Source organism: Tyto alba, unplaced genomic scaffold (assembly GCF_018691265.1).
Source record: "Tyto alba isolate M040663 unplaced genomic scaffold, T.alba_DEE_v4.0 Super-Scaffold_11, whole genome shotgun sequence".
In the NCBI taxonomy this organism is placed as follows: Eukaryota; Metazoa; Chordata; class Aves; order Strigiformes; family Tytonidae; genus Tyto; species Tyto alba.
In genome coordinates this window covers 3,189,945-3,255,716 of record NW_024881273.1, presented here as the reverse complement: position 1 = coordinate 3,255,716, position 65,772 = coordinate 3,189,945, and the positions used below count along the sequence as shown (strand labels likewise).

General features: G+C 42.8%; 3 protein-coding genes across 4 annotated transcripts; all 3 read left to right on the top strand.

The window, feature by feature from the left end:
- The first annotated feature begins 5,468 nt into the window (after positions 1 to 5,468).
- Positions 5,469 to 11,696, top strand: CCDC187 (coiled-coil domain containing 187). The gene is made up of 5 exons (XM_032999611.2): positions 5,469 to 7,325; positions 8,212 to 8,544; positions 9,249 to 9,392; positions 9,849 to 9,974; positions 10,273 to 11,696. Exons 1-5 carry the CDS (start codon positions 5,469 to 5,471, stop codon positions 10,426 to 10,428), a joined length of 2,616 nt encoding a protein of 871 aa, XP_032855502.1. The 3' UTR covers positions 10,429 to 11,696.
- A 2,601-nt stretch (positions 11,697 to 14,297) lies between these two features.
- On the top strand, positions 14,298 to 43,148 carry QSOX2 (quiescin sulfhydryl oxidase 2). The gene is made up of 12 exons (XM_032999610.2): positions 14,298 to 14,567; positions 19,158 to 19,258; positions 20,531 to 20,579; positions 21,707 to 21,815; positions 22,008 to 22,098; positions 24,488 to 24,633; positions 25,620 to 25,763; positions 27,920 to 28,049; positions 30,368 to 30,490; positions 31,664 to 31,814; positions 35,984 to 36,172; positions 38,765 to 43,148. Exons 1-12 carry the CDS (start codon positions 14,312 to 14,314, stop codon positions 39,313 to 39,315), a joined length of 2,040 nt encoding a protein of 679 aa, XP_032855501.2. The 5' UTR covers positions 14,298 to 14,311; the 3' UTR covers positions 39,316 to 43,148.
- Positions 43,149 to 45,890: 2,742 nt separating this feature from the next.
- Positions 45,891 to 53,420, top strand: LHX3 (LIM homeobox 3). 2 transcript variants are annotated; one of them, XM_042786786.1, is made up of 6 exons: positions 45,891 to 46,023; positions 48,887 to 49,058; positions 49,292 to 49,494; positions 49,677 to 49,828; positions 49,951 to 50,122; positions 51,837 to 53,420. In XM_042786786.1, the coding sequence occupies exons 1-6, from the start codon at positions 45,954 to 45,956 to the stop codon at positions 52,253 to 52,255; spliced, it is 1,188 nt and encodes a 395-aa protein (XP_042642720.1). In that variant the 5' UTR covers positions 45,891 to 45,953; the 3' UTR covers positions 52,256 to 53,420. The 2 variants fall into 2 exon arrangements, with proteins under 2 accessions (XP_042642720.1, XP_042642721.1); XM_042786787.1 differs by lacking the exon at positions 45,891 to 46,023 and adding an exon at positions 47,687 to 47,881.
- Positions 53,421 to 65,772: the final 12,352 nt, after the last annotated feature.

Here is a 65,772-nt window from a genome sequence, read left to right as displayed (position 1 = left end):
TTGATTGGAAATATAGGAGGCAAACAGGTTCAGAGACTGACCCTGGTTTTGCCTTTTCAGTGCTGATTTCTTCAGTCTCCTCCTATTCATGTCTCTGAATATTAGAAACCTGACTATATAAAATACAGTATCTAGTGAGAGGAAGAGGAATGGAGAAATAAATATATTATTTGGAGTGCTTCAGGCTTTACTAATTTACTGGCTTATATAAACATACATGCATGTGATCATTATACAGGTACTATCAAGCACTACCACTAGTATTTAATTCATATCTTTATTGACTTCATATAGATTTGTCATGATTAACTTGGGAACACAAAACCACCTCCCAGTCATTAATTCCTTGTCTAACTCTTTACAGTTTTTCTACTGAGAACAAGAAAACACTGGTACAGTACCAGAAACAGTCAGAGGAGTCCTCAGGTTTGGAGCAGACCCTTGGTGTGCAAGGTCCTGATGTGTCTGAAAAGGTGGCCAAGAAAACGTGTGGTACTACTAATCAAGCCATAGGCTCAGTCTTTATGATTAAAGAATGCAAAAAACCAGGTACCTAATAAAGACAACTCCTGTAGCCAAGCACTTTTGTGATCACTTAGACTGAATGGCTTAGGGCCAACGTTTAAGTCTGAGTTGTTCTTTGGAGCAGTTCAAATAATCTTGCAGAAGAGGGCTGTTGAGCTAATCAGCCCCAAGAGAACTTGTGATGTTGATCTGTTCCTTGGTTACCTCTAGTGTGGGTTTTGGTACAAGGATCTGTTCAGCATTAGCAGGTGGAAGGTGTAACAAAGCTGTAAGTTGTTTTGTTGAGGTAGCAGCTATGCATAGATGAAGGAAGAGAGAAAGTGTAGAAATTTCTGGAAGAGGGTTTTACAGTTGCAACCATGTATCTGGATGATACATAAGGTGATGATTGGATAAATAAGGTCATTGATCCTTTCAGCTTCTGCTGGTGTGACAAGGAATGTGAAGGGCAAAACTAAGTTACTCAAACTATAAATATCGTTGAATAAGCCTTTTTGACTGAGCTAAACAAAGCTATAGTCAAGTTATTAATGGAAAAAAAATGCTGCATTGGAAACCTTGTAACTTAATGTTGTACCTTTCAGAGCTTAATGCTCAGGATCATGCTTTATTACCTCTGGAACATGCAAATTCAGCTAGAATGGATGAACCTATATCCACACCTATTACAAGAGAAGGCAGAAAGTGTGCATTTCTGGTAAGGATCACCTCTGGTATTCCAGTTCTGCCTGAAGAAATGGTGCTCCAGGTTATATTTGCCTTAAGATAGGACCAGCACAAGACTCATTTGTCCATTTTGAACATCAAGCAGAAATCAGTCTTGTATGTTGATTATGTGCACTTCAGTTAAAGACTAAATTTTGCCATGAGTTGGTTTACCACAGCTTTCATGGACCTTCCATTCTCTCTGTTGTTAACTGGTGACAATGTGTTTACGCCACCTCCTGTGGGCAAGCACTGTGCTTCTCCAGGAGAAACTAAACCTGTCCCTGGCACAGTAAACTATTTGCCCACAGCAGCTGCAGAGACTAGTCCCTTTCCTATTTCCTACATCAGTGACAGCCCCAACTTGGGTATATATACAAAGGGGTCTATATGCACTTATATATCTTAGTGCAAAGATGTAGATTTAATCTCTGATCTCTTAATTATTCTTTCTGCCAGCAAAGACCTTTTCCCTGAAGACATTAACTCTGTCTCTTAAATATTTACATTCTAGGAACCTGCGCTGGAGAAAAAGGCACTTACTTCAAACACAAAGATAGATCCTAAAGACAATGAAGATATTAATCTGTGTGACAGCAACTTCACAGTGAAAGGCTTGGGGATGCTTTATACTTTGTGTAACTTATGCCTGGTTCAGGCAGAAAACACTCTTCAAGGAACTGGTAAATCATATTTAATGCTGTTATGTCCAATCTGTTTCAACCACTTCAATCAAACTTTAATCCAGACAGAAAGAGAGACAATCTTCTCATTTATTACTTAAGTGTCTTGCTCACTATACCCAATATATAAATCACTGCTAGGCAAGATGGTGGAGATCTCTCAAAGGTTTATTATGAGATATGATTATACTGCTTCCTCAGAACAAAATCATAACTTATTCTGATTGTGTCATTAACAATTTACTCTCTTTTGAGGCATTTTTAAAATAATTTAAGGGTGTTCTTCTTAAAAGAACATATATCAGCGGAAGATAGACTTCGACAGGACATGCTGGAGTTATTTTTGTTTCCAGGTTTTATCCTCAGTTCATATTTCTTGCTCTCAGTAGGACAAATAAAAAATAAAACTGGCTGTTTATATATGAGCCAGTTATCATTTACATAGTTCTGGGTATGCATAATCTCTGTATTATAAATATTAACATATTGTGGCAATATTTTGCATTTGTGCTATTTTTCTAATGAGCTACCCTTCTGCATTTACTCCTAGATACCATAGTGAGGGAGACTAGATTCGTGTTAAAATGTAAAAACAGTGGTCTTGATAGAAGTTTGGCATAAGCTGCACCTTAACTAGATTCTCAAGCCTTCCTTTGAGCATGTGGACATCAAATTACCTAAAATAAATCCTGTCTGTCAGGCAAAGAGAAACTCTTGCATGGGCTTCAGTGGACCACAATTTCACCATCAGTGTTTTGTTTTCATTTTTATATTTGGCTAGGAGCCCTGTGCTGTTTCATAGCCTAGAGTGTCAGTGCATAGGCACAGCTATAAACTCCAGTAGCAAGCCTTAAATTCCTGTAGTCATGGCTGCTTTGTGTAACTGAGATAAAGAACGATACTGTATTTGCCTTTTGTGCTGAATAATCTGTGTATTTCAGGTGATGCTACGTCATCCTTAGATCCAGAGAAAGAGTCTCTGATAGTGGAGAAAGCACACAAGGAGCAACCAAGTCATAAAAGTCTAAGAGAAGAGCAGGACCTCTGCTTTCCATTTCAGGCATGTGGCGAACCTAACTTAACTGAGTTTTTCTCACATAAATTTTCAACAAAAGAAATCCTTAGTATTGGCTATAGTAAGCTGAGTAGCTTACAGGCAGAGAAGCTGAAGTTGTATTGAGGAATTGTTGTACCATGTTAAAATATTGCCATTAGGTCTGGGGGAAGTCCAGTAGCAAATCACTGTTATTCTTTAGGTTTCCTGTATATTCAGTGATTCTTGATCACACTCTCTGCAGGCTGGGAAAAGGAAGAAAGATCTTTCTTCTGATGATGAAGATGATGGAAGAACAACATTAATTTCAAATGAAGCTACATTAGTGAAAACCCAGTTAAGACAAGAAAGGTCATCAGAAGAACAGAGGTACTGTACCTGCCAAGGCTGAAACCTTCAGTCCTACCTTCCAGTTCTCCTACTGATGTGTCAAACCTTGCCTTGCTTGTTTTATGCTCATGGCTGTGGCCCTTTTGTGGAAAGAGGAGGCAGACCTGAATGGATCTAGCCTGGGATTATTTTGTATCTCAAAAAACCAACCAAGCAACCAAAAACAACAAGCACACCCCTAAGCAAAAAAATCCCAAACAAAAACTGTTTTATAAAAGGACTTTAACATAATTCTTGTCACATTCATCAAACATTGTCTGCCAAGTTTTATCAGATGATCTAATTCTTTGGAGTCAGTTGAAGGGGTTTTGAAATCAATTTGGCGGGGTGATGGGGGAAGAAATTTGTTTTCAGAAGGCTTTGGGCTAGACAGAAAGCATCTGAAATAAGAATTAAAACAATTTGCATTATGCTGTCTGTAGGTAGATAATACACCCAAAGAAATTCAATGTTCTACTCAACATGATTGAATGACAGTGTGTACCACATATTTCTTAATTCCAGTTTAATCCAACTATAATGTTATATTTTCAGATTTAGCACAGACTCTGAGGAAAAACTGGAAATCACACATATAGATGAAAAAGCACCTTCTGAAATCCCTTTGTCAGAAGGTAAGAAATGCCTTTTCCCAGTAGGGTTTCTATTGTTATTTAACATACAGCCTGAGTAGTAGCTCTTCCTGGAGTAGAGGATAATAGCCTACTACTTGTACCAGGTAATGAAGCTACTTATTGGGCTAAAGTAATGGAGATTTTTATGAAAATCCTGCATTTAAACTCTTCTGATCAACTACATTGGACGCTATTGTATTGCTTGTTTGCTACATTACTGAGTTCTTCATCTTCACTTGATAAATCTGATTTTTTTTTTCTTTTTTTACAATTATATTAAAAATAGTCCTAATCTTGACTGTGTAATTAATGCTACTGTCTTTTGAATGCAATTTACACCTGAGGATTACTGGATTTGAATCTGAAGTTACCTGTCAGCAAACACTTCTATAAAATAACTTTTTCTGAAATGCTGATTTTTTTAAAAAGAACTTTCTTTTCAATGTTCCAGTTAAAGAAGTGGAAGTGCCTGACCCTTGTGAGATCCACCAGGTGGATGGTAGTCAGTGTTTAAAGAATTTGGACCAAGTTTCTCATGAAGCTTCTGACGAAAAGCTAAGTTTAACAGCATTTTCCAAAGGATTAGCTTCCACTGAATTGTCGTCCAAGTCAAACAGCTTCTATTTGAGATGTGAAAGTGCTAAATCGGACTCTTCACTTCCAGAATTTCAGAAAGTGTCTGCAGTTTGGATTGATGTCTTGGAAAACTCCATTTCAGACTCTGAGTTAGAGCTGAAATATGGAGAGGACACAGACATCAGTATCCCAGAAGAGTTTGTCTGTGACAATGGTGATGTGTTCCCTAAAGTTTCAAAAGAGATGCTAATAGCAATAAGTAATGGAAGGGAAACATTATCTAGTGACAAACACGATGAGCATGGAGTGCCTGAAGATGACAGCTCTGAGACTTCATCACATTCCCAGAAATACCCTGGAGATGTTTCAGATCATGGCTGCACTGATGATTTACTTCCTTACATTCCATCAAACAAAGCAAATGCCTCCAAAACCAAGTCAGCAGATTCCTCCCAGTCTGATAATCCTGCCAAGGGAACGGATGACCCACACCTGGATGCCTCGGAAAACTACAGTAGAAACAAAACCTGTTCTCAGGAGATCACAAAACAGGGTAAAGATGCAGTTACCAGCTCTTCATGCAGTGATGATATTTACTCACCTAAGATCTATGGACAGCAGAAACCTAGTTCTACAACTAGCAGAATGGAGAAGGATGGTGGAATTAACAGTTTATTTGTGGATCAAAATACAGATCTAGTGGGGTTTTCACTGACAGGTTCTTTGAAACATCTAGATTTGGTTATTGACCAGCTTAGGAACACTGTCTCTTTGTCACCTGACAAAGATATTACAAATAACAAATTAACAGCATGTGTATCTTCAAGAAACTTACCAGATTCAGGGGGCAGAAATAATCATGCACAGCTTTTGAATGAGAGACTCACATCCAGCGAACTCAGTAAGATTGTATCTCTGCCCATGTCTATGCCAGGAATTTCTGAGGAAGTCCATACAGAAACCAATTCATTTGACTCTTTCCAAAAGGTGGCCATAGGAAATCAAAATAACTCAACAACTGAAAGACAAGCCATAAAGGAAGAAAGGAGGGGTCTGTTTTCTCCTGTCTCCTCAAAAAAGCAATTGTTTCAAGCTGAGAACTGCTCTTCCAAAGGTGAAGATGATGATACAATTTTTATTAGTGATGAGGGTCTCCCTCCAACAGATGAGGATACCTTGTCAGAAATACTGTCTCCTGTTGATGAAGTATTGTCCTATGGAAGTGCTGACTTGCCATCCTCTAATAAAAAGGATTTGTCATTTCCAAGTGAAGAGCTTCCTCCTCCCCCTTTAGGTGCAGATGCAATGAAAAATGATGATTCTACCTTCAGTATGGACGATTTCCCATCTCCACCGGAACAAATGACAGTCTCAGAGACTAGACAGTGTATGGATGAAGATATATCACTGAAAATGGATGCATTACCCCCATTACCTGATAACACTGTGCCTGAAGAATTTCCCCCGCTCAGTCGAGAGACAGCTGATGCTTTTTCAACTCAGGATGGTAGTCTCTTGGAACAATCCTTCGTTAAAGCTATTTCCAGTGCAAAAGAGGGCTTACTAGAATACCATCAAGGAGAACAGGAGACACCTTTGCAGCATTTGGAGTTTCTGCCTGTGTCAAATGCTGTTTCTTCTGTTCAGGCCAGTAAAAGTCCTGATTTCATGATAAAACAACGCAAAACATCCTTAACGCTGCCGAAAGCTGAGGACAGTGATGACCCGCTATTATCATTTGAAATTGGGGACAGAGTGCTAGTAAAGCAGACCCAACCTGGAACCCTAATGTTCAAAGGACGGACTTATTTTGCTAGTGGCCATTGGGCTGGTGTTGCACTTGACAAAGCTGAAGGTGATAATGCTGGAACTTATCAAGGGGTGAAATATTTTGAGTGTGCTCAGCACTGTGGCATTTTTGTCAGACCTGATGAGATTTCACACCTCTTAGGTACTAATGAAAATCCTTCCAATTACACTGGGGATGCAGACTCTGACTCCTATGATGATGAATCCTTCAAAGGAGACTGCAAATATTCTGAAGGCAACAACCAGAGAGCAGGGTTTACAGAGGAGAAAGCAGAAGACACAAAAAGTACTGGAGGATCAGAAGTGAAAGAAAACCGGTCTAGGTTACATATTGCCTTGCTGTCTGCAAAAGAGCAAAAGTTTCCACATTCTGACCAGTGTAAGTGTAATGAGTTCCTCTGTCAAAATAACTTAATGTGCTTGGGATCAGATAAAGAAAATACACAACTGACACAAGTAAAGCAAAGGATACTTGCAGATGTGCTTCCAATGAAAAGTAAGACTGGAAACACAGATGAGGTAAACACAAGCAAGAATATTTGTTGCCTGTTTGAGGATCAGAAAAGAAATAAACTTGCTGATGATATTGCAAGTGAACCCAGTAAAAAACTTCTGTTTGACATTTTAATTGCATTTTCCAGAACAGCTCAACACAAATATAAAAGTGCCTTTGAAAAAGACACAATGAATTATGGCAAAGGCCTAAGACAGGAAGACAATCAGAAACTGTTTCTCCTCAAAGAAAATTCAGTTGCTGTCTTATCTGAACAATCATCAAAGGTTTCTGATGTTTTACTGTGTGATTTTGATATGCTTAGCATTCATGGTTGTCACACAGTAGCAGAGAGAATTGTAACTGAATTTGTAGATGATGCAGTTAAAGAATATAAGAAGATTAAAAGAAAACACGGATCAAAAGCAGACAAGATCTTTCATTCATCTTCAGAGACTTCTCCAACCACTTTGCCAGTAAGTACAGTGAGAAAGTTTTTGTCTAAGGCGTTGGACCTGAAATTGGGTCTACATAGACAAGCACTTGTGTTGCCCAGTTGATTTCTATCTATAAAAATTACATCATTTCAACAATTGGAACCAGATTACTCTGACCCATTCCTCATTTAAGGAATTATCCTGCAGCCAGTGGATAGTATGTATATGGGGGGGACAAGGATGAGCCAAGCATGGGGATAATGATTACAGCTAGTCCAAAGCAAATGGAACATTTTTGATGGAATTTGTCAGTTGGTGAAAACTGATAAATCTGCACACACTTCAATTTTGATTAATTTCAGAGCAAACCTGGATACCTGTCAGCTCTTCTGCCTGCAGCTCCTGGCTGTGAGACCTTCAGCTTTCTAATTCTGTATTAGCTCTGCAGGCAGCTTCTAGCAAAGTCAAGACTCAGAGCTGCCAGACTCTCCCGTTTTGTTCAGCCCTCTGGGAGACCAGAACTCAAAATGAAATGGAAGCTTTTGATGCCTCCTGCTTCCACTCCGATGGTGTCTAATTTTTACTGAAATAGTCCATTAGAAAATACTACCACAGAAAGTTAAAAAAAAAAGCAGCTTTGTTTGGGGGGGTTGTGTGTGGAGAATAATTTAAATTTAGAACAAAAATTATTCAAAATGTGAAAAACTTTCATAGAACTCCAAATTTGGAATTCTTTCTAATTCTGAATTCTGCCAAATACATTTAAAATAGGTATTTTTCTAACACATGAGTAAGCCTTTCTTTGAGCACATGAGTACAAAGATGGTTTTAAGTGTAACCTTAATCAGTTGCTAGTAATCTTAATAACTCTAAAAATTGTGGAAAAATATGGAGTACGTCACCTGGATTTTCTTTTTCTCTCAAGTTCCTTATAAAAATCCTTGATGCTGGCATTTTTGGAAGCTCTGAAGATTTTGATCAGACTAATTCTGACCAACATATGCTGGTGAGACAAACACAAAAGCAATACTTGTACAAATTAGATCAGTGGCACTCAGCTCCTTGGAAGAAAACAGTGGAAGTTCCTCTCGTGATACCACATTACAGTTCATATGTTGAAAAATTGTCTGCATATGCTGTAGAAGAATTATGGACTCCAGAAAACATGTATACAAATTTCAGTGTGCCAAAGCACTTTGAATATAATGATCTCCCAGGGAACAATTTGGAAACAGAAAGCAACAGGATGTACAATCAGGTATTTTTAAAGCAATAACTGTTCTTAAACTTTCCTAGTGTTCTGTAGGCTGACTCATATTAACTAGTACTTAATATTATTCTAGCTGCTAACACTAAATATAACTAAAGGAACACTGGAAGAGGTATTGCAAAATACTGCTTCTGGTAATCTACTGCAAAATAATTCTACTAGAACAGATGTCCTTGATGGGATATAAGCCTCTTTCTAGAGATCTTCAATCATAAGACCCTGGACACCTAGCCCAGTGTCTGTTCTGGGTCTGTTCAGAAAAAAGCTAAGCTTCTTGGAAAGCTGCAGACTAAAAAGTCCAAGTCTCCTGCCTTGGATGTCCTGCTGAGTTTGGGCATATCTTTATGTTCCTCGGCATCCTGAAATTATTGAGTTTTGTGGACCTCTGTTTACATAAGGACATTAAAGGGTCCCATCAGGGGCTCTTGTGTAAGCCATCCACACTTGGTGAGTGTTCACACACCACTGTCCGATACCTTCTGCTGTACAGGTTTACGTGCTTTTTAGGCAATGGTCATCATGACATCTACTATAGGAACACCGGTGATGCAGGTGATGTTAGGGAATTTTGCACCGAGATGCAAACCTCTACTGTCACCAGCCTAACATCCTTCAGAAGCACTGAGAAAACTTTTAAAAGGGCATCAGTGAGAGATTCAGTTTATGTTGGTATTGTGTTTTTGTTGTTACAGGTTATATTGGATTTGACCCGTGAGTTGCTATGTGCAGAATATCGAGTGACTGCAAATCCAAATACATTTCCATGGATGAAAGAAAATTTGCGATCTCACTGTTCCAGGTGTCTTTGCACAAGAACAGATGTCAATGATGTCAAGGTACAATCTGGAAATGTAAAGTGTATAATAACAAGAGACAGTGACAAGAGCAGATATTGCAACGGCACAAAGACAAAAATGTGAAATCTGGGAGGATTATGGCAGTGTAACTGAGGTGATTGGAGAAAGCAGCATTGCTCTGAAATGTTTGAATACATACAGATTGAGCTGGTTAGCCTAAATATTCCAAGTGCATGGAGTTCTGTAGAGGAATGGGAACTGGGCTTCCAAATCTCCCTAGTTATGATTATCTTAGATGTAACCCCTAAAGTAATCTTTTGTTTAAAATGTGTTGGTTGGCCAGTATTGATCAGCTACTAGATTAGCTCCCTAAACTTTGAGATGTTTCTAGATTTAAAGCTGGATCTTCACACTGGCACCTGTCACTCATTTGCAACCTTCACAGTGACAGAATTCCTATGAGAAGAATTCTTTTCAGCCTTTTTTATTTTGTAGACGTTTGTTCAGGGTGAAATTATTAAAATAATGAACCTGGAAAAGAATGACTTAGAAAGGAAAAGAAAATTCCTTAATATGACCAAGTATGGAAACTGTAAGAGAGACAGAGTGGACCTTATTCTGGTAAGCAGACTTTCAAATGGAGAATTGTTTATTTTCTCTCCGTTTAAACAAGAAATTCTCATGCTTTTATGAGAATCATGTTTACATAAAATAATTTCAGAACTTCAAGTTATTGCATTTCTTTTCAGTACACTTCCAATAATAATACAGTATTTCCAGCTCTTGTGAGTGGTTTAACTCAAATAAATTAACAATGCTTATATAACATTGTTGGATTAGGTACAGTGTCTTAGTACCTTTCAGAACTGACCACGCTCTTATTCTTGAAGAAAACATTCATATCTCTGTTAAATTTTAGATTCAGGAGCTCCGCAAAGAAGAATCTCAGTGGACTTACTATGATGATGATGAATTAACTGTGAAGATGAGAATGACTGAAGACATCTTTGATAGCTTGATCCTTGATACAATCAGAGTTCTTAATAAGATTTATCTGAGAAAAGCATGTGATTAGAAGTCTTCCCTAAAAGGCCCTAATGGAAGAATTTTAATCTCTGCTTTTTTTTTTTTTTAATTGTTTTTTTTTTTTTTTAGCCAAGAAATGCATGATTTAAGAATTTTAATTCTGAACTTGTACCCAATACAATTTGTATGTTCATGTCTACAATTAAAGGATGGAAGCAGAGCATTAAGCAGATAGAAAAATATTACACAAAATATTCTCCTTGTGTTTTGTGCTTTGGGAATGCTCATTAAGATCAACAGTGGTCTTAGACTCAGGTCACAGAATCTAAAGGGTGGAAATTTTATTCATGACTGTTGTTTTGGTCAAGATAACACTTTATTCACGTATGCATTTTAAGAGCACAGCATGTTCTAAAATTGTATATAAGTCTATACAAACAGGATTCAAAACCAATTTATGTGTAAATGATCTTATTCTTTGTTATCATGTTCAAGCTGTGAATGATGACAGGTGAATCATATTTTGAAAATAATGTTTGGAAAGGCATGGATTGACTGTCTTAAGAACATAAATGTGCAGATGTAATTAAATCTCCTAGCAACCAAATTGCTGCGGATGGCTGTAGTTTGGAATAAACTCCTCTAACTGGAACAAGACAAAAACTTTTCTTGAGGGGTATGGCAGAGTTAAAGGTGGCTGTGTACCATTTTTTTTATACACTGTGGAACCCTGGCAGGATCTAAAGCCAGACATTCAGTTTAAATGTCTACAACTTTATGTAAACGAGACAAATACTGATGTAATGCACTTTAAATGGGATACATTTCTATTGGTGATTCCAAGTTATGAAAATTAAGTATGTGCATGTGATTAGGTTATTTATCACACAATTCACATAAGCCCTTTGAATTCTTACAGCATCTAAACCTAGGGTGCTGAGGATATATTTTAATTGGCAAAACGGAGGGAATCAATAATTCCATTCCTTTGTATTGGCAAAATTAGGAAAATCGAGATTTTCTGACAAGGAAATAGAAGCATTCCCTGAGCATGGTAATTGTTCATTATGTAGATTGCTGTGGTGCCACCTATTTTTGCATTGAGAAGACCAATGATAAATTTTTATTTGTTTTTTAAAATTAAATATTGTGCAAATATTCCTTACTGGAATTCAGAAACTGTTCATTATTGAATAATTGAATGTAAGTAGACCTGATTTATTCAAATCCCATTCATTCAGGATGTCTTTCAAAAAGAATGAAAAGCAGAACAGTTAAATATAAACTATATATAAACTTATATTTAAAATTATAATATTTACAATCAGGTTTTGGTGGGAAAAAGAGGAATATAATTTGTTTCTATTTTTAAATACTCATGCCTTAACTGTTTTCATACTGAATTGTTTGTTTTCTGAATAAACAAACCCAATGTATCTCATTTGTATTTCTTTTTACTGAAATCAATTATTATTGCAGATTATATTGTATAAATTGTTATTCCCATTAGTGAATGGGAGTAGTTTTGTTGTTTTGCAGACAGCTCCTGGGGATACTAAAAAGCCCTGTCCTGCTAGTTGCCAGATGAAGAGACATAAAAAGGCAACTTCTGCCCCAAGCACATTAACTGTTGATCTTATCCTATAAACTATTTTCATGTCCCTCATGGTACATTTTCTTAAGTCTCTGAGTTTTATCTTTATTGAATAATTAATCCAGATAATTTATTTGTTCCAAGATTAATGTTTTCTTGTTGTCAGTTTATAGTAGAATTTAACTCTTTTTTTTTTTTTTTTTTTTTTTCCCTCCCAGACTTTTAGACAAATTGTTGGATACAATGACAAATCTATATACTGAAGCACTACAGTTTATCAGTTTATTGTCACTATGGTTTTGCAGCAACAGCAAGATCATTCTTGTGTTTGCATTGAAAGCTATTACAAATATCACTTATATGTGAGTGAGTAGCTGAAGGCCTCGTTTTATTTTGACTGGTGCCTTATGTTACACTATATGTTATACTTGAAGATAACCATTATATTTGCAATTAGGTTTGTGAGTGAAATCTAAACCCTTGCAAGATGCTATATACAGAAGGACATAGCTATAAAGTAACTACTACTGATGAGAATAAAAAGTGCATACACAGAGCATGTCAGACATATTTAATATCCCCCACCATTCTGTGTTCAAAACCTTAGATTCTGGCACCCAGATATATTGACTTGTTCAGTAGGTGGCAAGACTTCAATATCAAGATTACTCTCCTTCAAGGTCTAATATTTTGTTTGCCTTGGTTTTGATCAATATTAACCTCCTGGGTCAATAAATCTTGATACTAGCCTCAAGAGGAGTCATTATCTTTCATAGAAAATGATTATTTCTCAGTTAAACCCTACATTTAATTTTCCTGTAATCCATCTCTTTCATCTTCATGCATCTAACAATTCCTCAGAATAAAATTCACTCTAAAATAACTTAAGCACTGCATATTTTTAAAATCCTAATTAGCAGATGCCACAAGACTTTTTCAATTCTTTGAAGTGATTGGGCTCTGCTATTGTAACCATTTAACTCTGTTGCTTACAGTGCCCAAGAAGAATAGAGACAGAAAACCCTCAGCTAGGATGGGATACAAGCAACTGTGTAATTTATAGCTGTGGATATGGATGCAAAAGATACATGACTGAACCACTTCAGATATTAATGGTCAAGAAAAGAGAGGATCAGAAAAAGAAAAGCCGAAGGTAGCAGAATCTGTTCATGAGCTCTCAGGGGAGAGGATTTTTACTGTATATAAGATTCCCACCCTTGTACTGTCTGTGGATTACTAGACAGAAAAATGACAAACTACATTCTAACCTCTAAATTTACACCTGTGGGCCTGATGTAAGAATTTGGACCCATTTGTTTCCTACTGGTTCTTGAAGGATTAAAAGAAGCATTTGGGAGTAACAGAAGCAAAAATGAGCTTTTGGGGGACCTCAGTCTTTCATTATCTGAGTTTGAAATTCCTCTGAAGTCACCCTCTTAAGAAATTTTCTCTGTTGGCTTTCTGTCTCTGTTAATGTAATGAAAATTCTTGAGCCTGTATTTACAAATGAAAGCAGACTTTCATTCCATGGATACCGCTATAAAAGGTGCTAAAATCCATTACTAGGGCAGAACTAATCTGAATTTACTAGAAAGGCAGAGTTTCTAACATCCTCTTCAGAGCTCACAGCCTCCTACTTGCAGCCTTTTATCGTATCTTCAGTTTTGAGGAGAAACAGCTCTTTCCTGCCAAGTGATGTACGTCAGGATGAAACAGTTCTTGACCCAAAGGCTACACTATTTTAATCTCTTCTCAGTGAGAAGCTTCATGAAGTTGAAACTTCTGTTTCTGTAGCAGATCGCACCATAAAAGCAGATCGTACCATAAAATCAGCCACCAAGCTACCTCTATTTTTTTAACCTCGTTAGTTTTTTTGGGGGGGTTTTGTTTGTTTTTTCTTACACGCTCCCCCGAGGGAAACGTGCCTCTAAATACAATGGCAAAGGGTTTGTTTGCGGTGCGTCCCTGTCCCCAGGGTTTGGTAATGGCCTTGGGCACCAGACAGGAAAGAGGGACCCTGCCACCCCCCGGGCTGGTGGTGGGGACATGGCGGCAGGTGCGGCCCCACCTGAGGAAAGGCCACGTCGCCCTCGATGGCTGCTGTGGCGTGGGGGGGGGGACGGACAGCGGGCGACATCGCCTCCCTCAAAAACATGCAGGGGCCGAGTCTCCCCCTCAAGCCGCCATAGCCGGGGGCCGCCGAGGCGGGAAGGAGCGGATGGAGGCGGCGGGGGGGTGTCGGGTCCCAGCCACCAGGCCGCGTCGCCAGGGCCGGCGCGTTGCTATGGCGCGGCCCCGCCCCGCCCCGCCCCTCGCGGCGCACCGCTGGCGTCCCAACATGGCGGCGGCGGGCGGCGGCAGGCCGCTGCCGGTCCTGCCGCTGCTGCTGCCGCCGCTGCTGCTGCTGCTGGGAGCGGCGGCGGCGCGGCTGTACCGGGCGGGGGAGGACCCGCTGACCGTGCTGGCAGCCGGCTCGGTGCGGCGGGCGCTGCTCAACTCCTCGGCCGCCTGGGTGGTGCAGTTCTACAGCTCGTCCTGCGGCCACTGCATCGCCTTCGCCCCTACCTGGCGGGCCCTGGCGGGGGATGTTAAAGGTGAGGCGCCCCCGCCGCGGCGGGTCCTGACCGGGGCCCCCCGCACCCCGGGAGCGGCCGCCGCTGCTGCCCGGTTCTCCGCAGCTCCGCCCGGCGGGAGGCCAGGCAGCCGCAGGCCTGACCCCGCGGCCCTCCCTCGGCTTCCCGGGCCGCGGCCGTTGGGTCTCGGTGCTGGGATCGGGGTCGGAGCACCCGTGTGGGCCGCGGCCGTGCCTCGGTCGCCCGTGGGCTGCTCGGCGGCAACGGGGGGCCTTGGCAGTGTCACCTGCGGTGCTTCCGAGGTGCCTCGCCGCGCTTTGCAGGAAGCGTGGCGCCTCGTCGATGCGCCAGCATCGCCTCCCTTCTCGCTTCTCTGGCACCCGGGACAGAGCGAGGCGTGGGGGATAGGAGCAAGTTTCCAAATTAAAGGTTGCATAGGAATCCGGGGCTAAAACATCCCCGCCTCTCACGGCCGCAGAGCGATCCAGCTGGGGAGTTACACGCGAGCGGCTCTGTGTGCATTGCAGCGTACAAGTGGATGCGCTGATGCACAGGAGGTATGTTTAGACTAAACTCTTTGAGGTGAGATCTTTATCTTCTGAATGTTTTGTAAAGAGACTAGCCTATTTTAGAGGCTGAATGAAAAATAAATATTGTGGTACTGGAGAGGCCATTCTCGTGTTTGAATTACCTCATACAAAGACAGTAGAGCGTGAATAGACTAGAGGGGGGGGAAAAGGACTGCCAGGAAGTAATACAAAAATCAAGCTAAGTAAGAGTCTGATTTTCAGATTGATCAAATAGTGACTTAAGAAATTATGGCCTCCACACCTAATACTGAGAGAGACCTGCCTTGCTGTGTCTTAATCTGCTCAGTTTTATTGGCAGATGCTGAAGTGTTTTACTCTTTGTAGATATAAGGTAAGGAAACAAACAGGCCCCTCACATGTTGGTTAAATTCAATACCTCTGGTGGGGACAAGACCCCAGATAAAATTTTTAGGAAATATTGTGCTTCCTATAGTGGTGTTAAAGGCTTTTAAACTACTGTTAATTTACCATTTGACCCAAGAGACATTTCCAGGATGGAGACAGCGGTTCTAATGCATTCACATAGTTTCATTTTGAGAGGGAGTGAAGAGCTCTGGCTTTTCTCTGGCAGCCTTGTACATGAAAAGTGTTAACGATTAACATGAAATGTAGGCACAGTGTTAGATATATGTGGTTTTAAATATACGGAAATGAAGGCCTACCCAAAAATAGGTCGTGATGAACTCATCACGTGCTGAGGACTGCTGACTGATGAGCAGAAACTCAAAAACCGAGAAACACAGAGCAGTAGTGGTTTCAGAGCATTTCAAATGCTCCTTACTTGCACAGGGGTTTTGTTTATAAAAGTGGTAGCTTTTTTCTGTTTTCTTTGCATAAGTTTGTGGAACAATTTCACCACCTGATTTGAATTGCTTGTCATCAAAATTGTAGAATTGAAGAAAAGAACAACGAGGTGTTTGAACACAGCAGTGAAGACCATGAAGAGCCTGAACTGACCAGAGCTTTTGTCAAAATAAGACAGGGGCATGTTTGTATATTACTACAGCAGCATGGTACCTTTGTAAGCAGTATTTTTTGTAACTTGTAATGACTTCTTCAAATATATATTTTCTTTCTCATCTGCAGTCATGATAACTGCAAATGATGTTATGCACTTGTATTACTATAACCAGATAAAGGCCTATCTACTCTTTAATCCATTGATGTTTTATGAATACTTTAATTTAAAAAGTGGATTTTTATGTTTGTGGATATTGGCACTATCAGGAAACACAGTGGGCTTCTGATGTTATTTGTCAGCGAAATGTTTCCATTTTAAGGTTGAAATGAGTGGATTTTAATAGGAGACTGAGAACAGTCACACTTTTCATTGGTAATTTCATCCAAAAAAAAAAAACCCAAAACATTTTGTTCACTTAGGCTGCCTCAACATTTATTTTTAAAAATATTTACTCAACTGCTAGCCTATTACAGCTATCTTTGAGGGTGCAGACCTACTTACATTAGAGAACTCCTAGGTCACTGTGGTTGTATTTGCTATAGTCCAGTTTAATTGGTGCAACTACTTTGTCCGTGAAAGGCCTGTGCTAATATACTTTATTTTTATCTAATTTCTCATTTGTTAAATCTTGGCAATACTGTCATTTCAGACTTCATAACAGAAGATAAACCTGAAAAATAGGAGCAGTGCTTGTTTTTGTGTAATTTACATTTTGAGTTTGATACTCAGAACAGGTTGTAAGTAGAGAGTCATTGTTGCTGCATTTGTAATCACGCATTTAGTTTTATTACAGTAGCGTCCAAAGTGGCCATTATCGTTAATTGTACTTTTTCTGTCTTAGAAGATGATTGAATCTATCCACCAAAATGCCTGTGGGCTGGAATTCTATGTAGTAATTTTCAGTGTAGAAGTAACAAACCCTTGGAAATCCCATATATGAAAACCCCTGAATTATATGCAGAAGCAATCCACTTCTCTGGATTTGGAACAACTGTTCTAGCAATAATGATTTCTTTCTAGAAATTGTTCTTTAAACACATGTGGTGGGGAATTGCAGAAACCTCATCATTATTCAGGAAGCAGCCTATGTCTTAAAATACATAACTCTCAAGTACCAGGGAGAGATTTCTCTTATATCTCTGATTGAAACTTCATACTGGAAGATAATACACAGAATTGCATCTACCTGCTGGAGGGAATACACAAGGTTTATGCAAAGAAGGGATCTTCCTCATAATACACTGTGACTGGTGTGTTGATATTCTGTAGCATTTAAGTGGGAGGTTTGACCGACTTGCTGGATTTCCAGTTTGTACAATACAGTAATGTCATTCATTGGACTTGTTTAGCATAAACAGAAATATGGTTGATTAATATGATATCACTCATCTACCCCTTTCATATAGTTTGTGAGTTAGTATTTCAAAAATACCAGGGCTAATTTAATATTCACCAACATTAAAAAAAAAAAAAATCCAGCCTACAGTAGCACTGTAAACATACACAATCTAGGCTGTGCAGTCCAGCAACTTTCACATCCTGTGGAAAGGAAAAGCTCCTTTTTAACCAGAAGCAAATGCTAAGCAGCACACATCCCAGCTGGTGCTCTTTAACCCAAGTATTTAGCTAGAGATGGGTTTGCATTGTTGTGAGTAGGCTATTTGCATTAGACTCATTGTGCTTCTGTTCATTGTATGGAGGATGATCAAGACAGGTGGAAAAAGGAGGAGGAGTGGTGAAAGTTGAATGAGATAGATACCCAGAAGCCAAACTTTTTTTTTGTTTTATTATTTTGCATTTTATTTGATGAAATAGACTGTTGTATCTTTTGTGTTCCTGTGAATACATACCCATCTGCTCTAGCATGCTTGTAGTTACTCCTGGTGCCTGTTCAGCTGTTGGCATGTTCAACACAACTGAAATCTCCATCAGCTGCCCCATCCTCCTCCAAAGACAAATAAAGGTCAAACTAAATTTCAAAAGCAGCTAGGCATGCAACTGTCAATCAGATCTTGAACTTGATGAAGCTTTCATGCTCTTTGCTATAAAAGCAAGTTTAATTTTAGTGCTTTTTAAATTTTATTGATACTTGGGAATTGTGGTGTACCTTCAAATTCTGCCCACAGCTGTTTTGATTTAGCTTAGCTTTAAAAAGTAACTGTCTAAGGAGTCTCTTGGAGCAGTTCTTTCTTAAAGTGATTGCTGCAGCGGAGCATGGCTCAAAAAGATAAGTTCCTAGCAAAATGAGAAGGAAAAAGCTATAACTGAGTTGAAAGCTTTTATTGAAGTTATATAAGCATATTTATGGAAATACTTGAACTCTTGTGGTTACTGCTGTGAAACATTTATAAAGGAAACTTAGTGATGCTTAAACTCAACTATTTAGTACTCTGGTTAAAACCCAAATATTCTTTTGAGGTATATCTAATGTAATCCTGAACAGTACTAAAAGATAAAGACAGCTTTCAATAGACAATATGTGAGCCTTGGGTTGGGTGCAACTCTAGAGACCTCTGAGAAAATTCTAAGTTTGGTAAATAGTAAGTTCTTGTTAAAACAGCTCTAATAGAAAACGTATCAAACTGATGGTTTTGTAATTGACAGCCATGTGGATGAGTAACTGCTGGGTTAATTTTATTCAGTTATATGTATTTGTGCATGCTTTATTTTATGAGCGTAACTAATGGGAAAAGCTAGGGAATGCAATTCAGTATCTTGCAAGTGTTGGGTTGGCCCCTATTTCACCTTCCTAGATTTAATAAAATGTCTTTGGCCCTGGAAGTGCTCTATTGTATGTTGGGAATCTTCTTATTTAGGTGTATTGAAAATACTGAAGGAGCTAAGAAAAACGGGGAGGTTTTAGTTATTTTACAAATCAGTAGACTGTACTACACTTGATGATAGAAATGAACAGCAAATGAGAATTGACCAAGGGCTTGATTTTTATGCCACTGGAATCTATTGGAGTTCTGTTGTTGATTTCCATGGGAATCAGGGTAATCCATCAGCTGGGATCCATGATAGCTTCTGCTGAAAATTGAAGGATATCTTTGTTTTCAGACTGGGAATCTGCAATTAGAGTTGGTGTGCTGGATTGTGGGGAAGAAGAGAACTATGAGACGTGCAAAGAATATGGTATTCACTATTACCCAACTTTTAGGGTAAGTGGCATAGTGTAGTGCCTTAGGTAAATGATGCATGTTTTATAATAACTAAAACTGTAACAAACTTGCTTGTGCAGCGTTTTACATGTTGTTCTTTAACTTGACTTTTTCTTTGCTTTTAGTGAGAAAGCTACAGAGTTAATAAAAGGCTGAGTTCTTGCTAAATGCAGTAGCTAATGCAGTTATTTGTAGTAGTAAATCAGTCTTAAGTTCTGAATCTGAAAAGTTCTTACTGAAAGAAGATACAATTCTAGAAAGTACTGTTACTACATTTATATAACACCTAGTTCTGATATAGTCATTAGATAATACCGATTTGTATAAGTATTCTTCAAATTCAAATGTTCGTGATTGTTAATAGTGTTTTTAGTTTTGGTATGTGAAAGTAAAGGTAATACATTGAATCAGCTGATTTCATGACCAGGGCTCCAATTAAAAATTTACCCTTAATTGATCCTTCACTATTTTTCCAATTTCATAATTTGCTAAAACTGTCTTTTAAAAGGGATCCTGTGTTTGCCAAAAGTATCTACCATTGTTCATCTTCAGATCTAAGTGCAATTTTTAACTTCTCTGTCAATCTGTATAATCACATATTTAACCATAAGTATAAGCAGAATGTGATGGATAGAGAGAATTGAATAATCTATGTTTGTTATGACAGGAGAGGGAACAGGAGGCGTTTCACTGTAGAATTTGTGATGTTCTACCCTGATAGAAAGAACAATATTCTTCTTTTTAATCTTTACAGTTTTGGGTGTAAATTGGAATGCACTCTTTATTAGACACCGAATCATTTCCATTTAATTTTTTTTTATAGCAGAAGGCAGTCAAGCTCCATTATATATCCTATTTAACCACTGGAGGGAGTTGAGTAAATGTGAATAGTGTCCTAAATATATACACAGTTGGTAGTACTGATTTGGTAATCAGTTAATTCGTGTTTGGGTTAATGGTTGCCGTAAGGAATCAATATACAGTACTGAATTATGCATTGTGATATTTTTCCTCTAAAAGTTGGCTTTACTGTGTATTAGAGTTTCGACTGGTACCTATGAGCTACCCTTTTATAGTTGAGAAGCAGATCTTTGGAACTTAGAGGCTATGAGGAGAAATTGTCTTCTGAACAGATAGATAAAAATATTTTGTAATTAGAGCTGTACAAAGTAAATGTCTTGAAAGCCATTTTTGTTTCTAAACTGAGCTTTCATCTTATACAGTGAGTTATTTTCAAAGCAGTAATACTTTTTTTTTTTTTCCCCCACTTAGTACTTCAAAGCATTTACAAAGCAGTTTACTACTGGAGAAAATTACAAAGGTAAGAATATCCTACTGTAAGAAATCCCCAAAGCAGTTATCCTATCAGCCAGGAATGTGTCACACAACAAGCAAAATCCCTTTGCCTGTCAGTTAGTTTAGACAGCTAGAGATGGGATGGACACTAAATGGCTCTTTAAGATATGATGTTACAAGTACTATATAAAAATGGAATGTCAGGCAGAAGTTTAGACAGGCAAAATATTTGTTCAAGAACATAGGGCTCACATTCCTTATTTTTTTTTAATGTTGTTCTTAATTTGCACAAATGGCTAGATAATTTTTTAAAATTCCTTTTTCCATCATCATGAGATCCAATTTGCTCAACCCTGACTGGTGCTTTTTGATTTGCCGGCCACTTTCCAGCTTCCCGAGTCTCACTGGGGGGAACCCCTATTCAGATGTTGACTAACTGAAAACAGGCTTATCCTGTGTGTTTGACAGGATCACAGCTTGAGGTGGTTTGTCTGGGGACAAAAGTAATGTTGTCTTTTTCAATGGATTAACATTTAAAAGGCCAGAGGTCAGAAAAGAGACCACCTGCACCATTAACCCTTCATGTAGAAGTAGACTGTAGTTGTACCTGTTACTTTTTGTCATTTGTGAGAGTTTCTGCTCTTTAAATTTATTTCCTTTAAAGTAAATAACATACTCCCACAGTTCAGTTATTTCCTTATATTGTTACATAGCTTTGTAGCCTCACTTGGCCCATTTAGTAAGAATGGTATGCCTTTACAGTTTTTAAGGCATGATGAATATCCTTATTGCAAAAAAGCTGCTGAAGTTGCCAACACCAACTATTGTGAAAATGCACACAGATTTAGAATGAAGCATTGTTTGAAGAGAAAATCAGCAAGGCAGGCAGATGGCTAGATTTGGAAAAGGCTGGAGGCTTTATTAATTTTGGTGTGGGATGACAGCTTTTAAATGTGATCTCAACATTAAAATGAAATCCTACAACTAAATCCTTAGTCCCTGTTCTTCAGCCAAATAGTACTCTGTTTTTTAAGCCAAAATTTAAAACAAAAACCTGACACAGAAAAGCATGAGAATGTATGAAAACCTGCATGTGAGTAATTTTTTTCCCTAGTTTTCTGAGGTGTTGTATTTTTTGTAACCTGTACTCAGCGGGAGCAGATAGAGAGCTGCAAACAGTTCGTCAGATGATGATTGACTTCTTACAGAACCATTCCCAAGAGTTGAGACCGCCAGCTTGCCCGCCATTGGATCCAGTTTCGTAAGTTCCTTGTTTAAAATGCAGCCGGTATATGCTTACTATGGTAATTACTAAGTGTAGAAAATCTTATTAAAGATGAAGTAAGCTTTTTTCTTATTATCAGTTCTGCTATGAGATTGTAAAAGGTAATTTCATCGTACAGCGGGTATATTGTATTTAACCTGTGGTAAATAGCTTTTCTTTTCTTAAAAGGTTCAGTGATGTTGCTTCTCTTTTTGACAAGAACAGCCATCGTTATACTGCCGTCGTCTTTGAAAGTAATAACTCCTATGTTGGACGAGAGGTAACATAAGACTTAAGAATGACATAATGAATGTGAATGAATGTTATCATAACACAGTTGAATTCTATGTTAATTAGCCAAGCAACAAAATTTCTGATTATAAGACTGAATTAAAGGGTCATAAAGGGCAGATCATGCATATCTGAGATATCAAAATCAAGGGATTATATAGGGATGTTGAATTTAGTCACACAGAGTAACTTTCTTACAAATGAATGTGATGTCATGTTAACTTCTTCCATTCATGTTTTAGTGTAAGATTAATTTACCAATTCCATTGTTAGCAGAATTTTTTTATTTCAAGATTTGGAAGATCATAACAAAAATACTGTCAGATTACATTACTGTTATGTTACTGCGAGAGAACCATTCATAATATTCATCCTTCTGGGCAGCTTTTGTGATTTCAACTGTTTATAATAATCTAAATTCTCTGGTTCTCTTTATACATGTATAGGTTTTAGAAAATTATGTTCTAAATTAGGATGATAGCATAAAATTATTTTCACAGCTCTGATGCACTGAGGAAGTGGAAGTCTTTGGTTTTTTAATTCCTCCACCCCTCCAATAAAATATTTGATTTGGCATCATTTTACCACCTAATGAGCATGCTGTTAGCTTAGACAACTGTTACTTTTCTCTTCCTGCCAAGATCTAGGATAAGTAAAGAAAATAAATTGCATAATTATCTAGGCATAATCTATGTAGAAACATCCAATGTCTGTGAAATGTTTCTAATTAGACTTGAATGCTGAGATGGCCCAGTTGCATAAGTGGAGGAGAGTGTGCTGCCAAAAGTGAGAATCACTTTGAGAATCACGCTGCTTCCAGACATTTGTTTTCCAAAGCTGCTGTGTTGATACAAGTGGGCATTACTGAAGAAATTGAATGATTATAAAGTTCTTCAGTTTTTGTATCACACTCGCTTTAATTTTATTACCTACTGTTGTAGGGAAAGACTGAGTGTTACCTGATTAACAGCAAGTGGAGTCTGCTTTCAGAATAAAAAATACTTGCTAATGATATGCAGTATTTTAGAATAGTTTAGTGAAATAGAAAATGACATTGTTTTCATGTTTACAATATAAGACAAATGGACAGCCTAATACAAGTCACAACAGCTGAGGAAAGGAAGGCCATGTGTTCATCACTGATGAAAGGGAAGAAAGGTCTCTTAAATTACAAGTTGCAAAGTGAGGGAAAACATAGCAAATACTCACTTGAAAGGGAAGAGTGTAGTGGAAACTGTGAAACTAACAACATGAAAAAGATATAGAAGATGCAGAGAGGGGTAAAGGAATGACAAGTAGAAATGTAAGAAGAGCTGGAAGTATGGAAGGTTTTGTAGGTAAGAATGGAACATTTGAAACGATGGTGTAAGAGCACAGGCTAATGGAAGGATGTGAGGAGTGTGGTCATTAGAATGGTAAAAGAGGATGCCTTTAGCAGTGGGCTCTTGAAGGGTTTAAGAAGGGAAAAAAGTAGTATTTAAGTTCCTTTTCTTTTTTAAAGAAGGGCAAATTTTCATTACATATAACTGAGTCATATTTGTAGGTGTAGCTTTGGCTGTAGTTTGCAAAGAATTTTGAAAGCTGAGCCCTGGCAAATCTTTGAGGAATCCTGATGTTACCGCTCTCTTCTACCTCCTCCACCCTTTGCTGAATTTTACATCTTTCATATAAATTTGTGCCTACTCCCAGCTCCTCTAAGTGCAAAAGCCCAGCATCAGGATTAAGCAACTGATGAAGATTGGTTTGAGCTAAGATGCTGGACTGTGAACTGGAACTCTTGATAGGCACCCATGCCTATATGGAGTCTCTGCTGTGGGGTTGGTAAACAGAGCTGAAAGACAGCTGGGTGCTGTGACACTGCTGACTACACAGCTTGATTTGGCAGGGCTTGCCAGGCAAAGCCTTAACTCCTGTGGAGCCCTTTGTTGTTTTCTAAGTCATGGACTTTGACATCAGTGCAGTGGTGGGACCAATGTTTCTTCACTACCTGCAAATTTGACTTTAGACTCTTATATATATAACATGAAACATAAACCTGTTGGTGCCCGTGGAATATTCTCTAGGCTATTTTGAGGTTTATGAGGACATTTTATCATTCATTCTCATATTTTCTTCAGATGTTAGACTTCAAAGGGAAGAGATTAGGATAGACCAAGAGGAAGAAATGGAAGATAGGAGTAATAATTTCCAGAGAAGAGTAAATCTTCTTTAACTGAAAGTGTTAGCGTCCACAGAATACTCAGAGATGTGCTTCCTTGGTGGAACAGCTTAATGATACCCTTAAAGGATGATGCACTTCACTGATTTATATGTCTTGTGCTACAAGATTGGGTATTCCTTGAAAATTATATAATACATGTCATCTTTTCATTACCCAGGTTATCTTAGACTTGATCCAGTATGAAAACATTGTTGTAAAGAGAGCGTTGAATTTTGATAAGCATTTTCTTGAGAAACTTGGTATTACCTCAGTCCCTTCATGCTATCTGATACATCCAAATGGGTCCCATGGATTAATTAACATGTAAGTAGTTATTGTCTGAGGTGTATGGGGAGGCTCCCTTAGGCTATATAACCAATTTCCCTAGATTGCTTTCATATGAGGTAAGTTATTCTATAACTTTTTGCATGGATATAATGACATTGTGTCCTGGCATATAATCAATACATTGTACTGACTGAAGTTGTGTGTTCCATTTCTTTGTGTTTGAAAATTGCCTGTCTTGAATGCTCTCTAGCAATTATTAACTAATCTAGCGGTCTTGTTAAACAGTTTTTGTGAATATTTGCAAATCACAGACATCGGTTATGCCAGTGGAAGTTAGACTTCATCATTTAGTAGGGAAAACAAGCCAAAATGGTGTGGTGGGTAATTATAACTCTTGTGTTGTTTGACTTACAACAACAAGTTTATACTGCTGACAAAACTCACTTGTGAAGTAGATGACTTGAAGTAGCGTGTCTAGTTTGGAAATAAGAGCTCTAGGCCAGTGTTTGTTTTTTGGAGTTTGATATGCTGAGAGCAATGAGCTGGTTCTTCTTAATGAACCATTTAATATTGTTACCTGTATCTTTAAATAAGAGACCTAATATTACTTTTGCTTACCACTGTTGCCTATTTATAGCTTTAACCTATTACTGTGATGTTTCTGAAAGGAAAACGCTTTGGAATAAAAGTGGAAAAAAAATTAATGAAGCATCAGAGTTCTTCAGTAGACTTGCTTATAAGTCAGAGTACTTGTTCCATGTGAACATTACTTGTGTAAGGTGAATGGACATGATGTGTTCTTATTTTGAATGGAATTTCAAACCACTAATCCAAATGATCGTTATTACTATTCCTAAATTGAACAATATTTTACCTCAGTTTGTATCAAAACATAACATTGCACTAGGACTGTAAAACATAAACCAAAATGAATATTGTATTTTCTAAATACACTAATTTGCTTTGGATATTCGCTTAGTCTGAGATTAAAAGTAATCTTTACTTTGTCCATTGATATGCAGTTTGAAGCCCCTGCGGTCTTCCTTTTCTTCGTATTTAAAGTCACTGCCGGGTGTAAGAAAAAAACTTCTTTTGCCACTTCAGCTACCTGTTCAAGAAAACAAAGAGGAGAGTACAGAAATCAAGGTGTGGAGAGAGTTCGATAAGTAAGTGATACCCCTGATTTTCAGATCAATGCTTGGTTATTAAAAATTGCTTGCAGTTTTTTCTTGCCACATGGGAAGCTGTGCTATAATTTATTATAAAATCCTAGAGCAGTTGAAAATTTTACTTCATTCCATCCCAGGTGGATGGAATTGAATAGGTTGAATAGGTTGATCACTACTGAATGACCTGTATTCTTCTGCTGAGTAAAATTTAAGTTGTTCATGCTTAATACTGGAAGAATTATGACATCAAAGCTGAGAGCAAAACTTTCATCTGTTGCTTCAATTTCATCCATTTCTCAGTATATTCAGGTAACACTTGTGAATTAGTTCAATTCCAGCATCAAGGTTACAACTTCTTTACAATTGTGAGCAGTGTTTCAAACAACTCAGAGCTGAAATTATAATGGGCTTTCAGTATTTGCTTTTAAGCAGCAAGCATTTCTACTGCTAATGTTTTTCTCCAGAAGTACTGTTAAACACTTAATTGACTTAAAAATACAAAGGACACACCCATTACCTGAAGTGAATTGTTGGAAAATGTCAGCAAGTAATCAGTGTTCCTGAAAAACTAAATAGTAAAATAGCAAGCTATGACATTTCTGTAGAAAACAATAATTCTGGGTGTGTATAATAGGGAAGCAGTGCCCACCAAAATGTGCTTGTCAAGTATAATAGAAAGTACTAAAGTGACTTTAAAAGACGTTTATCATCAAATCCAGTAAGGTTTATCTTCACCCTCTTTCCCTGTTGGAGAGAAGGATGCAAAGGCTTTGCAGGGAGATAATCCCTCAGCATCTTTAGACAGAAAAGATGTAGGACTGAGTGCTTTCCTGTTGTGCTTATTTTCCTTTCATGGACACCATTAGTGTCATCTTCTTTCAATGACTATTATAAAATATTTTATATGAAACATTCTGTTATCAAAACAACTTAGTTAAATTGAGCTGCTTTCCAGCAAGACAAAATCTTGTTGTTGTGAATCTCAAGTCCAAGCATATTCTACATAGGATTCGTTGGGGGAACCTCATGCATTTGCATGGATGTCTCTTTATGCTTCAAGAACCATGAAGCAGAATTTGCTGTTCTTTTAAATTTAAGTGAGTACTTAAATTCATTTAAGTTACTGAGATAAATTCAGAGTAATTCTATAGTTTGGGTTGTTAAGAATATCAATTATTCTGTATTTTAACATGTTATTTTCTGTATGCTATCTAAGAGGTGGGACTAGCCAGTTTCTTAAATTATTGTTCTTTTAATTCTATTTCTTTTTAGAAATAATAGTGCTGCTGAACTCTTACAAGAAGTGTGTATTACCTTTGTGAGCTTCTGTTTGTTTGGTTGCATTGCTCAGTATCATGCTGTCTAGAGTTTGTACTCTGAAAGCATTGAAAGATAGGGTGGGTTTACTTGATGTATTTGTACTTTGTAGCATGCTTTTTGTTGTTCTGAAGATACTTGGTCATGAGAAGGAATTCAGAAAATATTTGATTTGCTTTACATGTTTTACTTGTACCTGTTGTAAGGTACCTAATTCTGTCATAAGAGCTAGTGTGATTAAAACTGACTTAAACTTGCATGCAAAAAACAGTAAAACTACTGCATTTGGGAGAGGTTTTCTAGATTCAGTCCTGTTCAACATTGACCTTTTTCAGTCTTCTTTGCACAAGACTGTGTGTAACCTACTCGTGTTCAACAGAAGTCTCCCTTTCTTCCTAGTATGTCATTTTCCTATTTATGGTCAATCCTGAAGAGAAGCTGTAATTTCATTACACTAGCTATTTCCTTGCTGACAATGTCAGGGTTATAATTTCATTACAAGGTAAAACTGGCTGGGAGGCAGAAAGTTTAGTCAAATGTAAAAAATTCTTGTGTGTGGTTATGCCTCATTTATCTAAACTCTGAACAAAATAACATAAAATTACTCTTTTAAGAGAGTTCAGTGAAACTCATTGAACTTGACATTCACCATACTGAGCACCTGAAGTAACTGCTGTGTCTTCCCATACTGGGGTAGGATGTACTGCAATCACTGTGAAGTGGCAAATGTTGAGGTTCAAATGACACCTACTATATATCAATTTTATCTTCATGACTGGTGAGAAAATGAGCGAAAGAAACCTGCCACTTCATAACATTATATATGTGTGTTTCAGATCTAAGCTGTACATGGCTGACCTTGAATCAGGATTGCATTACCTGCTCAGGGTAGAGCTTGCGACGCACAAGACACTTGAGGGAGCTGAGCTAAAGACCTTCAAGGATTTTGTTACCATCTCTGCCAAGGTATACAGTTCTAGTCTTTGATTATTTGTAAGAATAAAGTGACTCTAACAGAAAATTTATTATGTGACATAAGTCACTCAAAATGTCTTTCAGAATGTTTAAATATATGCTTCCTCACTAGCTTAAAAAAATAGCTTTGTGGGCTTCTTTAAATGTTATTTTTGAGTTATTGTATGCCATTCTGACATAGGGTCAAAATGCATTTTAATTTAATCTCAGAGGGCTTGAAATGAAATAAAGCTTTAGTAGTCTGCAGCATATTGAACAAATAATGTAAATATAGTCCATTTATCAGATTTTCACGATAAGTAGCTATTGTAACTGAGTGGGGTTAAAAAAACCCTTTGTTTTTCTTTCTTGACTTTCGGATTTCATTAATGCATACTTGACAAATGGTGCTCTATTTAGAGAAACTAGTAACTTCTGTCTAAATTTTGAATGTAATTGAGGTATTGAATTTAATTGGGTATTTCAAAATAATTGAGGTATTGCGTATAAGTATTTCAAAAATAAAGATGCTTACATAGTATATGTGAGTGAAGGGGGACAATATATGTAATGTGATGCAACTTGAAAAAAATTGAAATAATTTAACTTTATAATATCAGCCTACTGAAATGATCGATGTCTCTTTATATTTACTTGCTGAGCATCTAACACTTTCTTTTATTTTAAAGAAAGTGAGACAGTAGCTATGCAATTGAATAATAAGGCCTATATAAACAATTTCCAAACATCTGGATTTATCTGAAAATCAGACAGTTTCTTCCCCCCCATGGCCATCAGAGGTCAGAAATCTCTGGCTGGCCTCATTTCTTTAAGAAAGTGTAGTGGTAATCTTTCCATCATATTATCCCTAAAATATCCTCTGTTCTTCCTGATGGCTCCTGGCCAGCTGATGTCATTTGCTTTCCTGGCTATTAGTGCTTAAATGGGGAATGCTCTCTTCTAGTTGCATGCTCATCTCCAGACTGCTAGTACGCAAGTGGCGACTGCAGTCCTTTATCTGCATATATTTTCTTGTTGTGTAACACTTTCCTCAGTACTTATCGTTCATGATTCTCAGGTATTTCCATTAGGGAGCTTTTTGTACTATTCTCCTGTCTAGCAGCATTTATAGTGATGATAAATCCTAAATCACAGAGGTCTCTGGTTCCCTCCTTGGGGAATTTCCATTGTTGTAGAATTAGGTATTTTGGCAATCAGTGTGGAAGTCCATTGTTTTTTGAATCCTTGATGAGACCTTCCTGAGATACTGTGCAACTATTGCCATTATGTAGTAATACATGATATTCTGGGGGTCCTACAGAAGTAAATGTAAATCTAGCCTGCAGTCAGTAGTTCAGAGGTGTGCTGAGTTTTTTTACAGACTATACAAGAGCTGTCTCTGAAGCCAAACAATGCATAAGGTCCCTTGTGTTAGTTACAATACAGGCAATTAGCAAAAGAGAGTTCCTGCCTGTTAAGTTGGCATGGTATCAAATATAAGTGGTCAATGAATCGAGATACTATTGATAGTTGGACAACAGCTGCAGAATGACTCGTATATGTATAGCATGTTATGTCATAAATTGCTTTATGTATTTACTGTAGCAGATACAGGGACTTTATTTCCCCATATGGTGAAATACTGCTCCCTCTGGAAGGGTATTTAGAGGGTGATGTGCGTACTCTACTTAATTCTATAGTAATTAAAACCGTTGTTAAAGCAAATACCATTTCTAGTGTAAAATAATGGCATTACCACTGTTCTACAGTGGCTTGACTGCCAGACTATAACTTCTTTAAGTTGCAAGTTAAGGAAGTCACTATTTCCAAATTGCTTCAGAAATTACTATTACACATATGAAAAGGAAAATGCTCTTCTAGATAACCAGCTTCTACGTTTACAGAAATCTGAACAAAAGTTTTATAAGAACTAATTTTTGTGATTAGTCTTCTAAGAGTGAGAAGGATTTCAGCCTCTCTGATTCACTTAGCTTGGAAAGGAGGGTAAGACCTATACACTGAACTGAATTACCTTAATGTGAAATTCTACGTAACGTGTTCAAAAGTTGTTCTGTAGCATTTCTGCCTGCTATTGAGCAACTTCGTTTTACTGGTTAACATTTTGTGCGTGCAACTTTTTACATTTTGTAAGCAGAAGTTAGTGCAAGATGGCTTCTTATTGAAAGCAGAACAAGTAATTAATTCATAACGAAAGAAAAACTGAAATATTTTAAAGACAGGAGAATCACATTTAGATAAAGATAAGTGTCTTGCTGCTAATGAGATTTGTGCTTTAAAATATGGGTGGTTTTGTTTTTTTTTCCCCCCAGCTTTTTCCTGGCCGTCAGCCTGTGGTAAAGTTGTTAGAGACCTTGCAAGAGTGGCTGGTGAGCCTTCCATTAGACAAAATCCCTTATGATGCTATCCTAGATCTGGTCAACAACAAAATGCGGGTAAGCTGTTACCAGTTTCCAGCATAAAATACAGCATTAGTAAAGGATAAGATTCTATATAAATCTAAGACATCACTTACTGATCGTCCCTCAGTCATAATAGAGCTCTAAAAAGGTTAGAATGAAAATAAAGTGAAATCATTACCAGAAAAAAAAAATCTACATGAAGGAATTGAAATGGGAGAATTGAAGTACACAGTCCTGTCTCAGTTTTATAATGAGCAAGCATTCGCTAAGATACACACGTTCTCTAACGTCAGCTTCAAATGATGCAAGATTCCCAGCGGATATTTTTGAGTTGCCTTTGCTTGCTATGCCTGCTATCAGCAGGATTCACTTGAAGGTCAGAATTCAACTGATGGGAGATATTCTGACTGAAATGGGCATTATTCCTGAAGAGTTTCCCCAAATATTCTTTAATTTCCTGGCACAGTAAAGGCCTTGCTAGGATCCCATCTCACTTCGGTAACGCAAAGCCCTGTGATAGGGCCATCTTTGTACAGAGGTTAATATGAGTCTTTCTTCCTGTGAAAATGGGATTGCTATCTGAAATTTGGAAACCTCCTGTGTGTTTTAGGAAGCAGAGAGATACATCTCCAAAACTAAAATCTTGCACTGTATTTTAGGTATAAAGGAGTAATAGTTTTGTTTTAAAAAGAGATAATAGTGAATTCTACATCTTAGCCTGTAAAGACTTTACCACTGCAATTCATGTAAATCTTGCTGAGTAATATGGAATTTTTCATGTGTTGAGGGAAACTGTAGCTCTGTCAGTTTGCGGTAGTATTTGTGTGTGTGTTGTGCTTAAAAAAAATTTACAAGTTAAGCTACTTAATGTATGCTGTCAGGCTAATTAGACATTTGTGATGTGCATTTTACTAGGTTTGACATTAGTGACTGTAAGTTGTTTATCATGTAATACGTTTGCAAGGGGGATGAGCTTTATAACAGTGCAACAGAGTGTCTCAGATGTAAGGATTGTTACAAGATTAAAATTTGTTTGCCTTAAGCATGAATTCCTTAGCAACAATGGCAGAGAGTGTCATTTACTATTGTTTATCCATGGATCAACTCAATTTCAGGGTAGGATCAGCTGTGACTGCTGTTATGTTCAGTAGTATGTATAGGTCCCAGAGCTGCATATACATTAAATACACTTTTTTTTTTTTTCAGATTTCTGGGATATTTCTCACTAAGAAAGTTCAGTGGGTCGGATGTCAGGGCAGCAGACCGGAGCTGAGAGGTTATACCTGTTCCCTTTGGAAGCTGTTTCATACCCTAACTGTTCAAGCTGCGCTGCGACCAAAAGCGTTGATAAATACAGGTAAGCAGCAGCTATGGGAGACGCTTGAAGGACAAGACAAATATGTGCAGCAATTCTGCTATGCAATAGAAAAAGTAACGGATTAGAGCGAATTTTTTGGTGTGTAAATGTTCGGCTAATACATTGGTGGAGGACAGTGGCTTTGGAGGCTCATCTTTCGGGTCCGTACCGGCAGGGGTCAGAGCGGAGCTTTACTGCAGAGGGAAGGCTTGGAAAGCAAGCGTGGCAGCTTGTCCTCGCTTAGAAATGTGGTAAATAAAGTATGTGGCCCTAAAGATGTGAGCAATAATGCAGAAAGAGGAGAGAATTTCAGAAAAAGCAATTTAGATCTACCTGAAAAGGGATGAATATTGTTCAGGTTACCTGAGGTTGCACTGATGAGTTAATTTGAGAAGAATGAGATTTAACCATGCAGTTTAGTAGCTATGAAAGATGTACAACCATTAGCCAATCCTATAATGTTATTTCTTAAATACTGAATGTTATGACTGTTTGGGGTTTTTTTCAGCAGAATGCACCTAGTGTCCATTAATCTGTGCAGTGATATAATACTTCGCAAGCACTTTGCCAAATTGCTTATTTTTAGGCTTGCGGCATCCTGTGAAGCAGAGTGTTAATATTATGGTGATAATTTCTGTTTAAGAAACATGATAGATATAATCTAATTTCCTTGCACAATGGAAATAGAATTACTAATGCTAAAATATTGGCCTTCATTTGTTTTTATTCATGCCAGGACAGTCCTTTGTTTTGTTACAGTTCTATTTAGTTTCCATTTAAAGCCTTTTTAATGCCTTTTTCAAGGAATATGAGAATGCTAGATGGACTGCTACTAGATGATGAAACTCAGAAATTTGCAATCTGTCAGTTGCTGATTGTATGTTAAAAAAATATATTTGATAATTTCAAATTATGGATACATACATTTGTCCAGCATTACTTGCAATCACAGTGCAAATTTCTCAATTCTCAATATTCAATCTCCAGCAGAATAGGTTTTTTTTTGGATAGCTAATCATCCTGTGGTTGATTTTTATTTCCTTATTTTGCCTTGTTTTGCTTGTTATTCATGTGGTAGTAGGTTGAATCCTTTTAATTTAGTACCGTTCTCTGCCTGGTGAGTTTGGGTTTTTTTGTACTGGATGATATATTAGCTGTTCAACAGGATCGTGCATACGTTAAATTTCCTCTTTTGTCCCAATTGCCAAAAATGTTATAATTAAATGTAAAGATGTTCTTAATATTTAACTATACAAAATTGCATGTTAAATTGCTCTCACATTTCAAACGTGAGTTCTGGTCACTCTGAAGTTAAAAATACATTGTAGAACCTGAAAACTCTTTGGCACACTTAACCATCGATTTAAATCGGGACAGATATGTGATGATCACTTCTTATGGCAAAAGAATTGGGTCAGTCTGAGACTGTCGGATTATGTCTTGGGAGGTTTTCCTCTCCTTATTGCTTGTTTAAATCCCATCTACTAAAAAGCATGATGTACTCCCTAATCCTTCCCACCACAGGTAGGGTTTTATGGTTCTTGTCCACTTTAAAGATTAGGGTTACCCTGAATTGCAGTAGTTTGGGAGGAAAGAGAAAAGGAGGATTACATGATGATACATGGCAGATGTTAATAGAAGATTCATCTCTGGGCTGATAAAAACAAACAAAATGAGCCATTTTGCAATTGTTTGTTTTCTTTTTAAAGCAGCTGCATTTTTCTTGATAGTTTACTTGCAGAATCTGGCAGTCAGTGTGAACTTGCTATGGCTTTCTTGATATAATGTTTTTACTGGTTTATATTTGACACATTTTAATGTTGAATGGTGTAATTTGAACCTGCAGTGGGATCAGCATAAGGGAATCCAAAGGAACTCTGAACAGAGCTACTCACCTCTGAGGGTGTAGAAAATCATTGTAGAAATCTAGTCCTGAGCGTGCTTAATTATATAAGATGTGATTTTAGGTAATAGGATCTATTGGTGTGTTTAAGACAGGCTTGGAGAATTTTATAAAAAAAAAATTATCTGGATTCTTTCTAATCTGTTCCTGAATTTGAAAGACCTTGCCACAAAATGAATTTTCAAGAGCGTAACATTACGCAGGAGAAAGGCTGTAATTAAATTTGTGTATGAATCTCTGTTCCGTCATAAAGAGGTTATTTGCTAGTAGTTACTTTTCTTGTGTGTTTTTTTTTTTTCTAAATATATATTTTAGTATATGTGGTAAAATGATTTTGCCTGAAATTTGTTTCAACTTTCCAAAATTATTTTTCAGCCTTTCTTTTTTAATACTGTAATTTAATCTGCTTTAATCTCACAGCTTTTATTTATACATGCTTATTCAATCACAGATATTGAATGTCTGAGTAGAGATTGTTTTCTTTTTATTATTTCTTTCTGGCTATAAAGACTTTTTTTTGCTGCCATGTTTAAGACTATAATGTTGTCATTATAATAAAGGTGCTTATGACAGTCTTCGTTAATTTCTTATATACATAACAGATAAATACTCTGATAGTTTTGAGTAGGTTTTGTTGAGGATTCTTTTCTTCCAAAAAGTAATGCATGTACAGAGGGCATCTGTGCTACCAAACTGTTTATTACTCACTCACTACCAGAATAGGACAGTGAGCAAAGCACCGTGTCTCTTTACTACAGAATTTACAAAACCTGCATTGTAAATTACTTGTGGTAGAGAAGTTCAACTGCAGGAGTCAGTAATTTGATCAATCTGCATCATAAAATCTGTTTCGTTTGACAAGTGTGTGTTCGTGGTAACATATAGTACATTTGTAAATACATTTTGGCATAATTTACTGGGTCAATTAAGCATGAATCAGAAAATCTGTGAGACGGAGATGAAACCATTAGGATTTCAATGAATTATATCAGATTTTCAAGCCAATTATAGATGTAGGGACTACCTGCTGTCACAATAAAGGCTCAGGACAAAGTTCTCAGTCTGTAAAGACCTTGGCTTACTTCTGAATAAAATAATTATTCTTTTGCATTACCTTTACTGTAAAAGCGTGAATGTTACAGAAAGAATAACGTGTTTATATTTATTTTAGGAGGAATTCCTGAGTTACTCTTGGAAGTTCAGATGTTGCAAAGTAGCTATTATGTGTATGCATTCAGTGCCTGCCAACAAAGCCATAGAATTAATAACTGTAATGAGATTCTGGTATGCTGTAATACCTCGGAGTTGTGGAGTAACAAACAGGTATCACAGGCACCTTGTGAAATACCTATCAGAGACTTTTTGACTTTTGTTTTTTTCAGTAACAAGGTCACCATAACTTTAATGCCTGAGCATAAATGTAGTGGTGAATGCATAATGTAAATACTCAGTTATTGGTCAAGATATTGGAGAAATATCTTCTACTTCCAGAAGAATTGTGTGAAGTGTAGACAGCATGGACTTTGCATATTTCGACAGTTTCAAAATGTACTCTGATAATGGGCTTCTGAAAAAAAAATTTAATGTCTGATTTTCATTTAGCTAAGTTTGTTCCCCCCTCAAACTGCGGGATGTCATTTGAAAGGAGAAATTTCACTGTAAAGAACACTTGACCTTTAACTCTTATTTTAATGTGTTATTCAGGATAACTGAACACAACTGTATAGACAAAACGTGTTGGTATGTATTGATATAAATAGCTACTTTGCATTTTTAATAACACTATTGCTCACCTAGCAATTTTTGAACCTTAGTATGTTTGAAATAATCCTCTTGCAGTTGTGTCTGATATCCCAGACAAACCACATTTTGAAACGTGCCGTTTGGGATCAATTGAAACTCAACTTACTGCCAAATAATTCAGTTTCTAAATGTCTCACCTCAACTATTTTGTGACAATATTAGATGCATATTTTGTTGGGGAGGGGTATTTCTTCTAAGAACTGTGTGAAGCTTCTAATCCCTCTAATGTCTTTGTGACTTACTGAAGTATAGGTTCTGTATGATGACACATGTGCTATGCATATCTTTAAATTATAAAGGTGGCTAGTTTCTTATCTCTGGAGGTGTAAATTCTCATGGAACAAGAAGGTAGCAACATTTTCTTGCCTTTTCCCACGGTTCACTTTTATGTACGTTAAAGTGCCTATGTTGAAGCTCTGCCTGTCCAGATGGTGCTAAATACATCTGTCATCTGTCTTCCTAGGTCTTGAAGACAATCCCCAAATAGTACTTCAGGTCATGCGGAGATACATTCACCACTTCTTTGGATGCAAGGCTTGTGCTCAGCATTTTGAAGAAATGGCTAAAGAGTCCATGGATTCCGTTAAAACCTTAGACAAGGCTGTTCTCTGGCTCTGGGAGAAACACAATGTGGTGAATAACAGGCTCGCAGGTATGGAAAACCTTAGGAAAACCCACTGAAGGTAGCTGTGTCTGAAAGCCAAGGCTGTGGTGTTTTGTACAACGTGGCTAGTGCTTGAACGAAGATGCACAAGCTGGGCTCTGTGACCTCAGTTAAAACAACAGTAATAGTTGTTCCAGCCTGACGTTCCTTTCTTAAATACTGATTTCAAAAGACTCATTCCACACTTACGTAGGTGTATGAGAAAGGATACCTGTGCACAGAGCAAAACCTAGAGCATCCCAATCAACTAGAACTCTTAAAGACCGGCACACTAGGCTTCACGGGAGTGAGAAACATACGCCTGAGATTCACTGACCTCCTGTAACATAGTTGTCTCTTATGCTGTATAATGAAAAAACATCATCATTCTCAAAGATACCGTTTCTTCTGAAATTTCACCCGTTGCTTGATGAGAGGATCTTTCTGGAGTATAAATCAAAGTCTTTTCAAAAAAGCACAGTATAGTTCAGCTACTTATCAGTAGATAAAAAATAATTAAATTTCTTTCTGTAACAGTTTAGATAGGTGTTAAAACCTGTCTTCATTTTGTTCTGGAGAAATGCTGGGGAGAAAATCATGATCATTGAATAGGAGACTCTCTCATGATAAAAGAGCCTAAACTATTAGCAGATCAGCAACTGAATAAAATAAAATTACCGTATGAAGAAAATTTGTTCCCCCACTAGATTGCTATGTTTTCAGTTAGACTAAAAGTACCGTTAAAACACTGGTTGTATTTAATCCGTTCTGTTATGGGGATATCAAGTAACTGAAGCACTAAAGAAAATTGGTTTCTCTTTGCACTTAATCCTCTCTGCTGTTATGGATCTGTGTAATGTAGCATTAGTTACAATTTAAATATGCTATATTGTATTAATATTATAGTTATGCTGAATTCCCAAGATTTATGAAGTATTAAATACTGTTGTCAGCATAAACAATTTGTCTCCTTTCTCCAAGGAGAAATAAGTAAATGACGAGGTATTAAATAGAAACATCTCCTAACGTTACTATTGCCTGCTTGAACATATGGAAAAAAAAAGTCATCTTGTTAACTTGAAGTTGCCAAGTAGTGGAGCAATATACTTATTTAGAACATTAAGTTATTGGAAAAGTCACATGGATATTGATTTAGGTGATGCAACAGCCGTCTAAAATACCCTTTTAGTGAGAAGTATAAATAATAATATTAAATTATGCTTTTTAAGTTCACTAAAACTTCTCTATGGGACAGTGACTTATTTTAATTCCTAAAAGCTGCATCTGTGTTTCTGGTAATATATATAGCTTTCAATGAGAAATAATGTTTGACTGGTCAATGAAAACACCTTGGCACAGCCTTCAAGTGCAGGTCACGGGATTGTTGTATGTGTCTCTGCCCTATTTAATTCTTTGCTGTTGCTTTAGAATGTACAGAATTTATAGCATTCTTCTTTTTGGCAGGAAAACACGAAGTACAGCAACTTTTCTGTTTGTAATCTTACCATAAAATGTTTACTTTCTGCTTTCGCTACTGAAACAAATTGATTACTGAGTGATCTTTATCTAAAGATACCTGAAATGTTAACTTGCTCTCTTGTTAATATCAAGGTGACAAATATTTTTAAGCATTCTTTGAATCCCTAAACAATATTTTTCTCAAAATCACGGGGAAGTTTCTTGCCTTTAGAAAGGATAAAAATAATAATAAAATAAGAATCTGTATTTATTTCTGAAATCTTTTAAGTGTTAGTGTACTAATAAGAATCAGCTAAATAAATAAGCTTTTTTACCAGATAGATTTTTGTTCTAAAACTTATCTTCATCCACATTTTATTAAAAAAAGATATTTTTTAGAGCAAAATGCAACACTAGCTACAGTGTTCAGCTCTGCCATCAAGACAGAAAGGTGGCCAGAGCTATGAGCAACTGAAATGTTAAAATAGGAGCTAGTTCAATACAGTATTATATGGTTAAATGCTAAAAAGCAAGCTGAAAAATACATCTTAAATATATAGTGTTTTTTAAAGCACTGAAAAATGTTTGCTATAGAATTGATGCATGCTGTGAAAAACCAAGCTTAGGATGGAGTGGTTCACAATATAGAAACGTGAAAATATCTGCAAGTCTTTGGCCTTGAAACTGCTTGCTGCAAACCAAGCTTCAGGATTAAAGAGTATTGCGTGCAAAAGAGCAGTTTGTTTTGAACCATAATTCAAATTAACCCCTGAAAGGCCCAGATGGTGGTGTTTTCATGCCTTCTAAAAACATAGCAGTTGTAGTATCTTGTTGTATTAGAATTTGAATGCTACAGCTTTTACTGAGAGAAAATGAAAATAGTTATGATTTAGTGTTTGTATTTTGAAAGAGGAAGCAATACTTCAGAAGGTAATTGATGCTTCCATAAGGAAACTTAAGAATTTCCAAATTTGTTCTTGATTGTCTTCAGTTTAATACAAACATTATTGTGCTCTGGGCTTTTTTTGCCAACCTTACTATAAGTGGAAAATACTCTCTGTGATTTCCAGTGAAGTGTTTGATGGTTCAGATTTCCTAGTTCATTCACTTCTGATAATTTAATTTTTTTCTTGTCCCAATTAGGTGATTTGACTGAAGATCCAAAATTTCCAAAAGTTCAGTGGCCAACTCCAGACATTTGTCCTGCATGTCATGAAGAAATTAAAGGATTACACAGCTGGAATGAAGCCCAAGTTCTACAGTTCATGAAGTATCACTATAACAGTGAAAATATTCTATATAAATACACTGCAAGCCAGACTGACTCCAGTGAAACTGAGCAGGGAGATGCAAGGGAGGCCCAAGACAAAAGCCTGCTGAAGAAACCAAGTGGAAACAGCGAAAATAAGATCCAGGATAAAGAAAACATACTAGATTCAGAATCTAAGGTGTTAGATAAGCTAATAGCAAAACATGGACCTGTCAAAGATAGCGGTAAAAGCGCAGTTGGATCAGCTAACCTTAAAGAGACAAAGCAGGCCATGTCTTTCCTGGGGATTGGATTTTCAAATATAGACATGAGTCTGTGTGTCATACTGTATGTAGCGTCATCCTTATTTTTAATGATAATGTACTTTTTTTTCCGAATGAGATCTAAACGGTGGAAAGTGAAGTATTATCGTTCATCTGTATAGAAGTGTAAATCAAAATTTTCATTGTACATGGCTGTTCAGTACCAGATACAGCTTTAATATTTATGATCAGGGATTTTATATACAGTATTCCTTGTTTCAGAACCCTTTCTTCCCAAGTCATTTCACAAGTGTTCTAGCTGAATATATGGAACTCGCCAAAACAACCCGAATCTTTAGCTGAGGCACACAGTGCTCTCATAAATGTCCACTGAAGGAAGCATTGCATTTTTCAGTAAGATTTTTTCCATGACTTACCACCTACATCGTTTACTCATTTTCAGAGTAAACATTGCATTATGCAATCAACTGTGCCTGGTTTAGAAGGAAATTGGATATTGTTTTGTGTACTTCAGGTCAGGTTTGGCTTTCGTTTTTGTTTTTTAATTTATCCAGAGCTGATTTTACCTACCAGAGTACTGAACGGTTATGCTGTTACCTTGGCTGCTTCATTTAGAGAAGCAAGAATTCTGATTTTTTTTTTTTTTGTTCAGGAAACAAGAGTTCTATTCTGATTAAATCAATTCTAAATCTATGTGACTTTCTGAAATATTACTTACACTGCATATTTAAGTAGAAAGCATTACATGTTCAAATAAGTCTTCCATGCTCTTGTACGTTCCAGCCAAGTGTGTGTGCGTCTCCTAGGATGAGAGTTTTGGGGCAGTTTGGATCTCAATAAGCAGCCTGATTCTGATCACTCATGCTGTCATCCATTTTAATGGAGTTTAGACGTAAGCAAGGACAGACTCAGACCCAGTGATGTACTTGCTGCTCTATTGGATGTGTTAATGGAGCATTAGATAACTCGCCTCACTCTTTTATGAGCCAGAAAAGTAGCTCCAGTAATTGTTGTGTTATCCAGATGGAAGCCAATTCTGATGAACTCTAGTAAAGGGAAGCTGTGTTTTCAGTGAAGGACAGTGAGATTTGCATCAGCATGCCACCTGGAAATGCGAAGTTTCTTCCGATGCTGGATAACTCCTTTACAATATAGCCATTTTCTTCTTGTAAGGTGGAGCAAACACTTGATATTTCCAGTTCTGAGCTCTCAGAGTGTGTCACCTGCTAGCCATGCAGTTGTCTGTACAGCCTTGGAGGAACAGCCCATTTCTCTTGCCCTTCTGCTGGAGTGCTCCTCGCTTTGGGTCCGGAGGGATTTCACTAATGGTTAGTCTGAGGGCTGCTCTGTTCTGGGACGCGGCAGCAGTTGGGAATATGGTGGTTGCCTTTCCAGGGCAGGCTGGCTGGGGTCCTGGCTGGCAGCAATTAGAAGAAACCATGAAAACAGTTATAAAATTAGCATTTGGAATAGGAGTTCCTTTCTGATCCTAGCTGTGGGGGATAATTCACGTCCTGGATAGTGAAGTTTATAATCCTATCCAATGTAATTGAGCATGTTCTAGTTATCCATTACCTAATCTTTAGTTAATCCTAATAGGTTTTGGCCTCAGTGTTTTCTTGTGGCAGTGAGTTCTACAGATTAATTATGTTATATAAAAAGGCTTTTCCTTTCAATTCTACATTTGCAACTTTTAATTTAATTGAATGTTTGCTAGCTCTTCTGTTATGCGAGAAGGAATAAATAGTCCCTGGCCAATTCACTGTATTTATACTGTTAGTGTGTCCTCCTCTTATTTCCATCATAAGCCCTAGCATAAAAAGTTTAAAGCCTAGCAACAGGAATGGTCTAAAAGCACAAAAACTCAACAGAGGTATTTTTTTAATAATCAAATCTTGTTTGTTGACAGAACTGAACATTTCTGACATGAGTTTCTGCAGCTTCCAACTGGAGTAACAAAACTGAGCTTCAAAGATTTGCTGTCCCTTGTTCCTTAAGTTTATCAAAATAATATACGCATAAAGTAATAACCTCTGTGGTTATTGTAAACTTGCCAGAGGGGGGAAAAAAAAAATCTCCATTCACATGACAGCCTGACACACATAGAGGCGCATTATCTGCGGCTTTTTTAAGCCACCTTTGCTGTTTGTTGTAAGCACCCGATGGCTCTTGCTCCGATGTGAGAAACTTGGCTCTGCTGAAGCTGGGGCCCCGCTCCTGCCGTGTGCTGCCTCCGCTGCTGCTGGGAGCACCTGCGGGCAACTCTCCGGCCTCTGGGCTAACGGGAAAACTCTCTTTAATTCTGATGTTAAGGCTGCGACATTGAGTCGGGCTGTGCTTTTCAAGGGCCCTCACTGTTCAAGAGTTCTGGCACAAGGAGCAATCAGGGGTCTGGGTTTTTTAGGAATTTATAAGAGTCTCTATAATTATAGCACCTGGGCTCGAATATTAAAACAACTTGGAAGCAACTAGAAAGCTGGAGAACCAGAGGGAGAAGGTGGTCCAGGCTGGCTCATTGCTGCCACTTGCTTTGTGCTGGAATCTAGTGAGGGGTCCCAGGAGGAGGCTTGTTAAGAGGAAAGCCCAGAGTTTCCAAATTTAGTTTTGAAATCAGGCAACTTTTAAGTGACCTAATCTGGGGAGATGTTGGTATCAGCCAACAAGCCAAGGACATTTAGCTTCTCAGAAAACCTCACAAACAAACCCAAACACTAAACCAGCAGCAGAGCAAGTGTTGGATCTGAAAAATTTAACCAGTTTCTGTGGGACTCTTGAATCCCCTGCTGTCAGTATTGTTGCACATTTTAAAGTTAAAAATCAGTCATTAATGCTGCTGTTCAGAACTTTACCACATATATAGACCAGAGTTTGTTAACTTTGACTCATTCTGCTTGTTTTCATCTGCATATGAGAACAAAAGGTTTTGAAGGTTTGTAGGGATGATTTTGCCATTAAAACAGCAGCAAATGTGGTTTTGTAATAGGGTATTTTTTTGGCTACACGCCATTAACTTTCATGTTGCTGTGACTCTACTGGAAACATGACGAACCAATACTCAAACCTCCCATCTTCTTTTTTTGTTTAAGAGTGTGAAAGGATTAGATTCCGATGTTGGCTACCCATGTTGGTGTTCTAACTCTGTTGCCAGTTAACTGGTTAAGACTTTCATTTTAATGCTAGTAGTGACCTCACCTGGAAAAGTTTTCTTGTTTTTTCATTCAGTTATGTAACTCTTGGTTTACTTGTTTTCAGTCTTTATAATGACAAATTATATACTTTTATGTACTCTGACTGTAAAGATACATTATGTCTGCTGGGGAGTGTGTGATGCTGCTTTGCCGTGGTGTGTTATCAGTGGGTGAGTTACAAGAAAGTGTTTCCTGTTTAAAAATTGCCTCAAACCACCATTTCCTCAGTCCTGAAGGTTTCATTTGTGTATTGTGTTGTACCACAGAAGTTTCTGGATGCCACTTTCATTTGTGGACTGGTGGTAGTCATTTCTGAGAAGGATTTCTTGACCCTTTATAATTCATGGAGCCTTTTTTGCTCTTTGGATGTTTTTAAAGAGGAATTATTAAACCTGCATAGAAAATAAAAGGAGTACTGTGGAATGTGCCAGGAGAGAAAGTAAAGCTGCAAGTGCTAAAGAAACCTAATTAAGTTATTCCTGAGAACTCTTAATTTTAAATTTCCAGCAGTGTCGCCACCCTGCTAGTCCTGCTCAGAACCAGATGGGAACTGCTGTCTTAGCAAGAGGTCCAAAGTGTGTTGTCTAGGTCAGTGCGTTGCATATGAGGTGTTAAAAATAGTGAATATACCGTTTCAGTAATTTAAATGTTCTATTTATTTTAATTCCATAACTTGACGTTTTTGAGTCTGTTCTGTTGTGGTTTTTTTACTGTCTCATACCTCTCTAGGAAGGAAAAGTGACTGTTTTGTACTAAATTGTAAACTAATGTGCTTGTTTAAAATAAATTGCAAACATTTGGGCAAAGTGGTGCGTTTTGGCTTTTCACCTGTCTTTTCCAGTTCTTTTTAGCTAAACTACTGCAAGGATAGCTTGTATACAACTCCATTTCACACTGTATTGGTCATTTTATGCAGGTAATTTAATTTTGAAAAGTACCAGGAGGGGGGAAACTTTTACTGAGTTTCTTTCACTGTTATCCCATAACTTCATAAAATATCAGTGAGTATTTGCAGGAGTGGTGGAAAACTTTTTGGTTTCTGACCGAAGACTTGCACTAATTCTATATAGACACACACACACACAAATCTTCCCTCCCCTTAAGCCTTAACATCTCCCCTGGCCGGGATGCTGCTGAGCTCCTTCTGAATCTGGCTGCACCATCCACGGTGCCGCTGAGAAGTGGGGACAGATGACTCACTAAAAATATATATTACCTACCTGCAGACATACTCCAAAAGATTAGTAGAAACCAGGAAGATTTCTAAACCTATAGATAAGGTTCGTTCTTTGAAGTTGGGCACTGCAACCCACTTCTCCAGAGAAACCTGCGTTTCCTTCCTGGCCTGTGGCCTTTCCTGGAGAGCAGCGACGTTCCCCTGGGGAATGAGCTCCTCGCCCAAATCTCCTGTGTTCACCCTCAAACATTGTCCCTACTGGGGCAAGGGGGGGCAGTGTCCTGTCCCTACCACCCAAAGTTAATACATCTGCTGCCTCCTCTTAGCGAGGTGCTAAGGGTTGTCCTGGGAAGTCCCCTCTGGACTCTGGACTGTTCAGCAAGGTGGTGGGGACCAGGGGTGTCGTGCACAAACCGGCCCAAATTCCTCTGGCAGGAGGAGGGTGCAGCCCCCGGGTCTGTCCACAGAAGGGAACAGGGAGGGGAATATTGTTTAAGCCCAGATTTCTCAGGGGCTGATAAGTGACCTGCTGAACCAGAGAAGAGAGAGAAAAAATGGGAATAAATATGTGTGGGTTTGTTGTTTTTGGTTTGTTTGTTTTGTTTTGTTTTGTTTTTTTCTCTAATGGTGGCAGAACCACAATGAGGACGATGATGGGCAGGGTCTGGTGCCTGGGCAGGAGGGTACAGGCGTGGGTGTAGTGTGGCCAAAGGGGCTTTTTGTGAGAACCCCGGAGATGCTGCCACAGTGTGAGTGACCTGAGTGGGCCAGCGGCCAGTGCCCTCCATCCTGCAGAGCCACAACCGCCACGACCGTGCCCCGAGTGCTGGGCAACAGCCACCACCACACGTACACTTTCTTAAATTGCTTCCTTAGAGGATCAGACTAAAAATCTACTTATAAAACTGAGCTTAAAAAAGACCAGCTGGGGTGCCCCCCTCCTCTCAAAGGTGTTCATGGCCCTGGGGAGGGTCGAGCTGCCCCAGTGCTGTCGGTGCTGGTGGTACCAGCATTACTGCAGCGCCGTACTGGTGATGCTCCACCAGTGCTCTACCCCTGCCCCAGCTCTCCTCCAGCCTGGCATTTCTAGGTACTTTAGTTGGGGACACCAGATCCTGGTCCCCAAAATATCTCCCTGCACTATTTTCCAGTCATATGGGTCTGACCCCTCCCCAGCCAGGGGAACCATCTGAGGGGACACTCCTGAGCCAGCCGTCGGGCCCCGCACCGTGCAGGATCCTGAGCAGGCATGAAAGCAACCGGGCGCCCAGGGGTGCTCAGCAGCATCACGGGGCCAACACGGGTGCCACAGGGTGGGTGCTCAGCCCTGGGTGCTCCCCGGCTGCCCCCACGGGCGGGCGAAAGTCCCCGTGCAGGAACATATGTGTGTTTGGAGGCTCCCGCCCCTAAGCTGCTTTTATTAATTTGTAATCCCCTGCGAGCAGGAGGTAAAGGGATTCGGGGGATTAACGGGCTCACAGTAACAACCATAATTATCAGCTCCGGCTGCCTGGAGCAAGCAGCGCACACACGCCCGGGGTTGTCCCCCCCGCCGGCCACCCCGCCACACGCACCCTCTGCTCACACCCCAACACCTCCACGCACGCCGAGACACGAGCACCCGCGGAACGGAGCAAAACCACGCGGGTGCGGGCGGAGGCACACGCACACGGGAAACTGCACGGACCTGCGGGCACACCCACGCTGGCACGCTCCCCCCTCACTCACAGCCACGCGTGCAGAACCCTCGTGTGCACGCCCCTGCACCCCTCCGTGCACACGCGTGCTCCTGCACACACGCCGCGTGCACATGCGAATACACACGAGTCCGTGCCCGCCCCGTCAATTAATACAATGAACCTCCTCCAGCCGCAGGGCGCTGATTGCCGTGGGTCACACGCGAGCCCTCATCCGTCACTTCTCCGCTCTCATTAACTAATTACTGGAGGGGGATGAGCCCCCCCCCCCCCCCGCTCCCCACGGGCGGCGTCGGGGAAGACCCACGCAGCGGAGAAAAACGAAATCCGGGCACGGAGGCGGGCGGGGGGAGGCCGGTCCCGGGAGGAGGCTCCCACCGACGGCTACTCCCTCGACCCACGGCGTGCCGCCGTCGGGAGCTTCGCGGGGGACCCCGGGGCCGTTTTGCGCCTGAGGGAAGCGGCTACAGCCTGAGCCCACGCGTGGGACGTGAGGGGACAGTGTCGCCCCCCCCTTCCCCTCTTTTGTGATGCTAAAGAGCCCCGCGGTGAACCGCGGCCCAGCTGCGCCCCGACCCGCCGGCGCGGAGCCGCCCCCGCTCCGCCCCTCCGCCCCGGCCCCGCTCCGCCCCGACCGGCGGCCAGCCCCCGCGCCGCTCCCTGCGCTCCCCTCCGCGCCGCTCCGCCACTCCTCCGCAGCCGCCCGCGCACCTCGGACGGCGCCCGACGTGCCCGCGATGTTGCTGGAGCGGGTCCGCGCCGGCTCGGAGAAAGCAGCGGAGCTCTGCCCCTTCCCGCGGAGCCCAGGTGAGGGGAACGGGGGAAGCGCGCAAACATCCGCGTCCCCACCGCGGAGGCACCGGTGGAGGCTCTGGGAGCCCTGACGGGAGCGGGGCGACCCGCGGGAGTCGGTCCGCGCCCGTTACGCGCTCCCCGGGGGCACCGTCGGGGCAGGCTGCAAGGGGAGGGAGGGCGGCCCGACGGCACCGGGGGGTCCATCCCGATCCGTCCTGCCCGCCCCACGCTCCCTCTCGCTCTCTCCTGCCCCGTCCCCGACATCAGAGACCCCCCCGCTGCCCCCCGTACGCCGGCGGCTCCGGCCCCGCGCCCGCTCCAGGAACCCGTTTGAGTCCCGTCGGGTCTGGACCGGGACTCCCCTCCCGCTCCGGGGGCGAAAGCGGCGGCTGCCCCGGGCTCACCCCCTGCCCACCCCCGGCGGGAGCTCTGCCCGGCACGGCGGAGCGGCAGCTCCTGCCCGGGGCTCCCGCACAACGAGAGCAGGAACATAACGGGGATTTTCTGCCCACCGGTTTCACCCCGACGGTGGGCACCCCCTGCGCCAGCCCGCCCAGCTCCGATCCGGCTTTTTCCCCGCTTTGGAAAAAACTCCCGTTAATTCCTGTCCTAACTACTTTTCCCCTCCAGTTTAACGAACGGAGACAGCGCTGGCGGGGCGGGGGAAACCTGGCTTCGCTCCCCCGGGGTGTCCAGGCCACCGGGGGGGTCTCACCGGGGGCGGCAGAGCCCGGGCCGGGGCGGCGGGGCCGGTCCCTGCTCGGGGCCGTCCCAGTTCTCGACAGCATCGACGGGGCTTAAAAACAAAACAACGAGGAGACGGGTCGGGGGCCCCGCCGGTGTGCGGGGACCGAGGTGTCACAGGTAGCGGGACCGACCCCGTGGGCCGGGCAGCCCGGCAGCCCCCCCCGCTCCTACCCCGGGCTTTGGCGCCCGGTTTGTCTTTCCGTGGCTCTCCCCCGCGGTGCGGAGATGGCAGCCGCGGTAGTTGCGCGTTTGAGCCAGCAATCAGGAGATGGTTTTGCGATCGGGGCGGGCGGGGGGGGGACGGAGGCGACAACGCCGAAAGCGAACCCCCCGGTAGAAGGAACGACGCGAAAACGCCGTTTTCCCACTGGGCGCGATGGGTCCCGCGGTCTCCGGCCGGGCTCCACCGGGGAGGCAGAGGGAAGGAGCGGCGGGGCTCACCGGGGCTTACCGTGGCGGGGGACTGGGGCAGGGCGGCAGGATTGGGCCCGGTGGGAGTTTCGTGCCGCCGCGTGGGTCGAGCCGCGCGGTGCTTTGCGGGGGCCCGGGGGCAGATCCCGGCGTTTGCGGTTCAACAACGACCCCGGGGAAGCGGCCGCCGCTGGCTCCCCGCCCCGGGCGCTGCCTCCCCCCCCATCTCCCCCCCCCGCCACGGTTCGGCCCCGTCGGGGGGTGGCCCCCGCCCCGGTTTCGTTTCTGTGCGCTCCGGAGCCGTCGCCCTCCCGCCGTGCCCGGCCGGGAAGGGGAGGCGGGAGGGGATGTGCCGCCGGCCCCGGAGGCGGGGGGGGGATTAAATACAACGCGCCGCGATGCCCAGCCCGGCGCTTCAGCCCGGCACCGGCAGGGAGGGCCGGCATCTAAAAATAACCCGCTTTAGGGAATTAAATCTCCGGCGCCGCGGGGGTGGCAGCGGCCGGGGGGGTTGGGGTGTGTCGGGCAACTGCCGCCGTGATTTGGGGGCCCGGGAAGAGCCGGCGTGGGGGAACGCGCCCCGGGCCGGCCTCGGCAGCGGCGAGGCGGGAGAACGGCGGGGGCTGCGCCCGCACCCCGCGGAAGATGCGCCAGTGCCCGCGCCCCGCCTGAGGGAGCGGCGCTGCCGCGGCCCGCGGAGTCACCATGCAGCGTAAGAACCGCGGGCCGGGCTGGACCGGGACCTGGCGGGGCTGCGCCGGGCTGTGCCGCGGTGCCGGAGCCGGTGCCGGTACCGGAGCCGCGTCCTCCCCGGGCCGCCCGGGGCCGGGGCCGCCGCCTTTAGCGCTGCCGTTATTGGGGTTATTTGTTCGGACGCGGTGAATTGTTGGGGTGACGATTGATGCCTATAACGAGATCGTCTCTACCACTACCCCTGAGCACAGCTATACATCGCTATATCACTATATATAGTTATCTTTACATATAGGTACTCTTATATCTGCATCTATCTCTACAGCCGTGCCTATATATCTCTCCATCTGTATCTATATCGAGATATCTATATTTATGTACCTTTATATCCACATTTTTACCTACCTATCTATATCTATACCTATATACTGATAGCAATATATTTATGTCTATATATCTGTACATTTTCGTTCTCTATCTGTGATATCTGTTTATTTTTATATCTCTATTTCTCTGTGTCCTTATATCATCTCTTTCTGTATCACCTCTGTCGGTATCTGCAGGGCGACAGGGCAAGCCTACCGCGTTTTTATTTTCAGTGCAGTTCTCGTAATTTTTGGCAGTTTATTTTCTCACTCTGTCCGGGCTACCCCGCCGTTATATGCAGGTGAATTTTCAAAGTGTAGGAAAAGCAAAAAGAGCCCGGAATAATTGCATTGCGACTTTGCCGGCGGCTCAGCCCACGGGGTTAATTCCGTCCCCATCACTTCCCTTCTCGTTTTCTTCGGTGTCCCTGGGCGCTCCCCCCGCTGTGCGTGGCCCGGGGGTTTCGCTGCTCTCCGCGGCGCGGCGGGGAGGCTCACACGGCGCCACGCAAACGAATTTGAACGCATACTAATTTTTTTTTTTTTTCGGGGCCTTTTCCCGGCCCACCCCCCCGGGTCCGCCGTCGGGCGACAGCAAGTCCGTGGGCGGCGGGCCGGGCCGTCGGGGCGGCGGTTGACGGGGGGCTGCCTCCCCACAGAGATCCCGCTGTGCGCCGGCTGCAACCAGCACATCGTGGACAGGTTCATCCTCAAGGTCCTGGACCGGCACTGGCACAGCAAGTGCCTGAAATGCTCCGACTGCCAGACGCAGCTGGCCGAGAAGTGCTTCAGCCGCGGGGACGGCGTCTACTGCAAGGAGGACTTCTTCAAGTGCGTGGGGACGGGACCGCGGTGGGCGCGGGTGGGTGTCAGCGCGGCGGGCAGCAGCGCGCAGGGACACGCGTGGGGGTTCAGCACCGCGGACAGCGGCGGGGCCGGGGTTCAGCACCGCGGACAGCGGCGGGGCCGGGCCGGGGCCACCCCCCCCCCCCTTCCCGCGCTCAGCCGCCGCTTGTCCCCTTGTGTGTCCCCCCTCCTTTTTCCCACTCCCTCCTCCCTCTCAGGCGCTTCGGGACGAAGTGTGCCGCCTGCCAGCAAGGCATCCCCCCGACCCAGGTGGTGCGCCGGGCCCAGGACTTCGTTTACCACCTGCACTGCTTCGCCTGCATCGTCTGCAAACGGCAGCTGGCCACCGGCGACGAGTTCTACCTGATGGAGGACAGCAGGCTGGTCTGCAAGGCAGACTACGAGACGGCCAAGCAGAGAGGTACCCCTTGCCTCGGCCCTCCCACCCCCCCCGAGGGCAAGGGGGACGCGGCCCGGGGCCCCCCTGCCCTCCGGTGCGGCGGGCGGGAGGGGCGCCGGGAGCATCTGCCGTCGGGGAGGGGCCGGAGGGAGAACGGGGGGGTCCCACGCTAACTTCCCCTCTAACTCGCACCGTGTCGGCAGAGGCTGAGTCCACGGCCAAGCGGCCCCGCACCACCATCACAGCCAAGCAGCTGGAGACCCTCAAAAACGCTTATAACAACTCGCCCAAACCGGCGCGGCACGTCCGGGAGCAGCTTTCGTCGGAGACGGGGCTGGACATGCGGGTGGTGCAGGTGAGACGGGGAGACCCTCATCATCCCCCTCTCAGCCGCCCCCCCATCGGGTCTGCCCGGGGGGCGGCGGGGAAGGAGCCGGCCCGGCAGAGAGGCAGCTCCCCCTCCTGTCCCGCTCGCAGGTCTGGTTCCAAAACCGCAGGGCCAAGGAGAAAAGGCTGAAGAAAGATGCTGGGAGGCAGCGGTGGGGTCAGTACTTCAGGAACATGAAGCGATCCCGGGGGACCTCCAAGTCTGACAAGGACAGCATCCAGGAGGAGGGACCTGACAGCGACGCCGAGGTCTCCTTCACAGGTCGGTCCCCGAAGCCCCGTTTCCACCCGGGGTTTTGCAGAGCGCGGTCTGTGCCCTCCCTACAAAGCTGCTTCCCCCCCTCGGTGCTCCATTAATAATTTTCAATCTTATATCATGAGTAAAAAACAAGCGCCCAAGGTGGGAGAAGTGATTTACAGCAGTGCAGCCGCGACTGCCCGGTCCTGGCAGGGCTGTGGGGGGGGACTGGGGGGGCCGTGGCGGAGGGACCGCAGGGAACATTCTCCTCTCCCTCTGGGGGGCTGGATCAGGCCCAGAAAGGTGCAGGGAGAGCAGGGAGAGCTCCCCGGGCAGGTACTGAGGATGTTGGAGCCTCTACTTGTATACAGCCCTTGCAAGGGACTCTTAAAAATACAAAAAATCCCAAAGTCGGGAATGACTGAGCATTTCTCTGGGGAAAAGTAGGTAGATTTTTTTTCTTTTTTTTTTTTTTTTTTTTCATCATATTTAGACGTGGTTTTGTTTGCATAGTTACTAGTTTGGACTCCCTTCCCAGCTCTGCGGGAGCTGTTACCTCTCCACTGTGCTGCAAAAAGCAGGTTGCTGCATGTTAGGAGGTTCCTGCATCGGAGGGTCCCATTTTTGGAGCCGAGATTTCTGCGGACAAACCCAGGGACATGGCTACATCAGCTCCTGTCCTGCAGAGCCTCACCCCGCACCCTCCAGGCCCAGAGCAACGGGGCAGGAGCAGGATGTGGCCCCGTGCTGGGCTGGGGGCATTGGTGCCTGCAGCGCTGCGGGGGGCACATCCTCCACAGCCCCAACCCCCAGCCCAGGACCGCGGGGGGGTCTCTGGCGACGTGATCTGGTCTGTGTGTGGGTTTTAGGGATACAGGGGAGAAGCTGGAATGCAAAACTCTGTGTACATATTTACACAGACACACGTCTATAATGCACGTATGTTTATACACACACAGCTTTGCATCTCAGCTTCTCTCCTGTGTTCCTAAAAACGATTTGATTTTCAAGTCTGTTTATACACGCTGTGCCTCAGCGTCATTAAATATGAATATACTATAAATAATAACTAAAAAATGTTGAACAATTATTGATAGCTTGATGCCACAAACAGGTTTGTATCCTAGGCAACAGAGCAGCTCTCACTGTCCATAAAGCCCCTAACGAATGCAAACAATTTTTGCTGGTAACTTAAAAAATACTGCTCATTTTTCAGAAGTGTTTTTAGGTCATACAAATACATTTCATTAGCCTGTGTCTGAGCAGACAAATACTGCTGAGATTTAATATCTTTTTTTTCTGAGCAATGGAGAGTTTTTCTTGCATCGGTGAGTGAGCGTTCAGGTAGCTCCTAAAAATGATAACGAAATACAAGATAAACCTCAAATCCAAATAGAAATGCAGAACAAAAGGTGAAAATATATTGAACTCACATTTCCCCTTTAAAGGATTATTTTTAAATCACAGTCTTATATTTTAATAGGTACTTTTCATGCATATTTTTAAAATCCAAACTGTGTTAGATGTTTGTACTGAGGAAAAATAATAATCCCACGGCCTTCTATGAAGAACTATCAACAAGGCTGGGAATAATAAGGAATTACAAGTGGCAAGTGCGTGGCTGCTCAGCTCCCATCCACCTAATCTATTTATACCCAGAGCTTGCAGGGGTTCCCCTGTGACCGCTGCCAGCCGTGACCATTGCTCTCCCAGTAAACCCAGCCCGTTTCCCTTTCAGATGAGCCCTCTATGTCCGAAATGAGCCATTCCAATGGGATTTACAGCAATCTCAATGAAGCGTCCCCTGCTCTGGGGAGACCGGCTGGCACCAACGGGAGCTTTGCTCTGGATCCCAGCGGCATCCCAGCTCAGGACCAGTACCACGACCTGCGCTCCAGCAGCCCTTACGGGATACCCCAGTCACCAGCTTCCTTGCAAGCACTGCCAGGCCACCAGCCTTTAATCTCCAGCTTGGTTTACCCCGACAACGGTTTGGGCATCATGGGACAAAGCGGACAAGGGGTCCCCCAGTCCATGAGGGTCCTGGCCGGGAACGGACCCAGCTCCGACCTCTCCACCGGCAGCAGCGGGGGATACCCGGATTTCCCTGCCAGCCCAGCCTCTTGGCTGGATGAAGTCGACCACGCTCAATTTTGATACAGGGTCCACCGCCGCGCAGTGGGAAGGGAAAGGACTCGGTGCTGTTAAACGTCACCTGCTCTTGGAAACGAAGGAGGGACAAGTGGTGACTGCGGAGCGGGGCAGGAAGGCGTGACGCCGCGGAGAGAGCGGGCGTGCTGTCGGAGGGCGAGCCAGCGGCGGGCGAGCGGAGGGCGGCGGGCAGAGGCCGTCGCACCGCAGCGGTTTAGCAGACGGAGCGTCCAAACGAGCCTGGTTATTGTGTCTTTACTAAACACCGAGACTTGTGCTTTACAGATTTGATATAAGGTATTTTGCTTTCTGTTGTCAGTGCATTCTCCAAAGCAAGGACTTGCTTCATCACCCATCCACACCGAAACCTTTTTAAGAGAAAATAAAGTCCTCATCCACGGTAAAAGGTGTGACAATGTCTATATTTCTATAGGAGAAATGTTAATAGTGAATCATTTCAGAAATTCATAGTAGAAAACAACTCTGTTCTTCCAGCATATTTTTTAAAAAGCGCATCGATGCGGTATGTTTTGCTTTATTTTGAATTTACGTTAACTTTTCTAAAATGAAATGCTCTTTAACATGCCAATCATTTACCAACAACCCTTTTCCTTTGTAAAATGAAAATCAGATGTTAATTCTTCTTCTCATCTTTTAAATTTGTAGATTGCTAGTTTTATTCTTCCATATAAGCATTAAACCGTGGATAGATGTATTTATTACCAAATAACTACACTTTTATCACGAGGTCAAGAGGTGATTTTTTTCTTGACCCAGGAACACTAGCAGCTCTGGGTTGTGAATCTTATGCTTTTCTTTCAAATGCGTTTGCAACAGTTTTACTGCAAAGTGTCTCAAAAATCACCCTGATGTCTTGTTGCCAAATACCTTCCCGGGGGGGTCTCTCAGCTGGGGGGTTCGGCTGGTTTTGTTCCAGCCGTTCTGCGGGCACTGCTGGGAGCGTGCCGGAGCGAGCACACGCTTTCCTGGTGACACATTTGTGTATTTCTGCAGATATAGTGCGAGCTGATTGTGAGGAAAGGCAAGACAATATGTATATCGTTCTCTGTAAAAAAATTATTGAATTAACTGTAGATTATGTGAATGTCCAGTGTCTTTTATTTATATTCTCGCTTTCTCTCTGATGATCAAATACTTCAAGATTACAAATAAATTTGTCAGCTAAACTTTAAATAGTCTTTTGCTAAATTCACATCAAAAGCATCAAGATAGGCAAAAAAAATACCTGAAACTAAAAGTAAAAGCCCTCAAAACTTGATGCTATGGTTCAACAAAGTGGTGAAATACACTCTTCCCTCTTACTAGAGGAGCAACCCCACCAATGTAAAAATGCTTTGATAAGCTGAAAGAAAAAATGGCAGTTTTGGAGGCTGGCAATCCTTAGGAAATCCAAACAGTATCGCTCTAGGCAGGCACGGGCTTTGATTGTGGGCAAGCTATTTTTGACAGGTCATGGCTATTTTTCAGCATTCACTGCAAAGGTAGAAATATGTAAAGCAGAAATCTGTGCTGATAAAGCAACAGAAAATAGCAGAGTCTGACACTGTCTGTCTGTGGACAGAGTTGTGCGTATGAAACACCAGAAGTCAGATATTGGGATATTTCAAAGAGAAGTCAGAAAGAAAATAAAAAAAAAAAAAAACAAACCCTGAGGAATTAAGCTTGACTGACCATATGCAGCCCGTGTGTGTGTGTACACACACGAGAGGCGTGTGCACACGCGTGTCTTCATATACAACTGTCTGTGGTCACGCTCCTGAGTGAAGCACTTTGCTGAAATCTCTGGTTTAAGAATCGGAGGGGAGACACTTTTTAAAGCACTGGGGCTTTGAGGCTCTCACTCCTCTGGGATGGTGGGGAATATTGGTACCGGGGTTTTAAGTGTATCGAGCATCTTTGAGAGCGTGTAGCTCAGAGACCAGCAGTGCCGGGGCCGGGGGTGCAGCTGCCTCCGGAGAGCTGTGCCGGCCCCGGGAGGCTGCCAGCACCCCGGCACGGCGCCTGGTGCCCCGGGGACTCACCAGATGTCAGGCGGAGACACCTGGAAAGTCCAGGCTTTTATTCTTTACCTTTTCTAAAGGCCACGTCGCCACTGCTGGAACAGGGTGACGTGTCGTTGTCTCCAGCCTCTCCCTGTAATCGCCCTCGCTGTTTTGCAGCTGCGGGGGGATGTGTTTGTCATAACGCCCCCCCGTCACTCCCCGCTTCCCAGCCTTTGCTCAGTGAGGGTGGGACACCGATGTCTCCAGAAGTGAGCAGGTGTTGGCAATATTTGCAGGAAGAGTTAGATTTGCAAAATCCTTGTTAACCACCAGCACTGTGTAAGCACCTTTACAGCTTTTCCCCCTCCTGTCACACGTGCGTTGCACCTGAGGAGAAGAAACACACCCAGTTTCTGCTCTCTGCGAGTGATCAGAAGCCTGCCCAAAGCATAATGGGTACACGCACACTGCCTTAGTGCTGCAATATTCACTCAACAGCGAGACTTTTTTTCAGGAGATCCAGTCCAAGAGCTCTGGCAGAGAAGGAAGAAACCCCACAGCGTGACACCATGGGGCTTTTGGTGTAAAAACACCACACCAGCTTCAACGTGGGGGTGATACATGCAAATTTGCTCATGTCTCTGCTCCTGGGGGATTTTTCAGATGGGTGAAGCTGTGTCTCCTGCAGTCAAGGCAGAAATTTGCCTCGTTCAGGTCTGAGCTCTCAAGTCTGAGGCCAGAGCTGGGCTCAGCAGAAAAAGTCTGGAGCTGCTTTTTCTTCCTTCTCCAGAACTATGTAATAGAGAGACAACTGTTGCTGCTAACCTGTAGGTACAGCGCAACGACAATGAGGCTTACAGAGTAATTAGAAAATTATGAGATTTTAAAAAACAGATTACAAAACTTCACCCAAACAGAAACCAAGAGTTTGTGTTTTCAAGAATTCTGTGGTTTCTGTTCTCTTGACTTATGATCTGGAATCACCCCCACCAAATCTGGGTAAGTGTTTTACATCAAAACATTTTGGCAGTTCAAGTAGAAATAATATTTTCCTACAAAACACTAAAAAAAGACTAAAAAAGACTCTTTATTCCTAAAAAAGAAGAAAATAAGAACAGAAAGACAGAAATGTTGTTGACTTTAGGATAATGCTGCTGTTATAAAACCACTGTCTAGAAACTGTAGTAATTGAACACATTATTTTATAGATCTTTTTTTCATCGTTTCCCTCCCAGCAAATAACGGGTGCTGTTCTTCCTCTCACCCTGGGAATTCCCAGCGGATTGCTGAATTTAAGAAAGGAAAAATGCAAATATCCCCCTCTGCCTTTGTGCTTGGCTCTGAAAGGCAGAACGGGCTGAAAGTTGCCGGCGCTTTTGCTGGTCTGAACATGGAGAAGAGCTCCCCGAATGTCCTGATATAAAATTCAGGGATTGCATTTCAGCCTCTCCTTTCAGGGCTGAGGCTCAGGGATTCCATTAATATAAATGCTTTCTTCCCATTAAAAAGAAAACCAATTTGGAAGAAGCAAATAAAACTAACACTATCCAACTGACTGACAGCTTGTAAAACCCAAACAGAATTAGGAAGAGGGGTTTTGCATTGCTCAGTTTGCAGGTGAGCTTTACAGCCTCCGCTGACTGGCGTGAGTGCATGACATGGGAGGCTGGAAATTTTGTGTGTTCTCAGTGAGAGAAATCTAATGTATAGTCCTTTTTTTCCAAACAGCATATTCATCTTCTAGAAGCATTTGTGCCTAAACTTGCATTCCCTACAGACACGGGGAATTATTAGATTTTGTGTCAAACAGTAGAAATATTTTTTTTTCTCATTCTGATTTCCTGTACGAGGCCAATGAAACTAAACCCCTTGTGTTAGGAGGGACAGACACCACCTTGCTGTCAGATATTTTCTGCAGTTTCTGGGGGGTGTCAGCTCTGCAAGGGAACCTGTTCACTGCAGCGGCCGAGGCTGCTGGGCAGGGAGCAGCAGCCCAGTGCCTGGGAGCTGGGCTGGGAGCCACGAGGCCAGTGGAAGCCCCGTGCTGGGAGGGAAGTGAATTCACCCCGTTCCACTCGTGCAGCTTCTACCGGAGCTGCAGCTCGGGGAGCCGGGGCGAGCCGAGCCAAACAGGGCCGGGACATGTGGGTTTTCTCCAGCCTGAGCCAGGGGAAGGAGGTGGAAAAGGGGGTCCTGGGGCTGGCCTGGGGACAGCCCACCTCCTGGGGACACAGGACCTGGGGACATTAGCGATGCTTTGGGGAAGTGGGGCAGGTGAAAGCCCTCACCCCCGGGGAGCAGGGAAGGTGACTGGGGCCAGGTGAACTTCGGGGGACCCTCCGCTGGCTTCTCCCAAACGTGTCAGAGCATCTGAGCAAAGACGTTCCCTGCGCATCCCGCCTTGCCTCTCCCTGCCCGCACCACGCTCCGTGGGAGCAAGGCAGGAAAGGAGACCTGCACGATTTATACACTGAAATAACATTTAAAAGCAGCAAATGGCATTGTTAAGACCTGAGAAGAAGACCAAGCTAGCAAAAATGCTCCAAGGAGAAAAGCAAAGGTGTTTAAATTAGTTTTTTGTTTGTTTGTTTGTTTCTTCTCTCTGACATCTTTATTATGGGTCCAGGTGGGAGTGCATTCTGCACTAAACCACATGTGCTGGTGTGTTTGTTGGCACACGGGTGCAGTGGGTAGGGAACAGAGACTGGGGAAAACGTAGATTTAAAACGCAGAAGCACTGCTGTTGTGCTCAGCATTTTGCAATCTGGGGATGAAAAATAATTTAATAGCCAAATATTCAAGGCTTCTGGGTTTAAACGAACTTGTCCATGTTAGAACACATTTCTCTTGCAGGATACACATATGTGTATAAGTGTCTGTGAGTGGAGTGTCAGGAAGGCATGCGTACTGCCTACAGAAAGCATAGACTCTGATCCTCTGACAGAGGATACTATTTAAACGGTCTTTTCAGGTTTATAAACAGAAACTGCATATTGGCTATCAAGTTCTTTTGTCTTCTCTCCATTTTGAATGAAGGCTCCGGTAGTTTCTAACAAATGAATAAAGGAGACCTGGTGCAGCCCTGGGGCTCTGGGGCCAGGCAGCCGGCAGTGATGCTGCCGGGACCGGCACTGGCCGGCGAGCCCTCGCTGCTGTTTCGGGGCTCCTGAGGGATGGAATGTCCAAATAGAGGGGAATTGGGTCCCTTCCCCTTCTCCTGACTGACTTGCTGTGCGTGAAGCACTGAGATCCTTGCACTGAACCCAGGGAAAACACAGAGGAGAGCTAACAACTGTCTCAGTCCTGACTCACCAGAGATGTTTTCTGACAGTTATATATGACCCAGACCCTCCTCCCGCAGCCTGCCAGGGTGAAGGACAGATCCCAGAGATTTGGACTCAGTAAATATTCCATCAAAGATGTTGCATTTTAAGAGGCAGCTTTGGTCACCACCGGCAGAGGCAAAAACAAACTCCACACCTTTTTGGTTTTTTTAGCTCCCTGGTTATTTTTCCACTGGGGTCTGAAGAGCGTCTCTGTCTCTCTGGGGAGGGCAGAGCCACTCGCTGCCAGTATCTGGCTGGACACACGTCCTGCATCCCACTCCCACCCGGGCACTGGCCTCTTCCCGCTCCTCTGCAGGAGCCTGCAAAAAGTCTCTGAGTCAGCTGGAGGCGAGTAAATCATTCCTGACAGCTACATCTCTACAGGGCAGTTAGAATTAATGTAACAATTTGGCGTTTAATGAAGCAACAACATGCTGGGCTGCAGAGAATAGCTGGGACCTGCTGCAGTCATATTATAATCCCTGAGGGAGCCAAACGGCAGAGACTTCATCAGATGCTGACTTGTTAGGCTGAGCAAACGGCCGTGTGGGAGGAAAGCGGAGCGGCCGGGAGCTGGGAGCCAGCCAGCGTGGGGCAGCTGAGCGCGGCTCGCAGGGACCAGCCCGCGGCCCCCCAGCCCCAAACCGCGCGGCCTCGTGCTGCGGGGACGGGCGGCGGAGCAGCCCGAGGGGTGCGAGGGCACGACGGTCACGCGTGGCCCGTGCTGAGGATTGCGGGGAGCGGGTCACAGAGATGCTGAATCGACGTGGTCTGTGTGGGAAAAAAAAAAAAAAAAAAAAAAAAAAAAAATTCTTCTGAAGCTTGTCGGAAAAATAGAGATAATAAACCAGCATTGGAGGTGCAAACCGGCGGAACAATATGTTTTGCAAATGAAAACCAGCTTGCTCAGGTGCTCTGCACCCAGAAGTCTCTGATTTCCACAGGAGTTGCGGGTATTCCGGCCGTCTCCAGGATAAGGCCTTTTAAAAAAACTCACGGCATGAAGGAGTGAGGGAGGGGAACGAATGCAAATGACTTTGGAGACAATCTCCCATTTCCAATGTATATACATATGCTCTCAAAGCATTGCAGTTTGCAGCAGCTTGGATGCTTTAAAATAAATCATGCAGTGCTTTTTTTTTTTTTTTTTTTTGCCTTGCTTTTAAATGAAACCGTAGCACAAAACAACATCCCCTCACTTCCAAACCCATCCACGCCACTTCTCTTCGGGGCTGGCTGGTGTGTGTGTGTGGCCATAAACCTCAACGCGTTTTGCTGTGAAGCGTCATGGTCACTGGCTTTAAGGGCTTGACAGGTTTATAAAGTGCTGAGTGTCCCAGAGGGACCACGGCACTGTTTGCAGAGAAGATGAAGCGTGCCATATCCAGCTGGTCTAACAAGGCAGCGGGAAATCTAAATTAATTCAGGAATCGCTTCTGTTTTTTTTTCCAGGGGAGGATGTTGCTCTCAATCTATGGAAATAGCACATCAGAATACTTATGAACGGCAGGCACGGGGGGTGCGACACCAGGCTCCCCACTCTTGCAGTGGTGTAAATCAGAGGGCACTGAACAGAAGTGTAAAGCAGCAGAGTGAAATGGGGGGCCCGGGGCTGCGTCCCCACACAGAGAGGGGCTCGGTCCCCCACAGACAGGGCTGGGCAGGATTTGGGATGGAAGGTTTATTTCCACTTGAAACAGCTGATTTACTCAAACCTGCCTCTAAAGAGGGATCAGCCCCAACAAGTCCCGCCTGGGTGCTGCAGGTGAGGCCAGAGGGGAGTTATTTAATGGGTCCTGGCTGCCCCATCTCCAGGGCTGTGTCCTGGCTGGTTCCTGGCTTCCCTCAAGCAGTATGGGATCACTCTGTGGGGACCATTGGGGATCTGGGATTGAGCCTTCCCCCTGTGCTGAAGGTTAGTTGCGTGGGCTGTGGGGCTGGGTTGTTGCAGATTGATGGGCTGTGGGGCTGATCTCATCTCCAGAACATGGGGTTTGGTGTTTTCCCTGAATCTGTCCTGGCATTGTGTGCCCCATAGACTAAACAGTATGTGTTTCTTTATATCCATAGGAAGGCTTGTTCCCAACATGTGATTCTTTTCTCCACTAAAAAAAAAGCAAAACAAAACAAAACAAACCTCAGATGATCTCAGCTTGATGTACAACAAGCCTTTACTTTAACACAGCCTGGGTTTGAGAGGTTGGAGTTATTTGCTGGCTCCTTTTTGTGAGGCCACACAGTGCTGAGCTGTGGCTGCTTTTCCTTCTGCATCCAGGAAGTTGGACTAGGATTTATTGGGATTTTTTTTTGTTTGTTTGTTTGTTTTGGTTTTTTCTCAGGTGTAAATTATAATTTGAAAGGCAGAAAAACTTCTGGAGGCTGGATGCTGAAATTCCTGCTTGCCTGCTCCTGGAGGCAGACCTGCCCTGGGTCTGCTGCTGCCTTGTTTTGGGGCAGTCTCTGTGCTGGGCATGGGAGGGTCCTGACAAATGAGGAGAATAAACTGTGCGTGCAGAAGAGGAGGGACAGTGATCACCTCCTGGCTGAGGAAGGGCTAAACACTGTGTATCATTGCACCAGAGCTGCTGCTTTCTCGGTGCCCGATGGCCTTGTCTGAGGATGCTGGAGCAAAGCAAGGCTGTGCGTGCTGCGCAGGCCAAGGTGGCAGAAGGTGTGCGTGTTAAAAACATATCTGCTGTAACTGTGCTCTTTGGAAAGTTCAGTTAAATATCCAGTGTGGTCCTCAGGACCCTTCTCATGTCGGTCCGCGCGCAGCCGCTGCTCTGAGGGCTCTGGCCAGCCCTAACCCAGAGCCGCGGGGAGCCGTTAGCTAAATGAGGGAGGATTTGGACAGCAGAGCGCAGTGTTTGGGAGCTGGGCTCCAGTTGTTGAGTTTTATCATGTTGAATTGGCTTCATATTAAATGGGGCTTTTATGAGAGCGATTGAGAAGGACCGGAGCCAGACCCTGCTTCTGTTACTTGCCACCATCAGTACTTAGCACAGCCTTTTCATTTTAATTTTCTGAACATACCCTCCTCGATGTGGCCTGTTTCTGACAGGAGGCTGCCATGAACTTCAAAATTAATTTTCCTGGACTATCCTAATCATTCTAGTCAAAACATCCCCTTGTTACAGTCTTATTAGGACATGGCTCTGGGGGATAAGGGTGTTTTGATGAACCTGCCCAATGTGGCAAAATTAAAACTTATTTTGGTTTTAATTTGTACTAATCATACACTCAGAAATAAAGAATTGGTCCCCCAAGTGTTTTTCTGGACTAGAGGACCAGGCTCATTTATTTGCTCGGATTAATATGCTGCATGCTAATTGTGGGATGCTGATATTAGCCGTAGAACACCAACAGGGACAGTGTAACCACACCGAGTCAGTCTGGAGACGTAGCTGTAGCCCATATCCATTGAAATACAGATTTGCACAGTTTTTTATCACTAGATTGGACAACAGGAAAATTGCCATTTTCAGAAATTAATTCCCTTGTGTTAGCTGAAGCATCTAATTAATTTAGAAGAACCCTAATTGGACATGCTTTGATCAGGTGGGATATGTCTTTCCTTCTTTGATATAAAGAGCAGCGGGTTATGTCCTGTGTGCAAGTTCAGCTGTTCAGGCCAAGCGCAGCAGGATGCGGTGGGCTCCTGCACAACCCCACGGTAAGCAGCGGTCACAGGAGCTGTCACTGAAATAACCGAGCGCTCAGCTCGGATTTTTGCAGGCTGGTGCCCGGTGTCGAGCCTGGCTGTGGTGTGTAGCCATAAAGACATGTCCTTGTGCCCCAAGGCATGTCCGGGGTGGGGGGGGGGACCCCTCCATGCTTGGGGGGTGAGGTCCCCCCGCTCCACAAGAGCTGCCTGCACAGTTTCCTACAGCACCAGCGCGCCGCGGGCGCGAGGAGTTTCTGCGCTCTTGAGCGTGCGCAGGGTTTTCGGGCACTCGCGTGGCCCTGGGGTCAGGGTGAGCCTGTTTCTCCTTCAGGCGTAGCACAGCTGGAATACGATCGCTTTTGTGGCTTGATGGGTTGAGACATTACTTGTCATTAATATTATAGCAAGTCAAGCAGCGATCGAGTTGCAGCGCGTGGAGCCTTGGTACTGTCGTGCTTTCCCTGCTGTGCCCAGAAGGCTGGGGTGGACCCGGCAGCAGGAATGTAATGGAAATCTGTTGAAGGCTCATGAATCTGGACTGAATCTGGCCACAGCACCCCCCGGTTTTCTGCATCTGTGGGGACAGGAGTCACCTCTTGCTTCCAGCACGGCAGATGTTTTGCTTCTGCTAGTCTTGGTGGAAAGACCCATATGCTCAGCAGAGGATGGAGGAAGGGAAAACTAGAGTCTTTTTTTTTTTTTTTTTTTTTTTTTTTTTTTTTTTTTTAAGGCCATCCCTGCTCCTGTTGTGAGTTAGGGCAGGGAAGGTGTCAAACTTTCACCTACCCCAGGGAATGGCTTCATGAATTGACAGGTGTCTCTGCTCCAGCACTCCTTAGGGCAGAGCCGCTGTTATCCCATACGGCTCCAGACTCTGAGTGTGTGCTGGGTGTTACTTGCACAGGGGCTCATGTGTCTTTTCTGAATGATTTCCATGCAGCTCTACCAGCTATATAGCTATAGATCCATATGCACCCACAAGTGCATTATATACAGCATTTACACTGTGTGCACTGGGCACTACGTGTGTGTGCGCTACGACACCGCCTCTCACCCGTCAGCTGGCAGTGGGTGGATGCTCCAGGTACAGATCAGAAAGTAAAGCCAAGACTTATCTTGGGTATTTCTCAGCTGTCACAGACCAACCTGCGGCCTGATGGCAATTACGGGCCTGGAGGTCAAATCCATCTTTGGTAAGTGGAGTTGAAGGCACGTATGCTCGAGGCAGAAAAGACGCCGGTGGTTAAAACAAACCACCGCAGGTTGCATTAGCTGTGTTTTGGGGAGCAGTGTCACTTCCCACAGATCATCCAGTCATGCTAATGAGAAGGCTCGCTCTGAAGTCACCTCTCCTCTATTAATTAAAGCTGTTTGGTGTGAAGCAGGGAAGAGGAATTGAGGAAGGGCTCTTGATGCAGTTACACTTCCCATAGATGTTGCTGAGTATCCATTATGGCCTGTGAAAGCCTTGTCAACATTTTTCCAAGGAAGAATGAAAATGCAAATAACTTTAAAATGATTCAATGTCACTGTGGTATGGAAAAAGGTCATGCTGCTGGAGACCATTTATCTTTTTGCCGATTTAAAGAGCTTTTTTCCTATTACATTTTTTTAAATTAATGTTTTTAAACATTACCCAAAGTAATGTTAACAATCATGGGTTTTATAGGATTGATCGTTATGAAGGCTGGGATTTAAATTGAAAAAGATTTGTTTTAGGTAGTTGTTGCTGGGGTGTTTTAACGGACTTTTTGATTTATTGCTTATAAAAATGTTTGCATGATTTAATGAAAAGAATATTTGTGTGGGAACTTGGGTAGAATATTCTTTGGGGAGTGAGTTTGGGATTCTGGAAGCAGAGCTCATATGTGCATGTAAATATTGTAGTATATAAATCTGAGGTAAGCTTGAAGGGACAGGGTCCTTATTTGCAGATTAAGGGTTGGAGGGAAGGTAGGTTGGGCTACTCCTTGCTGCTGTGAGGCACTTGGACCTCTGCACTCTGCAAACCTGGCAGCATAGCAGAAAGTCCGTACCTGCTAATGTGCTCAGCAAGACCCAGTGCATAGCTGGAGTTCAGATGTTTCTCTGGGGTCCCAGTCAGCTAGGACACAAATGGTCTGTTGTGGGGTTTGGTGACCTGCCAAGCGTCAAAACAAGTGCAAAATGCTGCATGGACACAGAAGACGAGGTCCCTGATCCGAGGGGTTGGGCCAGCAGGGACCTTGGAAAAAAGGCTCGGGTGCTAAAAATGAAGGTTTAGGCTTTGTCAGTGTGGTTTAAAGAAAAATGCTTGGAAAGAAGGGTGTAAAGATGCTCTTTGCATCTGATGAGGGAAAGCCCCACATCTGTTCCACATGGGGCAATAGTGCCAGCGATGACAGGCTGTCGGGGACGATGGGCTGGGGGTACCTGTCCCCTGCGGTGGCAGAGCTCAGCCCACGCAACAACCTGGGCCAAGACCTCGTCAGCCCGTTTGCTGTCCTGCAGCAAGGCTGAGGTGAAGCTCATCTCCCCTCGAGTCATTTCTGACTGTGAAGAGAGGCGACACTCATGAAAGGCATTCTGCTCTTCTACACAGGAAGAATTTCATCAGTTCTAACTCTTGGTTTGGGGAAGTGAGGGGAAAAAAAAATAGCTGTGCTCTTAATAGAAATACTTGGCCTGCTGAGATGTACTTGCATTTTTCACCTCTGTTGCCCCTGCCACATCAAGTGTGAGGGAGCAGGGGATGCCACAGCTGGTGCTTTGCATGTAATTTTCACCCTCTTGTTAATGACCTTGCAGGGATTAGCATGGCCTTCTCCATATGCCAGTAGATTATGTCTGTTGGCAGCTGCTACTACTGGAGCAAAATGGGATAGTTTTCATTAGGAGTGCTTGACACTAGGTTGCCCTGGGTGTCGTCAATCCTAAACTGTCAGTGCCTTTGAATAAAGCAGTGTACAGATGTGATTTATTAGATGTGCTGCTGCTTTGCTGAAAATGTGGCGTTTTCAAGTCAACAAGGTCTTGCAGAAGTGTGAAAGGGACGTTCTTGCTCTTCCCTACTCGCTTACCCTTCTGCCCCGCAGGCTCTGTGGGGCTGTCCAGCAGTGCTGGATGGAAAAATTGCCCTGAAATGACTGAGTGATGTGGGGACTTGGATGAAATAATCCCCCTGTGCTGTTCAGAGTAGCTACTCGCTAGTAAATACATGTGTGCTTGTGTTTAGTGGAGGGAAACTATATATTTCAACAGCTTTAGCTAGCAAGAATGTTCTGAATGAGCATTTCTATCCAACTTGAATGGGGGGGGGGGGGGGGTAGGAGGAGCAAAGACACTATTCCTCAGTGCTGAAACATGACTTGACCTTAGAATGATTTTATTTTGATGATTAAGAAAATATTTAATTTACCACACAGACCTCTTCCCTCTGCCCAATTCAAGCAGTGCAGAGGAAAACCAAATTTCAGTATTTGCCTTACTCCTATAATTGCAAAAATATTCCATAGACTCACGATATGCCCCCGATTCAGACGGAGGTGGACATGGCTTACTTCTGGGGATACATTTTTTTTTTTAGGGTGCAAGTCAGAGGCAGGAGGTGGGTGAGATCCTCACCCAGCTGCCTGGGTGGAAAACAGAGGCTTCCCTGTTCCCTTTGCCCTGTGAGGAGCCAGGATCTCTGTGTTCTGCAAGGTTATTAATCCTCTGTTCATCCTGTTTTAAAATAAGCAGTTTAAAGGAGGCTGCCAAAGACGATAGGCTACAAATCCATGTCATCCTTTTGATTTGCAACAGCAAAGCTAAACCCTCATGTGTTCCCTCCCTCCTTAGAGCGAGGGCTTGTGCTGTCCAGCATGCTGCAGCAATACCCCAGCCCGCCCGGCCGGAGGAGACCCGTTCCTCGGGCAGGGCTGCTCATCTGAAACGGCCTAAGACTCTCCCAACAACATGGAGAGTATCCAGGCAGCTAGCCTGCAGATTTCAGTGGTGTTATTTAGGGCTTGTGTCCACCTGACAGACCCATCCATCACCGATGTGATGTGGATTTATTGAATAGCAGACTTGGGTAAGGGACCAGCTGCTGTGGGGGAGTCCCGAAGCTCTTTGCTCTGTTTGACTTTGTGTCCGCCCTCGAGAACGGGCCCGGTGGCCCTTCTGAGCAATACTGAGCAGAACGGTTTCACTGCAGCCAAACTACTTAATGACCTTGTGCAAGTTCAATAACCACCAATTAACTATTTAAGGCATGCCAGAGGAGGATTAACACCCATGTAATATACCCGGTATGATTTCTCTTCAGTAAATGTGTCCCTTATAGTCAATGGGTAACTATTTCATCAGCAATAGTTCTGATTTAATCTAAATTAATAGTACATGTGGGACACTTGATATAAAAGTGGTAATGTTAAGTTAATTTTTCTCATTGTTTATTGTAATACAAAAATTAGTGCTTGTAACAGTAGCAGAGCTGGACCAGCCCAAATGCCCAACATGCACTGCCAAAAAAAAAAAGGAAATCCAAGAAGAACCTCAAATTTGAAT

Excerpts from the sequence above, each read along its gene's own strand:
- CCDC187 (XM_032999611.2), top strand. The coding sequence starts at position 5,469 with ATGTCTATGCCAGGAATTTCTGAGGAAGTCCATACAGAAACCAATTCA. Across the intron at positions 7,326-8,211 it reads CTTCTCCAACCACTTTGCCA|TTCCTTATAAAAATCCTTGA; the intron begins GTAAGTACAGTG and ends TTTTCTCTCAAG. Across the intron at positions 9,393-9,848 it reads CAGATGTCAATGATGTCAAG|ACGTTTGTTCAGGGTGAAAT; the intron begins GTACAATCTGGA and ends TTTATTTTGTAG.
- QSOX2 (XM_032999610.2), top strand. The coding sequence starts at position 14,312 with ATGGCGGCGGCGGGCGGCGGCAGGCCGCTGCCGGTCCTGCCGCTGCTG. Across the intron at positions 22,099-24,487 it reads ACTCCTATGTTGGACGAGAG|GTTATCTTAGACTTGATCCA; the intron begins GTAACATAAGAC and ends TTCATTACCCAG. Across the intron at positions 24,634-25,619 it reads TCCCATGGATTAATTAACAT|TTTGAAGCCCCTGCGGTCTT; the intron begins GTAAGTAGTTAT and ends ATTGATATGCAG.
- LHX3 (XM_042786786.1), top strand. The coding sequence starts at position 45,954 with ATGTTGCTGGAGCGGGTCCGCGCCGGCTCGGAGAAAGCAGCGGAGCTC. Across the intron at positions 46,024-48,886 it reads CCCCTTCCCGCGGAGCCCAG|AGATCCCGCTGTGCGCCGGC; the intron begins GTGAGGGGAACG and ends GCCTCCCCACAG. Across the intron at positions 50,123-51,836 it reads CGCCGAGGTCTCCTTCACAG|ATGAGCCCTCTATGTCCGAA; the intron begins GTCGGTCCCCGA and ends TTTCCCTTTCAG.